The sequence below is a fragment of the Hypanus sabinus genome, chromosome 4 (assembly GCF_030144855.1).
Source record: "Hypanus sabinus isolate sHypSab1 chromosome 4, sHypSab1.hap1, whole genome shotgun sequence".
Taxonomy (NCBI): domain Eukaryota; kingdom Metazoa; phylum Chordata; class Chondrichthyes; order Myliobatiformes; family Dasyatidae; genus Hypanus; species Hypanus sabinus.
Genome location: NC_082709.1, coordinates 161,163,207 through 161,224,154, shown reverse-complemented (window position 1 = coordinate 161,224,154; position 60,948 = coordinate 161,163,207). Strand labels below are relative to the sequence as shown.

Below are 60,948 nucleotides of genomic sequence, written 5' to 3'. Positions count from 1 at the left end.
AACAGGGTGGTTTGAGAATCTCATACACTGTTGACCTGGGATTTTCAGGCAGAACAGTCCGTAGAGTTTACAGAGGATGTAGTGCAAAACACAAATAAAAAATTCCAGGAGCAGCAGCTATGTGGGTGAAAACACCTTGGTAATGGTAGGTAAGTTACTGGAGAGGAATCTTAGGGATAGGTTTTATGAGCAGTTTGAAAGCCATGGCTTAATTGGGGACAGTCAGCATGGCTTTGTTCAGGCCAAATTGTGAGTTACTAACTTGATCTGAATTTTTCAAAGAGCTGACAAAGGTGATTAAGAAAGGTAGAGTTCTGGATGTTATTTAAATGGATTTTAGCGAGGTGTTTGAGAGGTCCCTCATGGGAGGCTCATTCAGAAGATCCACAGTGAATTAGCAATTTCGATTCAAAATTGACTTGCTGATAGAAAGCAGCGGGTAGTGGTTGATGGGACTTATTCTGGCTGGAAGTCTGTGTGTAGAAATGTTCCACAGATACCTGTACTGTGATCTCTACTGTTTATGAAATATATATATATATATAAATAAAAAATATATATACACACACACACACACACAGTGAAAACATAGATGGGTGAGTTATTAAGTTTGCTGATTATTACATTGAAAGTTTGGTGGTATTGTTAACAGAGAATACTGGGATATAGATCAGGTACAGATGAGTGAAGGAAAGAGCCAAATGTGAAGTGCTGCACTTTGAAAGATCAAATGTAAAGAGGAAGTACACTGATGGTGTAAGTAATCTTAACAGTGTTGATGTGCAGAGGGATTGTGTGGTCCAAGTCCATAGCTCCCTCAAAGTAGCTTCAGAGATTGATAGGATGGTAAAGAGGCATATGGCATACTTGACTTTGTTAGTTGAGGAACTGGATTCAAGAGTTAGGAAGTAATGGTGCAGCTTTATAATGAACTCTAGTCAGGCCGCATCTGGAGTATTGCATTCCCTAATGGGAAGTTTGCGAAGGCTTTGGAGAGGGTGCAGAAGAGGTTTACAGGGCACATGCTACAAGGAGAAGTTGGTCAAATTTGAGCTGTTTTCTCTGGGGCACTGAAAGCTGAGTGAAGATATGATAGAGGTTCATAAAATCATGGGAGTAGGGAGCCAGTATTTATTTCCCGATGTTGAAAACTCTGGTAACAGAGGGCATGGACTTAACGCGAGTTCAGAAAAGATGTGCAAGGCAATTATTTTTTATACAGAGGATGCACTGCCTAGGGTGATGGTAGAGACAAACAGTAAGTACACGAATAAACTAAAAAATGTATTCCCCCCCCCCCCGAAGGTTTTCATGTTTTAGTGTTTTACAACATTGAATCACAGTGGATTTAGGGATTTAGTTTGGCTTTTCTGACACTGATCAACAGCAAAAGACTCTTGTGGTAAAGTGAAAACAGATCTCGTCAAAGTGATTTAAATTAATTACAAATATAAAACACCAAATAATTGATTGCACAAGTTTTCACCCCCTTTAATATAACACACTAAATCATCACTGGTGCAGCCAATTGGTTTTTGAAGTCACATAGTTAGTTAAATGGAGATCTGTTTTTGGAGACCTGTGTGCAGTCAGTGTTTCAATTGACTGTAGTAAAAGTACACTTATATCTGGAAGGTCCATCTGTTGGTGAGTCAGTATCCTGGCAAAACTATACCATGAGGACAAAAAACACTCCAAGCAACTGAGAAAAGGTTATTGAAAAGCACAAGTCAGGAGATGGATACAAGAAAATTTACAAGTCACTGAATATCCCTTGAAGTTACAGTTAAGTCACTCATCAAGAAGTGGAATATGGCACAGCTGTAAATCTGCCTAGAGCAGGTAGTCCTCAAAAGCTGAATAATCATACAAGAAGGGGACTAGTGAGGGAGGCCAACAAGGGACCTATGACAACCCTAGAGGAGTTACAAGCTTCAGTGGCTGAGGAGAGAGAGAATGGGTGCTTCAACAGTCACAGCTTTATGGAAGAGTGGCAAAGAGAAAGCCACTGTTGGGAAAAACTCACATGAAATCTTGGCTAGAGTTTGCCAGAACGCATGTGGTGACTCTGAAGTCAGCTGGAAGGAAGTTCTATGGTCTGATGACACAAAAATTGAGCTTTTTGGCAATCCAAACACTGCACATTATCAAAAACACACAATCCCTACCATGAAGCATGGTGGTGACTGCATCATGCTGTGGGGATCCTGGAAGGCTGATGAAGGTAGAGGGTAAAATGAATGCAGCAAAATACTGGGAAATCTTGGAGGAACACTTGATGCGGTTTGCAAGAGAACTGTGACTTGTGAGAATATTTGTTTTCCAGCAAGACAAGGACCCCAAGCATAAAGCCAAAGCTACACAAGAATGGTTAAAAACAACAAAGTTAATATCCTGGAGTACCCATGTCAGAGTCCAGACCTCAAACCAATTGAGAATTTGTGGCAGGAACTTGAAAATGGCTGTTCACTCACAATTCTCATGCAATCTGACAGAGCTTGAGCAGTTTTGTAAAGAAGAATGGGGGGGGGGGGGGGGGAAATTACAGTTTCCAGATGTGCAAAGCTGGTAGAGACCAATCCACATAGATTCAAGGCTGTAATTGCTGTCAAAGGTGCATCTACTAAATACTGATTTAGGCAATCAATTATTTTGTGTTTAGTAATTGTAATAAATTTAGACCAGTTTGCAGAAATTTGTTTTCACTTTGACATGAGTCTTTTCTGTTCAGCCTCAAAAAATCCAATTAAATCCACTGTGATTCAATGCAGTAAAACAATAAAACATGAAAACTTCAAAGAAGGTGAATACTTTTTATAGACACTGTATGTATCTATCTACTGTTCACAGTTCTATTAATGCAAAATGACAGTATCTAATTATAAAATCCTTTGCTATCTTGAAGATAAAAATATAATAGCTCTTTTTAATGATATTAATTTTCAGTGCTAAAAGTAAACCAGCCTTCCAGGATTAATAATTAATGTAATATCAACAATCTATCCCCATTGGCATAATTTTAATTGTATACAAAGCATCCTTATTAAAAGATAACAACACAAAGCTTGTGATTCATACACAATCATCTTAAATCATGGGATTTATTTCAATTAAAACTGGTAACAATATTACAATTCAGTCATTATCCAAAATTCCGTACATAAAAAAGCTGTGAAAAGTGCAGTGCATATACTCTTAAATCCAGGTGAGTTTAAGATCCATTCACAAATTTTTGAAATAATTGGAAAATCTGTATTGTCTCGATCCTAATTCTGACAAAGACCTGATCCATATGTGCAATCCTCAGTCTTTCATTTCCTGCACACTGTACAGGTCATGCCGTTTCTGCATGAGAATTGGTATCTGCTGTCGAATGTCCGAAAGGTATTTCAGATCTGTTCCATGGAAAATAAAGAAGCTGAATGTAGTAACTTCATTTTATAATACATTATCTTCCAAAATAGAAAACTTACTAAAAAATAGTTTGCTTAAGTGTACAAGATAAATCATATGACCGTAAAACCATAAAACAGATGAGATTAGGCCATTCAGCCCATTGAGTCTGTTCCGCCATTTCATCATGGATGATCCTTTTCCCACTCAACCCCATTAACATAAAAAATAGAAACATAGAAAATCTACAGCACAATACAGGCCCTTCGGCCCACAATGCTGTGCCAAACATGTACTTACTTTAGAAATTACCTAGGGTTACCCACAGCCCTCTATTTTTCTAAGCTCCAGAAGTCTCTTAAAAGACCCTATTGTACCCTCCTCCACCACCATCACCGGCAGCCCATTCCATGCATTCAACTCTATCTACACAAAAAATTTATCCCTGATATCGCCTCTGTACCTACTTCCAAGTACCTTAAAACCGTGCCCTCTCATGAGCCATTTCAGCCCTGGGGATAAAGCCTCTGACTATCCACACGATCAATGCCCCTCATCATCTTATACACCTCTCCCATCTCCCCTTAACCTTTCACACCTTAAATGCACCGAGTGCTCTGGCCTCCATAGGCAATGAATTCCAGAGTCACCACCCTCTGGCAAAGAAATTTCATCTTCATCTCTGTTCTAAATGGACTTCCCTCTCTTTTGAGGCTATGCCCTCTGGTCTTAGACTCCACCATCAAAGGAAACATCCTCCACATATGCTCTATCTAGGCCTTTCGACATTCAATGACTTTCAATGAGATACGCCTTCATTCTTCTGAACTCCAGTGAGTACAGGCCCAGAGCCATCAATCGCTGCTTATTCCCGGAATCATTCTTGTGAACCTCTTCTGAACCCTCTCCAATGTCAACACATCCTTTCTTAAATAAGGGGCCGAAACTGCTCACAGTACTCCAACTGAAGCCTCACCAGTGCTTTAATAAAGCCTCAACATTACATCCTTCCTTTTATATTCTAGTCCTCTGGAAATGAATGCCAACATTGGTTTCACTCTCTTTACTATCGAATCAACCTGCAAATTGATCTTTCAATAGACTGTGCATCCTTGGATATAAAACTCCCAACTACAATCATCTTTCAGCCATGACTCTGTGATACCCACAGCTTCATACCTGCCAATCTTTAACTAAGGATCATCTACCTTATTCCATATTCCGTATGCATTCAAATATATATAGTCTTGTATTTTCAATTTTGTTTCCCCTTTACACTGCAATCCATCCCACTGACTGTACTTTTGCCTGATCATCTGCCTGTCATTCCTGACAGCCTCACTCTGTACTACCTCTGCTTGTAAACCAACATCCCTATCCTCGGCCCTGTCACTTCAGTTCCCTTCCCCCTTCCAAATTAGTTTAAACCCTCCTCAACAGCTCCAGCAACCCTGCATGCAAGGATATTGGTTCCCCTCAGGTTCAGGTGAGGCTTGTCCCTTTTGCACATAGGTGTTACAGTGTTCTACAAACCAGCAGCAGAAAATAATTAATCCAGATTATTGATATGAAAATATTTTAAATGATTGAATTCCATTCAGGTTCCCAAGGAAATGATATGTTTATCCTTGCAAGTCCTGGGATTTCTTTGGAAATTAGTGTTTTAGACTTTTTTGAAATGCATTTCTAATTAACCCTTTGAGTTTAAAACTTCCAAAATATATATACTTTTTGAGAAATGTGGATCCAAAAAGTTAAGTCTGTCTTGTGCATGAATTTCTAATACCATCACATGAAGAAGACATTAAGACAATTTACATGACAGTAAAATCCAGTTAAACACAAAAATTACTTCCCACAGGGACAATACAGAGTGAACAGGGATTATTCAATTCGGGCTGTTCATTTTTTTTCTAGAAAAGTTCTGGCACTAATCTGAACCTATTAGCAACTGTGCAAGTAAAGAAAGCAACAGAGGAGGAGGTTAACAATTCTGCACACTGAACTATTAATCCGATACGATGTTAACTTCTCGGTAGTAGCACTTTTACTTATGAATCTCACCTATATCTGCATATACGATAGTTTCTTCAGAACCAGCCTTGGCTATAACTTCACCCCTGTAAATGAATAAAGCAGACATTCAGAGACAGTATTTGACCGTATCTTTGTTTGGTAAGCAAAGAGCTTTTTTTACTATTGTACTTTTCAAAAGGAAACCATTTTAAAATCCCATGAACCTCCAGAAGGACTTTTGATAAATTTGTACAAGTACTCATTGTACTTCTGTTCTTCATTCTATATTAGTCAGTTTTGTTCGACAGGAAAATTCAGTTGACCATTTTACTTTCTGAGCCACGATTGTCCAATGTTTAACAATTAATTTTTTTTTAATTGGATTTTCAGATGGGTTACAAAATAGAAGGAAAAAAAATATATATCAACCCTCTCCCCTCCCCCTAACATATCCCTATATAAAAGAAAAAGAGAAAAAAAAAGAAAAAAAAAAGAAAGGAGGAGTGCCTGGATATTGGAAGATCTCCACATGCTCCATGGAGTTCAAATTAGCTTTAATGTATACATATGTTTCTTTCCCCAGATGACCAATAATTTTATCTTCGGAGCACCTATATATTTAATTCTATCTTTTGTAAATAATAAGGGAACCAAATTTTCAGAAATATATCATATTTATTTCTTAAATTATAAGTAGTTTTTTCAAGTGGAATGCAGCTGAAAATTTCGTTCTTCCGATGATCTATACTTAAATAAATTTTAAAAATTATTTCTGGTATGTATAATTTGATTCAAAAACAGGCAATTAAACAAGGAATTCATATGTCAAGACAAAAATGGGAAACTGATTTGAATATTAAAATTGAAACAAGTTGGTCAAGATTATGTCTTGACAGTATGACAAATAGAATAAATGTTTGACTAAGATTAGTACAATATAACTTTTTACATCAATTATATATTACACCACAAAAAATAAACAGATTATATTCAAATTTATCTGATCAATGTTTTCGATGTAATCAAGAAATTGGTACTTTTTTTATACTCTACTTGGTCTTGTTTTAAAATTCAACCTTTTTGGACAAATATAAGAGTTTTACTGGAACAAATTATTGGAACACAGCTTTCACACAATCCAATATTATTCTTACCAGGTGATATTGAAGGGATAAAACCGAAACCCAAATTGAACAAATATCAGAAAGAGTTCATAAAAATTGCATTGGCAGTAGCCAAAAAGGCTATTGCAGTTACTTGGAAATCGGATTTATACTTAAGTATAATGTTTAACAATTGAGGAGGAAATCACGACTAGGTGCTCCTTTTCATCTCTAGACTGAATTGAAGGGTACAGTCAATTAAAAAGTCAAAGTCTAGAAATTCAGAATGAATCTTGTGAATCTAAATGATAAATACACTGGAAATAATATATTCTATGAATGCACTGACATAGTTAAGAATAAAACAGTAACAGACTTCAGTCTCATTACAATGCTTGGGGTTGGAAGTCTTTTGGATTTCGGATTTTTTTGAATTTTGATATATATATATATATATATCTATATATATAAAAATAAAATGAAATTGCTTGGAACCACTATCATTTCTGACTGAATTTATGTGCTATTGGTAAGCAGTCCTGTTCATCACACACCTGCTGATACAGTCATTCAGCATGTTTGATTCTTATCAGTGACGAGCTTGATAAACTCAGCAATGAATTTCTCTGCTGCTTTTCGTGATCAGATGCCTTAGCAGCATAAATCCTTTAGAAGTTTAATGTCGTGCCTTTTCTTGAATGTCTGCAATCAGCCTGCTGAATATTCACAATTACCTTCAATTTTCAGTTCATCATGATAGATCTTTGCTTGGTTTATGATCAGCATACTGTTAAGCTGCATATGCTCACTCCGACACTGATGAATCCACTCTTTCAATACACAATTGAGATGTTCATTTTTCACTTTATACAATGTTTTCTATTTTTCATTAACTTATGTTCATTACACATGTAAGGTCACTTCACAGAAATGTCTGTGCAGAGATCTGTATACTCCCTGGGTACCTTCCCAGTGCCGTGTGAAATTTTCTGTTTGTGATGTCATGTGAGCAGTCAAAAGAAGTTTCAGATTTTGGAGGTTTTCGGAGTTTGGAATTTCAGATGAGGTATTCTCAACTGTACTATATGTATACAAATCTATTGTTGACTAAAATACATTTCACCCTAAGGACCTAATGATCTATGTCCAGAGATCCAAAAGAGTTGAAATAGAGTCATTGGTTATCCACTTGCAGAATGATATAGATTCTGGAATGGTTCAAGTAGATCCGAGGATTTAAAGGGACAGTGGGGTTGTGGGAGTTATAAAAACATGCAAATGGAAGCTCAAGATGAGAATGGAATGCAGACACTTTGCAAATTAGATGCCTAGTCTATGTTAGGTTTCACTATTGGAGAGGAGGCCCAGTCACAAGAACAGAATGAAACTGACAAGGTTGCAAGTTCTCTGAAAGGTGGTGAGGGAGGAAGTATAAAGTCCTGCTACTTCAACACCTAGCATTAAAGGCAAAAGTGCCAAGGGACAGGGCAAGGTGTGTGAGGAGGACTGAGCTGGCCATGGAATCATGAAGAGAATGGCCCTTGTGTAAAGGGGAAAGGGAACTTATGATGAAGAACACATCAGAATCAGAGTCAGTTTTAATATCACTGGCATATGTGGTGAAATTTGTTATTATGCAGCAGCAGTGCATTATAATACATAATAATAAAAACTAAATTAAAAAAGACAGTGAAACAGCTGAGTAACTATTTGGAAATATGGATGTGGCTCACGGAATACTTACTTCTCTGCTCCCTTTAACATACTGGGACTTCTATCCCTTGTCAACTTCCTCTGCCATTTAAATTTAACTTGATTTCTCAATCTTTTCCAGTTCTGACAAAGCATCTTCAACCTGAAGCACTGACTCTTGTTTCCCTTCTCACAAGTGCTACCCAATCTGCTGAGTGTTTCGTTTTATTTTAGAAGTTACGACAGATTACGAATGTTGATATTCGGGGGAATCTGGGTACACAGGTCACTAATCTAACATGCAGGTGGAGCAACCTGTTCGGAGGGTAAATGGTAGGTTAACTATTTCTGTGGGAAGATTTAAGTCCAAAGATAAAGAGATTTCTGTCCAGGGCCCTGATGAGAACGTACCAAGTGTATTGTGTACAGTCTTAATCTTTTTAAAGAGGAAACACTTGCCATACAAGGAAGGCATCAAAGGTTCATCATTCTGATTACAAGATGGCAAGCATGCTTTTTAACGAGAGATTGTGTTGTTTAGAAGAATGGGAAATAAGCTTCTAGAAGCTAACTAAGTTGTTACAGAGCTCAACAGAGTGGATGCAGGGAGGACACTTCTCCTCACCACGGAGTCTCAAATCCAATGTCGAAATAAAGATTATTTAGACCTGGGATGAGGAAACTTTTTTCTAGAGGGTAGCAAATCTTTGGAGTTCTCTATCCTACAGCCCAGCCACTGAATTTGGAGAGTGATGTGCAAGTAATTCACTGGAATAATGCAGGTTCTTGGATATTTAGGGAACCAAGGAGCATAGGGATCATGCAGTAAAAAGGTATCGAGGTTGATCATCCATGATCTTGGTGAATGGCAGAACAGGACTGAAGTGCCGTTGGCTGCCCCCAATTATTATGTCCAGTAAGTTAAATGCTGAAACAAATACCAATTAGCAATCTAAAAACTATATACCCAAAATGACAGAATACATGAGTAAAAGAATTCTGTTCATATATAAACAGAGACTCTCAACAGCTGGAGTTCTCTAGTGTTTGAAATCTGTGGTGCAACTAAAGGCTTCTCACTATCAGAACACTTATTTAAAAAGTAATTTGAAAGATAAACATGCTAAACTGTACATTAAAAAGTTCTGAACATTACTTTAAATCTCAACAACAGAAGAAAAGTTTTGGTTCCCACTTTATAGGACCGATGTGGAAGCTTTAAAGAAGATGCACAGGACGCTGCCCTGATTAGAGAATGTATCTTTTGAGGAAAGGCTGAGTGAGCTAGGGCTTTTCACTTCGAGTGAAGGAAGATGACAGGTGACTTGATTGAGGTGTATAAGATGTTAAAAAGGCACGAAAAGAGTAGACAGCCAGCATCTTTTCCCTAGGGCAGAAATAGGTAATATGAAAGGGTGTCATTTTAAGGTGACTGGAGGAAAGTATAGGGCAAACGTCAGAGGTAGGCATCCCTTTTTCTTTTACACAGAGTGGTGGGTGGGCAGCACGCATTGTCAGCAATGTTCCCTCTAAGGTGTATGTGTGCACACACCTTTTGCCACTAGTGAACAAAGGAATTTAAACTGCGCACAAAAGGTTGTCACACTCAACCTCATTAGCACGTTAAATATATTTCACTATCGTACACAATCACATTTCCTTTTCTGATGTAAACAACGTGGAGTTTGCAATGATTTGTCTGCAGATTTCAGAACTGGCATTTTTTTTAATACTGTTTTTATTGCAGAAATTATTCAGTGTGCTCATGTTGTCACTGGGCAAAAAATTGCACAGTACGTGATTTTCGCACACAGTGGTCATTACAAATTAGAGGGAAAATTGGCTGCCAGGGGTAGTGTTAGAGGCAAATACATTAGGGACATTTAAGAGACTCTTAGACAGGCACATGGATGATAAAATCGGAGGGCTCTGCAGGACGGAAGCTTTAAATTGATCTTGGAGTAGGTTAAAAGGCTGGCACAACATTATGGGCCAAAGTGATTACGTAACTGGAGAAAGCAAGTGGGTAAAAAAAGATAGAACAGAACAGAATACTACAAGACAAACGACTTTGTGGGTGGATGACTAGTTGATGTTCCAAATGGGTTTCTTCATGACAATTACCCTGTTAAGTACGTACCATGGGTTAACTACAGTGCTGTGACCCCAGGCCACATAAGAACTTTTCTCACTTCGGGCAGGTGATACTGATGCTACGTACACCTGGTTGTCAACAGCCCTGCAAACAGAAGAAAGAGAAATTTTACTTTGTAGGCTTTGCTTATATTCTGTATTTCAATGTTTTTATTGCCATGATATATCCATTAGTTCAGTCATGAGGCTACCTGTATTTTTAAACTAAGCATCATGTAATTCCTGCTGGTGGAGGAAGCAGGCCCAAATTCATCTAATGGAATAGGTGCCTGGCCTGCTTAAAACGACCGTGCTTACGTGAGGGAGCACACACAAAATACTGGAGGAATTCGTCAGGTCAGACAGCATCAGGTCTCAGTTCTGATGAAGGGCCTTGGCCTGAAATGTCATCTTTTAATTCCTTTCCGTCCATGCTGTCTGACCCGCTGAGTCACTTCAGTATTTTGTGTGTGTTACTCTAGATTTCCAGCATCTGCAGAATATCATTTTTTTTTTTAAAAAAGTATGTGTGAGGTAGCATTTTGCACAAGCAAGGTTTTAAGTACATCATAGTGATGGAAGTTAGAAAACAGGAGGAAGGTACAACTGCCATGTTGCTGTGGTGAGAACAGACAGGGGTTCACCCATTCTCAAACATTCCAGTGTTAAGGCAGGATGATGTATTCCAACAGAAAGCATTAAAGAGTTGAAAGATGACTTTCCCAAACACACATATTTGATGTATAGAGGGAGAAATTAAAATGCCTTGCTGGAAAATAATCGAGGATTTGAGTGAGCAAGGCACTGAATCTCCCCCATTCCTCCACTAGTGACCCACTCCAGCTGTGGTGAGCTCCAGAGTGGAATTTCATGCCCAACACAAACTGAAGGTGAAGAGATAGAAGATTATCACCATGTCCATCTCCTGTAAGGGGCAACAAAGGCGTCGAGGTAATTTTGATGCCTACAAATCTCACATTTGAATGCTGGGTAATACAGATGGTCAGATAAATATTTGGGTACTAACAAATCAGAGGAAAAGGGTTAGCACAGGAAAATGGTCTGAGATAAAAATTCAACCACGATTTTATTGAATCACACAGCAAACACGGAAGGCCCAAATGGCCTGCTCCCAAATCCATTTCTTTGGACTTATGCCAATATCTAAAATAATATTCCACTTGTCACATTTTGTAAGAGCAAGTAAATGATCTAAAGAAAGCTGTTCAAGAAATCAAAGACCAAGGTCATGGGGCAATGGGATGGAGAAGAAATACTGGCCTGCCTCAGCCTCCCAAATCCCAAGGTCAATTCTTTAAAGTGCTTCTTTCTTACATTTCAGAGAGATGTAGAATCATACAGCATAAATACAGGCCATTTGATGAAGCATAACCATGGCACATTTATCCACATTTGGTCCATATCTTCCTAGGCCTTGCCTTTTCAACTGTCAGGCAAAATACCTCAAACACAGCAACAGTATGTGATTCCACCACATTCTCTGGCAGTTTGTTTTAGATATAAATCACTATACACAAAAAAATAAACTCAGATCCTTTTTAAAATTCCTCCCTCTCACCTTAAACCTATGTCCTTTTATTATTAATATCCCAACCTTGGGAAAACTCTCCCAATGTCAAAAGCATAATTTTTCTGTTACTGGACTGTAAATGCAATTAACAAAACAAGTTTAACAGTGTTAGGAAGGAAGTGGATGTGGGCAGGTTCAATTGTTTTGTTGATTATTAACTTTTTTTTTTGGTTGCTCTTCCTGATCTTGTTTATCTCACTCCACTCCTTTCTTGACTTCAGTTCTTGGAAGTTGTTCTCGGATTTCCAGTTCTGACAAAGTCTATGTCTAAAGAATAAACTGCTCTTTCTCTTTACAAATACAGACAGTTCCTGGATTATGAAAGGGTTTTGTTCCTGAGAACTGTTTGTAACTGCTGAAAATAAACCACTACAGTGAGTGGAAGTCGAAACGGCTGTGACGGGAGAGACAGCTGGCCTCACTAATTCAGGTGAGCCTGCTCAGCTCGGCCCTGTCCTGACTACTGCAGTATGAGGGTGGGCTGGGGACAGAAATCACCTGGAAATATGCCCATTCCCACCCAGCAGAAGATGCCAGCAACCCTGATGGTAAATCTATCCAAACACCCGGCGAAATACCTCACTCAAACCCGAGCAACCCTGCAGGAGCAGGCAAATCCATTTCCTGCAGACGTCCAAAGCATTAGCATTGCAGCCTCACCGACTAATTCCAGCCCAAAATATCACCGCTGCCTTGCAGAATACTTCAATTCAAAAGTAAACCGTACTCATATTAAAAGGTATAAACAGAAGAATAAACAGAGCAAAATAATGGTCAATAAATTCAGTAGTGTTAGCTTTTTATCGAAAATGGTAACCAGAGCACCTCGGTCACCCTCTCAGTGCCTGAGGGGCTTCCGCACCCGGCTCAGCCTCTCCATGTACCGAAGCAGAAGTAGCCCTTGGCATGGGCCACACCAGACTTCAGTGCATCCCTCACCGTGTACTCGTGCAGCCTACTCTTCACCAGTCCGCAGCCCTCTTTCACAGACAGCTTGTTGATCTTCCAGCAAAACAAGTCTCAGGGATACCGCAGACTTGATGCTCTTCCAGCAGCACTTGATGTCTGTTTCTGTGCATGCCCACAGATCACAGAGTACTGTGTTACAGAACCGTTTGGGATGAACTGAGTCCCTGCGTCCTTCTCCATACCCACACTGCAAATCCGCAGTTCCACTTCTTCCACACCCCGCCCCTCCCCTCCACAAGCGTCCCAAAGGCAGCGTGTCCGTAAAGGAAGATCTGACCAGGTGAAGTCTTGATGCGTAGTGGTGAGCTCTAGCAAACAGGTATTCTGCCAGCAGGTGACTGGACAGTTGCTCTGGAAATGGTTGTGTTCATTATTGAGGGAGAGTGCAGAGCACACCAGGATGCCAACATGCAGGATATTCAATTGAACTTTGTTGACAACCCTGCTCGTACAGTATGTGAATTCCCCCCATGTGGGAGTGGCTAACTGAGTGGGCTACGACTAACACTATTAACTACCACTACAGAAACCATCTCAATGGAGTCCCTGTCTTGTGGTGTCTGCAGGACATTTCATGCTAGCAACTGCCTGATGGACTTGTAGCCAAAGATATTTGATTGGAAGAGCTCCTCCACAAAGGGGAGGAGGTGTAGCGACATCCAGAAGGATGGGACTGTGCGGTGATGGGGCCAGGTCTCTCTCCACAAACCGCAGCATATAATGGTACCCGTTCACACAGAGCCAGACGCAGCCACACATGAAGGTGGTCAACAGGATGAAGGCATCGCTGGGTATGTGGCTTTGAGTGCATACAGCTGTACAGTCAGGCGCCAAATACACTGGCTAGCTACAAAACACTGGATTTGCCTCACACTTAACCCTGAACTTCTGTCAAAGGGAATCTTAACTTGCTTTAAAATTTGTTTACAAATTCACTGAGATTTTTTGTGAAGTTGCAAAACTCGTATGTCAAAGCTTTCATTAGCCAGAACTGTGTGTATTTGACTTTTCTGTTTCAGTTTCAATTTCCCAGTGTTCGCAGTTGTTTAAAATGATCTCCACTGAAGGTAATCAAGCTGCATTGTGACAAGAGAAGATTAAGTAAATCTGCCTTGCTCGATTAAGAAAAATATCTCTAGAGTTTGTGGGAATGACTGCTATTAGTATCACATTAGTGTGGAAGTAGCAGATAGTAAGATTAATGTTGAATATTTGCATAATTATATCTATCAACTATCTATATTGTCTCAAGCAAAACAATGCAGAAAATCTGGAAAAAAAAACAATAATGCTGAAGGTAATCAGCAGGTCAGGCACCATCAGTGGAGAGAAAAACAGTTAATATTTTAGATAGGCGATCTTAAATTTCATTTACCTAAACACTATTTCTCACTCCCTAGATGCAGGTTAACCTGCTGAGTATGCCAGCATTTTCTGCATTGTTTTAAATCGGCAGTCCACACACAATTTCACATTGCTAACCTTGCCCTTTGTAGGAGCTCCCAATGTGCTGGGCCTGTTGTCATGTTGAATGCCCCTGGATAGACTAGAAGCTGGCAGCCTGCAGAGCACAAACAAAACAAAAATATTCTCCAATTTACTGTTAAAACACATCCAAACATTATTAGCAAACAATTTGCAGGAAGGAAATGTCAGTGTTTTAGTCTGAGGCCCTGCAACAGGGTCAGGATGTTGTACCTGCTCTGCCTTAGTATCTGGCTGCAGGAGGTGGAAAGATGACCAGAGCATAACCAGGAGTTGGGGCAGGTGCGAGGGGCAGAGATCTGCATCACAAGCTCAGTTTACAGGACCATGGTTTCGTTTTCAAAAAGATTAATGTCAAGTATGAACCTCAAGCCTGTGACTAGTAATGTAACCAAACTGCATTTATGCTGTCAATTTGCATCTTTAGGTGTTCCCAAAGAACTGCAGGGCCAAACATACCTCTCAAGTGTAGTCACTGGTGTAAATTAAAAAAACATATCTCTAGTTAGGCTCCACTCCGAACGAAAAGAACAGAAAAGACTAGATAATCTGTTTTGAGTTGAGATTAAATCTTGATCAACAAATCAGGAAAATTCCAACTTCCCAAGAGCAGAAGGACCTTCCATTTAAAACCTGTAGCACCAGCACTCCCCTGATAATAATATCAGAACAGAAAATAATTCTGTTTGTCACAATATCAGTATTTACTTACCTTTTTTGGTGTAAAGCTGAGCCAGTTCTGCAAACCTCATGTCATAGCAGATCCCAATCCCCATTTTGCAGTAAGCTGTACAGAAAAGAGATTATAATGCACAAGGCATGTCAAGTTTATTGTAATTTAACAATAAACTCCAGACCAGGGTCTAAAGTACAGTAATACACATAACATACAATAACTTAGGAAAGCAAGAATAAAATCTACAAATGAATTATGCATAAATAAAAGTACAGGTATGTATAGAGAGGTCCACATCTGTACTCGATGTGTATGAAAATACATATCATGGTCAGCATGAATGTAAGTTCTTTGATACACTGTCCTTGAACCAGGCTTCTGCACTGTAACTTCCTGAACTCCCATGGCAAATATGCAATGCAGCCAGCCTGCTTCACCCAAAGTAAAAGCGTGGAAGGAGGCATAAAGCGACTGTGGAGAAGTAACGTGAGACTATTGTTGCAGAAAAATGGAACATGATACAGGAGCATTAAATGCTCATTTTACCTGAGCCACGATTTTTTTTTCTTGTGATACTTGAGTGGCCATGGAAACCCGTTCTAGGGAGTGTGGTGGAGGGAACATACAGTAAAAAATATCTCCATGGGATATATTTTAAATTATGGAAAATACGAACAAGAATTTAAGTTTTACGCTGAAAATTGGAGAGTTTAAAGAAACCACAAAACATTCCATCGTAATGCTTGGAAATAGCTAGTAATACACGTGTAAGTAAATATGTACCTACGTTTGTTTTTAAAACAATTACTTAAATCCCTTAGTTTGAATGCTTGACTGTCAGGATGTAGTAGTAGTGAGCCCTTGAGAGGTACATTCAATCTGATTGCATTCCCTCTACTGCACATCCATTCAAGCCCAGGAATCTGCCACCCACCTTTGAGGTCTTGTGTGTTGGTGACTTGGAACACATTGATCTAACTTGATATTTTATTCAAAACGTTATCTTTTAAATATTCACAGTGGATTAATGCTTGACATCTGCCATCGTCATCTACAACAGTGACTTTTTTGTCTATCCAACAATCCTACTCAAAATCCAATGTAAAAACAATTGATATTAACCTGCATCATATGTTAATTGAAGACAACATTTCTATTTTAAATACAGAATAAACATATAATAATGTTCAGTAAATGGATTGCAGATCAAAACTTGTTTCTTTTTACTTACGTGTATCAAAAGTGCATAACGAGTCACCGGGGGAAAGCGTCTCGGATTCTTGGAAATGGATTTTTCCAGGAACGTGAATATCAAACAAGTGAATCTAGTTCAAATAAACAGCACAGACAGTCAGTGATCTTTAACATGACTGTTGAACTTAGTTAACTTTTTGAATGGTTAATGACTTTTTTATGTTACTGTGATTGCTTGCTTAAGCTCATGAACACTGACACTGCCGTGATTCAACTTGTAGAAACAACATCTACTACGGGTGTAGTACTCTATCTGTTCAAACCATTGCTGACCATTGCAAATTACTTATCTTCCCAACTTCTCCCCTCATCTTGATTCCCGATTGGTCAGGGCATGAAGTGATAAGGGGAAAAGGTGGGAGATTGAGGCTGAGAGGGAAATTGGATGAAATGGCAGAGCGGACACAATGGGCCAAATGGCCTAATTCTGCTCCTATATTTTATAGCCTTACCCTCTTCTGCCGAGGAACAACTAACTTAGTCTTTGCCATTGCAGCTGCCAACTGTTTTAGTCCTTGACAATGCCACATTACAAACTTTCCATTACACTGTCTCTCCCCCAATGATACATTGAAAATCCCCTGAGGTAGATACATGTACTTCAGGAGCCTTTGATCTAAACCACCCTGAAACAAGGTAAAAGTCTCTTTTATTTTGAAGAATATATATCGCACTAGGACCGGCACCATCAAAATATTCTAAACGATTATAATGTTTCTGGAGAAATAATCAAACAATTTAAAATGAAAATCAAGCACACTCAACAAAACCTAAACTTGATATACTATTTTTGACTGCTGGAAGTCACTTACTGCTAAAAACATATTTTTAAAATCAATGTCATAAAATATAGTTTCAATGAAAATAGATACCAAATAGGTTTGACACTTCAGATACATTTCCAAAATAGTGTCTGACAGTGCATGACAAAACACAGGGGGTGGAGTTTCAAGATGGCGACGTAAGCATCTGCCTTTTAGGCGCTCTTTATTTTTTTAACTATAATCACCCTTTAATTAGATCTTTTCGAACTTAATCATATGAGTTGCTACCTTTGATTGACCCTTTTTTCCTAAAATAATAGTTGATCTAATCTTGTCAAACCTAAAATGGCTACAAGTAAGAAATCGGCTAAGGATCCTGTATCCATCGACGCAATTTCTGGTCTTTTGGACATTAAACTGGATGTTAAATTTGCGGGTATGGAAAGTAAATTGGACAATAAACTGGATGCTAAATTTGCGGCTCTGGAAGGCAGACTAGAAGGTAAATTGGACAGTAAACTGTTAAGTTTGGAAAGGAGGATTACTTCGAAAATATCCGATCTTGAAGGAGTTGTTAAATCGCTTGAAACTAAGTTTCAGTCGCAGGCGTTAGAGGTTCAACAGCATGGAAATAAGATCACGACTCTTGAACAATCAATTTGTGAAAAAGCACGTACAATTGAAGTGTTAGAGAAGAAGATAGAGTCGACTGCTAAAACTTTAGATCAGTACAAGTTTAAAATTACTGATCTTGAAAATCGTTCTCGCAGACAGAATTTGCGCATCATCGGAATTCCCGAAAAAGTTGAGTCCGGTGATTTAACTGAATTTTTCTCTAAATTACTGTGGGAAATTTTCGGTGGTGAAGGTTTGAAAAATGAACCTGTTATTGACCGCGCTCATAGAGTTGCGAGGTTTTCGTCTGTGTCTGATAAACCACGAGCGGTGATTGTTCGCCTTCATTATCCTCGTGAGAAAGAGCTTCTAATTCGATTAGCTCGTAAAAAAGGTATGATCTCCTACAGAAATTATTCATTTCGAATAGTTGAAGACTACTCGTATGAAGTAATGAAAGCCAGGATCGCTTTTAAACCAGTGATGGCAGAGATTCATTCGATTGGATTTAAACAAGCTTTAATGTATCCAGCGAAGCTTAGAATGGTGCTGCCCGACAACAGTCTACACTTTTTTAACACTCCTGAAGAAGCGAAGAAATTTGTTGAAGAATATCGATCCTCTAGTGCAACTTGAACTATGAGTTACATTGAAGATTTTTTTTTGGAGAGAGGATGTCATTTCATTTTAAGTTTTAACCCTGGAAGTTGGGTTATAACTTTTTATTTTGAACTATGGGTCTGGGTCTTTTTTTTTACTACTATTATTATTGCTTATAGATGCTGTTTTAATTTTTATAATATCCTTTTTTTATACACGTTTGTATTTTGTAACAATGAATTATTTTTTCAAAATGTCGTTTCTTCTTCCCATAAGTCTTTACTTTTTATAAGCGTTTATTTGCTTGCCTGTATTTAGAAATGGAACAAAGGTTTTGAATTCTTTTTCTTTAGTTTTTTTTTATATATGTTGTAGTGTCTATTAAATCTTTTTTTTTTTTTAAAAATTCTATTTTGATAACTTTTTTACTATATTTTCTTATTAGATTGCTGAATTTATATTCACATTTTGTAATATGGCTTTCTCAAAATGTCGTTTCTTCTTCCCATAAGTCTTGGCTTGTGAAACGTCATCTTTGTATCTGAATATGGAATTTCTTTTTTAAAGGTGTATCACATTTTTAAACTTTAATGTGCATTTTTTTTTATTAATGATTTTTCTGGTTTTACTATTTTAGTTTTTTTTTGATTTGTCTGATATGGGTGTGTATGTGTATGTGTATATATATATATGTAGGTATATATATATATATATTTTTTTTTTTGCAACTCTATATTTTAATTGGGGTGTTATATAGTTTTTTCTTAAAAAATTTTCTTATGGAGCTGCCATCTTGAAATGGGGGTAATATTAGTATTAGTTTATGCGCCTGCCGCTTGGCTTTCTTTCAAAGGGTGGGGGGAGGGGGGAGGGATCTTTTTTCATGCTTTTGCTTTTTATTTTTTTGCTTTTAGTTTATGGGCTGACTTTAAATTGTTAATATTGTTGAGGTGTCAGGATCTCCGGTTGCTCCTGAATCAATTTTCCTTCTTCCTAAATTGTGGGTTATGTGTCTTTTTAACCTTTTATGATACACACAATTAATATTGGTATGATGGATAAATCTATTAACTTTATCTCGTGGAATACTAATGGTTTAAATCATCCGATTAAACGTAAAAAAATATTTAAAGTATTCCATAGATTGAACGCTAATATTATTTTTGCACAGGAGACCCACATTAGGAGGGAGGATAATCAACGTTTTTTTAGGTTCTGGAAAGGACAACAATTTCACTCAAATTGTACCGCTAAAATTAGGGGTGTGTCTATTTTTATAGACGCCTCAATTTCGTTTACACATTATGAAATTATTTCTGATCCACAGGGTAGATTTTTGTTGATAACTGGTTCACTTTTTAATCGGAAAGTTGTTTTAGTTAATATTTATGCTCCAAACTTTGATTGTCCTGAATTTTTTAAATGTTTATTTACTTCTCTTCCTAATTTGAATGAATATATGTTGATTATGGGTGGAGACTTTAATTGTTGTTTGAATCCTTCGATGGATAGATCTAAACCTATTCGAACTCTTCCGAATAGATCAGCTTTACTTATTAATTCTTTTATGGTTGATTCTGGAATTACTGAAATATGGCGGTTTTTGAACTCTAAAGATAAAGAATTTTCATTTTTTTCACATGTATATCATAGTTATTCTAGAATTGATTACTTTCTTATTGATCATCGTTTATTAACAGATGTTATTGATTGTAAATACGATTCTATTGCTATTTCGGATCATGCGCCTTTGAAGTTATCTATCAAGATTTCGGATTCTTCTATCAATACTAGATCTTGGAGACTTAATGCTACTTTACTTCAAGATCCAGAATTTATTACCTTCATAAAACAACAAATTGACTTATTTTTTTCAACAAACTATAATGAAGAGATTGATAAAGGAATACTTTGGGACTCTTTCAAGGCTTTTATTCGTGGACAAATTATTTCATATTCCGCTGGTAAAAGAAAACAAAGATATTCAGATATAGCTTTATTGGTGGATAAAATTAAAGAAATTGATAAGATTTATTCCGTTACTCCTACCAAAGAACTTTATAAGAAGAGAGTTGAGCTTCAAATGGAACATAGTTTATTATTATCTTCTTCAATTGAGAATCAATTAATTAAGACTAGGGCTCAATTTTATATTCATAGTGATCGAACTGGTAAATTGTTAGCTAATCAATTAAAAGCTATTTCGACTAAGCGACAAATTATTAAAATTCGTAAACAAGACGGTAATTTAACTACTGATTATAAAGAAATCAATAACACTTTTCAAGATTTTTATAAATCTTTATATCAATCAGAATTTGACGGTGACCGGTTTACGATGGATAATTTTTTTAATAATTTGAATATTCCTAAACTGATAGATGAAGATTGTAGCTTGCTTGATGCTCCTATTTCTATGGATGAAATAAGAGAGGCTATCTCATCAATGAATTCAGGGAAAGCTCCTGGTCCTGATGGTTTTATTGTAGAATTTTTTAAAACTTTTTCTTTATTGCTTTCTCCTTGGCTATGTGAAATCTTTAATGATGCGTTTGTTAAGAAGAGACTACCTCAATCGTTTTATGAAGCTACTATCTCTTTAATTCTTAAAAAAGATAAAGATCCTACTTTATGTGCATCTTATCGCCCTATATCATTATTAAATGTAGACTCTAAGATTCTTACAAAAATTTTAGCCATTAGATTAGAAAAGGTATTACCACAGATTATTTCAGAAGATCAAACTGGTTTTATTAGGAATCGATATTCCTTTTTTAATATTAGAAAATTGATTAACATAATTTATACTTCATCACCTACAACCCCAGAATGTGTTATCTCATTAGATGCTGAAAAAGCCTTTGATAGAGTTGAATGGACATATTTATTTAATGCATTGAGAAACTTTAATTTTAGTCCTAATTTTATATCATGGATTAAATTAATATATTATAAACCTGTTGCTTCTGTTCTTACAAATAATTATAGATCCTCTTTTTTTCAATTATCTCGTGGTACGAGACAAGGTTGTCCTTTAAGTCCTTTATTATTTAATATTGCATTAGAACCTTTAGCTATTGCTATTCGTGAGTCTCCTAATATTTTTGGTATTACCCGTAATGAGAAGTTATACAAATTATCGCTTTATGCTGATGATTTGTTGTTATATATTTCTAATCCTAGTAGGTCTATTCCTGCTATTTTATCCTTGTTGGCTCAATTTGGTAGCTTTTCTGGTTATAAGTTAAACTTAGATAAGAGTGAGTTATTCCCTTTAAACGCGCAAACTTTATTGAGTGATAGGATGCCATTTAAAGTTGTTACTGATAACTTTATCTATTTAGGTATAAAAATCACCAAGAAATATAAAGATTTATTTGGACTGAATTTTTTACCTATGCTTCATCAAATTCAGCAACTTACTACTAGATGGTCTCCCTTATTTTTATCATTAGTTGGTCGGATTAATGCTATTAAAATGATGATTTTACCGAAATTTTTATATTTATTCCAAGCTTTACCAATTTTTATTCCTAAATCTTTTTTTGATAATATTGATTTAAAAATTTCCTCATTTGTGTGGCAAAATAAAAATCCTAGGTTAAGCAAAAGGCAATTACAAAAGTCTAAAAAAGATGGTGGTCTAGCTTTACCTAACTTTAGATTTTATTATTGGGCGAATAATATTCGTAACCTAATGTACTGGAAACTAGATTTGGATTCACCTGTGTGCCCACAGTGGGTAAATTTGGAATGTAGTGAGGTTAAGGGATATTCTATATTTTCCGTTCTTGGTTCTTTTCTTCCTATTGATTTAGCCAAATTCAATAAACAGATATCTAACCCTGTTGTTAAACATACACTACGAATTTGGTTTCAATTTCGCAAATTCTTTAATCTGAAAAACTTTGCTCTGGACAGCCCTATTTTATGTAATTTTTTTTTTAAACCTTCATTGACAGATCAAGCTTTTAGTATATGGAAAAGGAAAGGTATAAAATGTTTTCGTGATCTTTTTTTTGAAGGTACTTTGATGTCTTTTGATCAACTATCCAACAAATTTGAATTACCTAAATCTAATTTTTTTAGATACTTACAAATTAGAAATTTCTTACATAAAATTCTTCCATCTTTTCCTAACTCAACTCCATCGGATTTTTCAGATTTGATTTTTACTTTTAATCCTTGTCAGAAGGGATTAGTAGCTTTTATTTATAACATGATTATGAAGATACAGCCAGAAATATCGGATAGAATTAGACAAGAATGGGAAAAAGAACTTCGATGTAATATATCAACAGATAAATGGGAAAAAATTTTACAAATGGTTAATTCCTCCTCTATTTGTGCTAAACATGCTTTAATACAATTTAAAATTGTACATAGAGCTTATATGTCTAAAGATAAACTTGCCCGATTTTATTCGCATATTAATCCTCAATGTGACAGATGTCACTTAGAAGTGGCTTCATTGACTCACATGTTTTGGACATGTCCCACTTTACATAACTATTGGAAGGACATTTTTGATGTCATTTCCTCAGTATGGAATATCGATTTACAACCCCATTTTATTACTGCAATTTTCGGTATACCAAATGAAGATGGCAATCAGCTTTCCCCTTCAATCAGACGAATGATTGCCTTTGTAACATTAATTGCCAGAAGGTCTATATTACAAAATTGGAAAGAAGTAAATCCTCCTACTACATTTCAGTGGTTCTCCCAAACTATTTCTTATCTGAGTTTGGAAAAAATCAGAAGCACTATCTTTGATTCTTCAATTAAATTTGAAGAAACCTGGGGACCATTTATTCGACACTTTCATATGAATTAATTTGGCTTATTTCAGATCCTTTTCTCTACTTATACTTGTTCAGGTATGGAGTTCTGGAGTTCTTTTCTTGACACCTTTATATATTTATAAAGTGCTATTATTGCCCATGTTAGCTTTAGTTTAGTATTTTTTTTTCAATATATATTTTTTCTCATATATAATTTCAATTTTTTTTTCTTCTTTTTTCGACGATTATTTTTGTTTTTCATATATATTTATATAGACTTGATTGATTTATGTACCTTTTGTTGATGGATGTTTTAATAGGATATTATTATCCTATTACTAATGTAATCTCAAGTTTATTGAATCTGTAATCTATTCATTATTTTGTGTTGTTTTTTTTTATATATGAAATTTAATAAAAAGATTGAAAAAGAAAGAAAGAAAGACAAAACACAGGAGATTTTTTTTTTCCGCTTCTGGAGTTCAAATACTCAAAATCTCTATCAATAAGTGACAATCACTGATCTCAAGATTTTGTTGCTGATTTACAAATTAAAGTTCAAAAGAAAACATGATATGAGTAGGATGAAGCTTCAGATAAATTCTGAAAAAAGTTATCAAGTATTTTCTGGAAAAATGCTAAATCTTGACAAAACCAAACCCAAAGGAATTTAAATTCCTTTGTCAACAGTTTTAGGGCTCATATCTCAGAAAGGATGTATTGTCATTGGAGAGAGTCCAGAGGAGGTTCACGAGGATAATTCCAGGAATGAAGGAGTTAACATATGAGGAGCATTTGGCAGGTTTGGGCCTGTACTCACTGGAATACGTGAGGATCTCATTGAAACCAATCAGATGTTGAAAGGACTAGATAAGGTGGATGTGGAGAGGATGTTTCCTCTGGTGGGGGTATTCAGAACTAGAGGGCACAGGCTCAACATTGAACGGCGACCTTTTAGAACAGAAGTAAAGAGGAATTTTTGTTATCCAGAGTGGTAAATCTGTGGAATGTTCTGCCACAAACTGTGGTGGAAGCCAAATCCGTGAGTACATTCAGAGTGGAAGTTGAGATTCCTGATTGGTTGGGCATCAAAGGAAATGGGTGAGGCAGGTGAACGGACTGAATGGGATCTGGGATCAGCCATGATGAAATGACAGAGCAGACTCGATGGGCTGAATGGTCTAATTCTGCTCCTATGTCTCATGGTCATAGTTAAGTTTAATAATAAGCCAGAATTATTTACACAGCTCGTGGCCACAACTTTGCAGCAATTGTATTAAACTGTGAATTGAAGAGGGAGTTGAGAAGACATTTCTTTATGCAGTGATTGCTGACAACTTGCCTCCACAGGAAGTGAATAGTATCGATGGATTTATGGGGCAATGGGGGAGGCGATTCACGTAGTATATGGGAGAGGGAAATAGAGGATAACACATGAAGTTATCGTCAGCATGGTCTAGTTTAGCCAAACAGTTTGTTCTGCTGCTAAATATCCAAAAATGTATGGTTATTGAGGTTCAAATACTTAGATACAGTATTGCTGCATCACAGATCCCAGTAACTCCAGGTGTGGCACATATCAGAGAGAGCACTACACACATTGCAGTCACAAGCACCACACTAAAGGGAGAAATTATAACAGTTGCTGTACCATTCTTCCGCTTTATCATTGCAAAACCAGTATCACTGACACATGAACAAATATTTACACCTTGACCCCATGAACTCTATCTGGGTACTACACTGAAAAAGAAAACTTTGGCACCCAGATGAATGAACTTTAAAGATAACAAATGCATAACCACCTTGGACTGGTTTTGGGTTTGAACAGATAATTATGTCTGCTGAAACTCTCTTCCTAATTGACATGGTAAATTACTACATAGTCTTGCCACTGCTTTGATCGGTAGGGACATTTTCAACAAAAACAGAACGCATTCTGTCCAGATTCAAGAGACAAGACAAACAAAACACATGGAATTATAGCAGGCTGTTCATGGGTGAAGTACAGTACTCCCAACTTATGGACATCCCTATGTATGAACTTGTTTCCAGACAAGTCTGACAAACATACATTAGTTTGACCCTACAAGCAGCAGAACTAGTCCCTCTAATCCCATGTTACTAGGGGATGTGAGAAGAGATTGCTGGAGTGTTGACGCCTTCTCTGCTGCACGAGTTGCACCAGAGGGTTGGACAGCAAACCTTGCTCCTTCATTTAACAAGGGTAATAAGGATAGTCCTGGGATTTATAGACCAGTCAGTGATACATTTGTATCACTTACCAGTTGTGGGCAAACCAGTGGCGAGGATTCTTAGGAACAGGATTTACAAACATTTGGAAAGGCATAGTCTTAATAGCAATAGTCAGCACAGCTTTGAAGAGCGGGTCGCGCCTCATAACCCTGACTGAGATTTCAAACTTGTGACAAAACAAGTTAATGATGTACACATAATCCATTCACGTCACAGATGACCACACCTGGTCCCTTAATATCACCTCCCTGAACAAAAAGGCACAGCAGTGCTTCCACTTTCCAAGAAGACTGAGGCAAGCAAAGCTCTTCCACGTCCCCCCTACCCTCCATCATAACTGCATTTTACAGGAGCACCACTGAGAGTGTCCTGACAAGCTGCATCTCCACCTGGTATGGGAGCAGTCAAGCATCGAACCAGAAGTCCCTACAAAGGACTGTAAGAACAGCTGAAAGGGTCACAGGGGTCTCCCTACCATCCATCGGGGACATTTATGACACCCACATGCAAACACAGACAGTGGTGGCATTGAACACGGGTCCCTAGCATTGTAAAGCATTACGCACCCACACTGTGCTGCCCAGAAAAGAGGCATATTCTGCATTGAAATTGCTGACTAGTGGTGTTCCACTGTGCTCTGTTTATTAAGGACCCCATCACCCAGGTCATGCCCGGTTCTCATTGCTGCCGTCAGGAAGGAGGTACAGAAGCCTGAAGGCACACACTCAGTGATTCAGGAACAGCTTCTTCCCCTCTGCATTCCAATTTTTGAATGGACATTGAACTCATGAACACTACCTCACTACATTTTTATTTCTAATTTTGCACTAATTATTTAACAAGTTATGTATACTTACTGTCATTGTTTTTTTCTTTTATTATGTATTACATTGTACTGCCGCTGCAAAGACAACAGATTTCACAACATGTGCCAGTGAGATTAAATCTGAATCTGGAACATCTACCTTTACAATGATTTCAGAAAAATCTCCTTAGGGCATAAAGAAAATCTACCAGAGACACGTAATTGACACCGATAATAGAGCATCAAGCCAAGTTACTAACATGAAACTGAATGAGGCCCTCCACTCACAATTTTTGCTTTGGTGGGTGAAGGAGCAAAATTAAGGCCATGACATGGGGTGAAAGATGGGTGAAGACCATTTGACATCACTTGAATTTAGAATTTTGTGTAGAGAAGGCTGTGAGTCGATGTCTGATTCCATTTTGCTGATTAAAGCTTCCATGATTTACTGATTAGAGCAATGAGGGAGATTAAAACATCAAGGCAAATGTGAATGAAACATCAAGGTGAGCGCCGGCTGCCTGCCTTTTGATCACTGGTGGTAGGATCGCTCTGCTACAGAGAGGAGAGACTGCCTTTTGATCGCTGGTGGGATCGCTCTGCTACAGAGAGGAGAGACTGCCTTTTGATTGTTGGGGGATCGCTCTCCTATTGGAGAGGGGAGACTGCCCTTTGCTCACTGGTGTGATCGCTCTGCTACGGAGAGGGGAGACTGCATTTTGATTGTTGGGGGATCACTCTGCTGTTGGAGAGGGGAGACTGCTTTTTGATCACTGGTGGGATCTCTCAGTGCCAGAGAGGGAAAGGCCTTCTGTGGAGCCCAGAGAATATTACCCAGGTTTTCTGTGTTTTGAATATGGAGTTCTTTTTTCAGACTTACTGTTTTTTGCATTCTGTGTTTTTTTGTGTGTGTGAGGGAAGGAGATTTTGCGGGGGTTCCCTTTTTGTTTGTTTATTGTGTGGGGAGGAGGGGTTTGGTGGTTGATGATTGTGCCACCGTTCTTTCTTGGTTTTGTGGCTGTCTGGAGAAGAAGAATTTTAGAGTTGTATACTATGATAATACATGAACCTTTGGAAAGAAAAGTTCTCATCAGCTTAAAAGGAAAATCAGTCAAAAGGAAAATCTTCTGATCTAATGCGTTACACATTCATTGTAAACTACTTTAAAAATTAGACCTTGCGGTATTTCATCAGCATGGATCCATTGGGTGCAAACACAGTGCTGGTGTTGTACAGTTTGCCATTCTCTTCCTCTGGGATAGACCCTGCAGGAACAACAAAAGGAATTAGTTCCGTGGTGCCAATCTAAACACAATGCATTGATTCACTTCTAGACAATTCTACAAATCTAAGTTAAAACTGAAACTGAACTGAAAAGAACAAACTGTCCTATGTTTTCCTCCAATACTGAATAACAATCATTTTGTCCAGTTAAAAATATGAATATGAATGCACCAGTTTTTAAGAAGTCATTTACAGGACAGCCCAAAGCCCACAACATCAAATGAAAAAAGTGAAGATGTGTTCTGTAAATATTTTCTGGTGCTAACTAGCAGAGAAACTCCCTGATCTCTTTCAGATGAGGCATTTTATGTTTTCATCTTAAGCCATCAGACTTGAATTATCTTCTCACATTTAGTTGGAGCTTCAACAACGAGAAAGGTCAAATGCATTATCTCCTCAAATCCTCTCATGAGCCTTGCACTCAGTTGCAAATTGAACATCTTGGCAAATTGTGATACAGATGAAAACCTTATATGTGACAATATTTTTAATAATACATGATACTGTTAGGCATGTATCTCATGCACATGTAGAGCAAGATCAGTTATATAATTCATGCAATCACTTGTCGTCTAAGTATCGTGGGAATGTGACATCTTATTATAAACATCAGAAATTAAGCTTCAGGCTCTTGAACACTCGTTCTATTTCTGGTGTTCCCACAACCAATGTTCTCTCTTTAAGAACTCTTACATCTTGTCATTTTATGCTCTTGTTATTTATTGTTGTTTATTCATTATCTGCTTTTGTAACAGTTTGTTGTCCATTGATCCCGTTTACAGTTCCAGTTCCACAGATTTGCTGGGTATGCTTGCAGTAAAAAAAAATCTCAGGGTTGTATGTGTTCTGATAATAAATTTTGCTTTGAACTTTGAAAAAATACCTGTAATAAAGAAATATGAGATAACTTCTGCCTCGCTTTGTGCCATTCTCATCCCCCAAGACACACCCGCCTCCTTCATCAATCCCTCAAAGGGACACAGAAAGTGCCTTACACCAAGTAAGGCATGAAGCATTAAGGTTATCTTCAGTGCTTTATCATGCAAAAGGCATCGTGCTTCACATCTCTATTAGTCCGAGTTTGAAGCTGTTTCACAAGATGGAATAAAGCAATTATAGCAGTTTGGTTCTTTGTCAGTTTGAAATAAACTTTCAGGCAGAGATCCCATACGTACCACCAATAAGATAGACATTACACTCCTTTGCTACATCAGATAATATTTGGGTCGACTCTCCAGGTATCCTTTCTGCATTCTCAGGGAAATTTTTTGTTCCGTAGGGAGAATTGAAACATTCCTGTAATTTAAGAGACAAAGCATCTCTAAGCTCAGGGGTTCAGAATAAAAATCTAAGACAAGCAACCATTATCTGAATTTTGTTCAAAGCCATTGCAATGTACTTGTGGAAGAGGATGATATAACAAGGGTGAATCTGAGGATGCCATTATGCTCAAAAGAAAACCTCAGTCTATGAACAGTTTCAGCTCATGGATTGAATTATTTTCAGTGGCATTTCCATAACATGAAACATTAGCCCTCATTTTATTAAACTTTCCATTCGTATACAAGATGAAGCGGGGAAAACAGCATCTGGCCCACTAAAGGCTTACAAGAGCCAGGACCTTAACTCATCAATGTAGCTATAATCCCTACCTGTTGTGTAGGTTAGTGAAAACATTCTCTACAATAAGCAAATATTCTCATTTCAGACCAATGCAAGTTATGATGTCACTGATGGTAAGGATTAAATTATGCAATGGTGTGTGGCACTCTGTACTGCACTTTTCTATGACCCGACTCTCTAATGGGTGGAATGGGAACAGTTATTTTACTTCCATTACTTACAGGGAGTGCAACAACCTTTGCTCCCTTCACGGCTGCTTCTTTCACAAACTGCCCAACTCTACTGAGGTTATTGGCTTTCAGGGGTGACACCATGAGCTGGACCAGGGCCAGTCGGAATTCTAGGAACAAAAAACCAGACAACAAACATCTGTTAATAAATGATGTGGCCATAATGAATCTGTGCCACTAGAATTGCCAACTTTCTCTGGATCGTTGCCACACGAGAATGTTAGGAAAGAGGGCAGGAATGGGCCACCCGCGCTTTGGGCATCTTCCACTATTCACGGGTTATCATCTTCATCCGCCATCTTCCAGTTTTATCCCCATCTCCCTTCATTTCCTTTCTGTGGAGAAATCTAGCAAACCTCATTTTTGAGCCTCCGTAGTCCTCTGGAATACAGAATGAGTGATTGTGGAAATTTCTCCTCATCTCAATTCTCCATGTGTACTGCTTTCTCTGTGAGGTTCATGTAAATGAGGAATGTTGCTACACCCTGGCGTATAGGAGAATAAACTAATCCAATCTAAACAAATTATCCTTTATTCTGAAACCGTGTCTTCTTGCCTAGAACTTGCTCACAAAGGCCCTATGCGATTGCAATACAACTTCCTTACCCCAGTATTCAAATCCTGTCATTGTAAGGTTGACTTCTTGTCTGCCCTCCTACTTGCTTGCTACCCCTGTGACTTCGTACAAACAGACCTGGCTTTCTTTGAAGATCAATGCTGCCCAATCTCTTACCAGTTAACAACATCCTGCTTTTCTGCTGCATGTATCGAACTGGATTATCTCACATCCTTTCCCACATGATATTCCACCTGCACTTTCTGACCTATTCACTCAGCCTATCCATATGTTTTTGTACACGTTCTCTATGCTCAAAAGTTTTGATGAGCAAAACTGAAAATATGACATTTGGTCCCCTCAGCCAAATAGTTGATGAAGACTGAGCATGGGGAGGGGGCACGGTAGTGTGGCAATTAGTTACAGAATCAGTTTTAATATCATCGGCATATGTCATCAAAATTTGTTAACTTTACAGCAGCGGTACAATGAAATACTAAATAGTATAGAGAAAAAACTGAGTTACATTAAATATGTACATGTCTATTAAATAAAAGTAGTGCAAAATAACGTAAATAAAAAAGTAGTGAGGTAGTGTTCATGGGTTCAATGTCCATTTAGAAATTAGATGGCAGAAGGGCAGACGCTGTTCCTGAATAGCTACAGCACCAGTAACCTGGGTTCAGTTCCACCGTGTTCTCCTTGTGAGTAAGCTGGGTTCCACCATGCGCTCCGATCCCACAATCCACAGGCGCACGGGGTAGTAGGTCGATTTTGTCACATCGGTGTGATCTGGCAGCACGGGCTCACTGCGTAACGAGTGCTGTATCTCTCAATAAAAAATGTAGTTGGGACCAAGCACTTCACTCCGCCAGTTACATCATGCCCATCTGACAACTAACTGCTTGTTCCCACTCTTTCTGTCCAACAACTTATTCCCAATCCGTGTCAGTAATTCCCCTGATTTTAATGTGCTCTAATCTTGTGGACCAACCAAATTCCTTTTGTCAGATCTTAAAAAAAACCTTCCAAAAATTCAAATTAATTACATCCACCTACTGTTTCACCAATGAAAGCTGCACTTTTTCTATTAGAGAAATTACCCTCGATTTTGATAGTGTTTCATAAAGATATCAATGTTATATTGTGCATAATATCCAGCTAAGGTTGGTTTGCTCAACCCCAGGCTAGGAACTGAAATAAACAAAGGCTTACTACGATTGGAGCTTGGTTGTTGCTGGTCAGGGAACTGGGGAGATTAGGCTGTGATTTTCAGTTACAGCACTAATTCAGAAAAGACAAACTTTTAACAACTTGTGGCATCGCATCACTGCATATCAGAGGCATTTCTTTTTGTACAATTACCAGCAAATGTATCATGATGTTGTTCACACTGTGAATGGATAAACTGCAATGTTAAATCATATCAGCAACAAGCTCTTAACTCAGCTGTTAAAGGCTGGGTTTGTAATTATTTAAACCCATAAAATTTAATAAGGTCATTCAAAGATTAATCGTCATTCAGACTGATGTCATAACATCCAACAAATCCCACTTGCCTATCAGTCACTAATATCAATCATTGCAGTGGCTCATACAAATATTTAGGTGCTGCCCCAAAATAATAGCTGGAGCAAAAAAACCCTGAAAGAATGCTGTTCCAGTGCTGATCAGCGATCAGGGTTCAATTCCCACCACTGCCTGTAAGGAGTTTGTAAGTTCTCCCTGCGATTGTGTGGGTTTCTGCTGCTCTACCCTCTGGCTTCACATCTATTATATTTTGCTTGATTATGGTTCTGTGAAATGTCTAGAAACGATTGAATATTGCAACCCGAACCAAGCACAAAGCAATGAGGAGACTCCCCCAATACAGGAAACATCATTTCCGCTCTATTTAGGCCTTCCAAAATTCGATAGGTTTCAATGAGAAATCCCCTCATTCTGCTCAACACCATTGACTGCAGACTCAGAGCCATCAAACGGTCCTTGTACATTAACCCTTTCATTCCCAGAATCATTTACATGAACCTTCTCTGCTACCTCTCCAATGCCATCACATATTTTCTTAGATACAGTATCTTACACAAGTCTTATGCACTCTAGTGACATATGAGACTTTTGCACCGTGTTGTATTTGTCAACGTGGAGAGGAGAGCAAATCTGGCGGGAGCGAAGGATGTTGGGAATGTCGAGGGTGGGACAGGTGGCAGAGAAAGGGGGGGGGGGGTAGTGAGGTGAAGAAACACCCCAGCCCCGAGACATTTTATTCCAAACAATTGGTTTATTGATTATTACAGAACATCTCTCTGGTGCTTCCCAGTCCCTCCCCTCTCCCGTCCCCTTCTCCCAATCATGATTCCCCTCTCCATACCCCCTTCCCACTCTCAGTCCACAAAACAGAATATCGGAATCAGGTTTATCATCACTCACGTCTTGAAATGTGTTTTTTTTCTCGCGGCAATACATAAAATGACTACAGTACTGTATAAAAATCTTAGGCTCCCAAGCTATATACAGTATATAGAACTAGAGAAGGGGCAGTGTTTGATCTTCTGTTAGAGAATGAAATAGGTTAGGTGACAGAGGTATGTGTTGGGGAGCACTTCGGGTCCAGTGATCACAATGGCGTTAGTTTCAATATAATTATGGAGAAGGATAGGACTGGACCCAGGGTTGAGATTTTTGATCGGAGAAAGGCTAACTTTGAGGCGATGCGAAAGGATTTAGAAGGAGTGTATTGTGACAATTTGTTTTATGGGAAGGATGTAATAGAGAAATGGTGGTCATTTAAAGGTGAAATTTTGAGAGTACAAAATCTTTATGTTCCTGTTAGGTTGAAAGGAAAGGTTAAAAGTTTGAGGGAGACATGGTTTTCAAGGGATATTGGAAACTTGGTTAGGAAAAAGAGAGATATCTACAATAAATATAGGCAGCATGGAGTAAATGAGGTGCTCAAGGAATATAAAGTATGTAAGAAGAATCTTAAGAAAGAAATTAAAAAAGCTAAAAGATACAAGGTTGCTTTGGCAAGTAAGGTGAAAATAAATCCGAAGGGTTTCTACAGTTATATTAATAGCAAAAGGATAGTGAGGGATAAAATTGGTCCCTTAGAGAATCAGAGTGGACAGCTATGTGTGGAGCCGAAAGAGATGGGGGAGATTTTGAACAATTTCTTTTCTTCAGTGGTCACTAAGGAGAAGGATATTGAATTGTGTAAGGTAAGGGAAACAAATAGGGAAGTTATGGAAACTATGATGATTAAAGAGGAGGAAGTACTAGTGCTTTTAAGGAACATAAAAGTGGATAAATCTCTGGATCCTGACAGGATATTCCCTAGGACCTTGAGGGAGGCTAGTGTAGAAATAGCAGGGGCTCTGACAGAAATATTTCAAATGTCATTAGAAACGGGGATGTTGCTGGAGGATTGGCGTATTGCTCATGTAGTTCCATTGTTTAAAAAGGGTTCTAAGAGTAAACCTAACAATTATAGGCCTGTCAGTTTGACGTCAGTAGTGGGTAGCTTAATTGAAAGTATTCTTAGACATGGTATGTATAATTAACTGGATAGACAGGGTCTGATTAGGAACAGTCAACATGGATTTGTGCATGGGAGGACATGTTTGACAAATCTTATTGAATTTTTTGAAGAGGTTACAAGGAAAGTTGATGAGGGTAAAGCAGTGGATGTTGTCTGTATGGACTTCAGTAAGGCCTTTGACAAGATGCCACACGGAAGGTTAGTTAGGAAGGTTCGTTAGGTATTAATATTGAAGTAGTAAAATGGATTCAACAGTGGCTGGATGGGAGATGCCAGAGAGGACTAGTGGTGTGTCTCAGGGATCTGTACTGGGTCCAGTGTTGTTTGTCATATACATTAATGATCTGGATGATGGGGTGGTAAATTGGATTAGTAAGTATGCAGATGATACTAAGGTAGGTGGTGTTGTGGATAATGAAGTAGGTTTTCAAAGCTTGCAGAGAGTTTTAGGCCAGTTAGAAGAGTGGGCTGAACGATGGCAGATGGAGTTTAATGCTGATAAGCATGAGGTGCTACATTTTGGTAGGAATAGTCCAAATAGGACATACATGGTAAATGTTAGGGCATTGAAGAATGCGGTAGAACAGAGTGATCTAGGAATAATGGTGCATAGTTCCCTGAAGGTGGAATCTCATGTGGATAGGGTGGTGAAGAAAGCTTTTGGTATGCTGGCCTTTATAAATCAGAGCATTGAGTATAGGAGTTGGGATGTAATGTTAAAATTGTACAAGGCATTGGTAAGGCCGAATTTGGAGTATTGTGTACAGTTCTGGTCACCGAATTATAGGAAAGATGTCAACAAAATAGAGAGAGTACAGAGAAGATTTACTAGAATGTTACCTGAGTTTCAGCAACTAAGTTACAGGGAAAGATTGAACAAGTTAGGTCTTTATTCTTTGGAGCGTAGGAGGTTGAGGGGGGACTTGATAGAGGTATTTACAATTATGAGGGAGATAGAGAGAGTTGACTTTTCAATAGATAGGCTTTTTCCATTGAGAGTAGGGGAGATTCAAACAAGAGACATGAGTTGAGACTTAGGGGGCAAAAGTTTAAGGATAACATGAGGGGGAATTTCTTTACTCAGAGAGTGGTAGATGTGTGGAATGAGCTTCCAGTAGAAGTGGTAGAGGCAGGTTCAGTATTGTCATTTAAAGCAAAATTGGATAGGTATATGGACAGGAAAGGAATGGAGGGTTATGGGCTGAGTGCGGGTCAGTGGGACTAAGTGAGAGTAAGCGTTGGGCATGGACTAGAAGGGCCGAGATGATCTGTTTCCATGCTGTAATTGTTATATGGTTATATGCTTAAGACTTTTGCACAGTCCTGCATTAACAAAAAATTACACTGATAAAGCCTGCCTAACACAGAGAGCAATCTCCCAAGGTATTTCATAGAGATAATTAATTCTCGGTGAAAGAACAGACAGTAAAAGCTTGATTAAAGGGAAAACTTGAAGGAAGTTCTAAGAGGGGGAGAAAGAAATAGAAGGATTCAAGGAAGGCAGCAAGGAAAAGCCTGGTATCTATAGGCCCATTGGCCTAGCAGCAGAGTAAGGAAAATATTGGAAAAAGTTTTGAGGGTGAGGATTAACGATCACTTGAAAAGACAAGGGGTTAATCAGAAACAGCCAAGGGCAAGGGCTTTGTCAAGGGCACATCCTGCATGACAAATTTGACTGGATTCTTTGAAGAGGTAACAAAGCATATTGAGGAGAACAGGGCAGTAGGTGTTATTTACATGAACTACAGTACAGCCTTTGACAAGTAGCACATGGAAGCCTGGTTCAAAAAGGTTAGGGCCCAAGGAATCCAGGGCAAGTTGGCAAACTGGATCCAAAACTGCCTCGGTAGAATGAGACACAGGTTGACAGTGGAGAATTGTTTCTTGCGTTTAGATTCCAGAGGCTAGTAGTCTCCCACAAGGATGGGTGCTGGGACCTTCCTATTTGCAACATATGTTACAAATAGCACACAGGGCTAATCAATTCAATATACATATACTGTAATTGATTTATTATTTTTTTTCTTCTTCTCTTTATTATGTATTGCTTTGAACTGCTGCTGCTAAGTTAACAAATTTCATGGCACATGCCGGTGATAATAAACCTGATTTTGATGTGAATGACTTGGATGAAGATATGAACATGGAATACAGAAATCTGCAGCATCTCACAGGCCCTTCGGCCCACAACGTTATGCTGACCATGTAGCCTACTCTAGAGACTGCTTAGAATTTCCCTACCGCATAGCCCTCTAGTTTTCCAAGCTCCATGTCCCTAAGAGTCTCTTAAAAGACCCTATCTTATCTGCCTCCACCACCTTCACCGGCAGTGCATTTCGTGCACCCACCACTCTGTGTAAAACACTTAATCTTTGCTCTGTGCCTACTTCCAAACACCATAAAACTATGCCCCCTCGTGTTTGCCATTTCAGCCCTGGGAAAGAGCCTCTGACTATCCACATGATCAAAGCCTCCCATCATCTTGTACACCTCTATCAGGTCATCTCTCATCCTCCATCGCTCCAAAGTGAAAAGGCAATATGGAAGGATTTTTTTTTTTTAATTGATTTATTTCCTGAGATACAGTGCAGAATAGGCCTTTGCTGCCTTTTCAGCTCAGCAATTTAATCCAGACTCTGTGACCGTCTCACCCCCATGACAACTTACAATGCCTCATTCATCAATCATTCGGCACCCTTTTGGACTGGGAGGAAACCAGAGCACCCGGAGGAAACCCACACGGTCACGGGGAGAACGTACAAACTCCTTACAGACAGTAGCGAGAATTGAACCTGGGTCACTGGTACTGTGAAGTGTTGGGCTGAGGTTAGGAAGGCATATTGACCTTCATTAGATGGGGCACGGAATACAGGGTTAGGGTTAGGGTTATTATGCTCTAACCGTATAAAACGTTACTTGAACCTCAGCTGGAGTAATGCATACAGTTCTGGTCACCAAGCTCCAGGAAGGATGTGACGGCACTGGAGAGGGTCCACTGGAGATTTACCAGTACATTGCCTGGGATTCTTCTGAGGAGATTGAGGAAACTAGATCTGCTCTTGCTGGAACAGGGGAGGTTAACAGGAGAAAAGACTGGAGTATATTCAAAAATACCAGAGATATAAATAGGGTGGACTGTGCCCATTTCATTAATAAATAAAACTAGTGGACATAGGTTTAGGGTGAAGGGGAGGAAAATCAGAGGGGATATTAGGGAGATCTTCTTCACCCCAAGAGTAGTGTGTACCTGAACACTTCGGCTGAGAGAGCGGCTGAAGATGGGTTGTCCTGATGAACACTGAAATCCTCAGCCATCGAGGGCTATAGACCAAGTGCTAGGCAATGGGGTGAATACAGAAGCGTGCCCGGTGGTCAGTATGAATGAGTTGGGCTGAATGGCCCGTTTCCATGCTGTTTGATGAGATTGAAACTCCGGAAGGAACGCCAGAATTAGGGAGTGTATGTGTGCAGACATAATGGGTGTAAGAGAGTTGGTGTTCACTGAAGGGCGGTAATACAAGGCCATACAGCGATGAAGGTTCTAATGGCAAGTTTCAGATAACTGGTATCACAACTGCCGCCGCACCCATGTGTTATAGAGAATGGGACAGGTGTATGTGGAGAAAAGAAAAGATTAGCTTCATTTATCACATCTGCATTGAAATGTTGAACCATACAGTGAATACGTTGTTTGCGTCAAATCAAATCTGCGAGGATTGTGCTGGGGCAGTGAGTGCTGCCACACTTTTGATGCCAACGTAGCATGCCCATGACTTACTAACCCTGACCACACAGTCCATCTCCAGAATGTGGGAGGAAACTGGAGCACTCAGAGAAAACCCACACGGTCATGGGGAGAACATACAAGCTCTTTCAAACTTGTTTGAACCCTGACCTGTGATAGCTGGTGCTGTAAAGCAATTGCTAAACACTATGCTATTATCTATTCTGGAGGTACTGTAAAAGTTTTTGAATTGCAAGGCCTTCAGCTTTGGGGAGCTTTGCTTAGATCAAATAAGCTTTGGCTTGGTTGCTAACTCAGAATCATAAGATCGCACAGAACCAAGATATCTCTAAGGCCCACCTCGCCCATGCCAACTATAATGGCTTTTCATGTTGATCCCGTTTGACTGAATTAGGCTCATGTTCTTCTTCATCTTTCCTATTCTAGTAGCAGTTCAAATGCCTCTACCGCCTCCACTGGTGGCTCACTCTAGATGAACAACCACCATCCGTGTGAAGAGCTTTCCCCTCGAACCTTTGTTAATTTCACCCTGCTCACATTATATCTGTGACCTCTTGTTCTAGTCTACTCTGTTCAGTCCCATTGATGCCCCTCATAACTTTTCACCTCAGCCCCCTACGTTCCAATGAGAATAATAAAATCTGTCCAACTCCTTTTAGCTAGAACTTCAATTCCAGGTAACATGCTGGTGAAATCTCTTCTGCACTCTCCCTATTACTTCCACACCCTTCCTGTTGTGTAGCAGGAATATATACAATACTCCAAGTGTGATCTCACTCATATCCCTTGGCTCCCCACATAGATTACCCCTCTGACCTCTACAAACCTCTTGCTCCTAATGTACTTAGAATAGGTCATTATTCATAGTCACCTTCAACACATAATGGTGTAGAATGAGAGGGGAGGGCCTGGTGCTTGGGGTGAAGACAATGGCTCAATCTCCCCATGACCATGAACTAGGAGCGAGTTTAAATGCTGATGTCACGGCGCTACAGAAACAGCAAAAAGTCATTGAAGGGTACGCAGTGCCACCTGGCCCCACGCCACAGCAACACACACACACACACAGTAACTCAGCAGGTCAGGCAGAAACTATGGAAGGAAATAGCCCGTTGGTGTTTTGAGCTGAGGCCCTTCACCAGGACCGGAAAGGAACGGTGAAGAAGCCAGAATAGGAACGTGGAAGGGAGGGGAAGGAGTACAAGCTGGCAGGCAATAGGTGAGGGGGATGAAGTAAGAAGATGAGAGATGATAGGTTGGGGGGGGGGGAGGGCTGAAGAAGAAGCAATCTGATTGGAAAGGAGTGCAGACCATGGGAGAACAAGCACCAGAGAGAGGAGTTGGGCAGGTGGGAGGGGAGACAGAATGGGGAATGGAAAAAGAGAGAAGGGGGAGAGGGGGCCAAGTAGCTTTGAAAAGTTAGCCCAAAATAGATTCTGGAAGTAGATGTGACTCAAATAGTGTATGGAGAGACCTTGGCAGCTATCAAGCATATTGCACTTGATATTGCATAAGATGTCATTGCACTTCTGCAATTTTTATCTGGTACTCTTGGACAGAAGAGGAGGGGGTGGCTTCATGGATTGCAAGCCCAGCGAAAATCGCAGTTCCGTTTAAGCAAGGACACACAAAAGACATTACTTTATTTCGCAACTTCTCCTCCCTACCGTTATTTCACCCATTTTCTATAATCCATGGGTACCCCAGAACCACTTTATTTCTCCTCTCCAACCCTATTTCATTCATTTTCTAATACTACGCCAGTAATAATTTATCTTCCTTCTCTACCCGTCTCATTCATTCTCTATAATCCATGGGTACCCCAGTAATATTTCTCCTCTCCACCCCTTACCTCACTCATTCTCTAAAAACGATAGGGTGCACCAGCAACTGTGATACCAGCCACCTAAAATCTCCCTGTAACTATCACCAGAACGACGTAAAAGACGGATTGACACCACCATGACAAACTCAACAAGCCGAAGTACAGCAAGAATGTGCACTCGAATTACGACTAATTCCGCCCATAAAAAAACTTTAAACTATAATTAACCAATTTAAGGTACTGTTCGAAATCAGATCGGTTTGTATTTGCATAGTTTAACCCAAATGATTGCAAGGTTACCCTTATTTAAAAATTAACGAATCTGATTGACGTGAAAGTGCGCAGCGCCTAAAAACGCCATTCTGTGCAGAATAACTTCCAATTTATGGGCAGAACAAAATAAAAGCAATGGTCAGCGTCAAGAGTTAAAGTTTCCGAATAACTTACTTGTCATCGCTCCTGGCATGTTGTCAGACATGAAGTAAGTTCTGTAAATGCACAAAAGAGAGAACCCCTATCTTCCCTCCTTCTGCCCCCAGCGTCTGTCACGCCCCGGAAGAGGGCGACGCGCTGCGGCCGCTCGGGATTTGTAGTCGCTCCGCCAGAAGGACTACAAGTACCGCCAGCCACTGCGAGTAGATCTGCAGCTAATTGGACCACGTGAACCGCTATGTATTTAAAATCCAATAGATGTGATTCGTTGCCGTTTAGAACAGAGCTTACTTCCAGCAACACTAACAACTTACTCTTAGTAACTATGGTAGAATGAGCCGAAGGACCCTGTAGGTGGTTTCTCAGTGAAACCTTTGGGGATGCGGGGAGGGAGGATACCCCTGTAAACCCTTTGGAGGGTGTGGGGGTCCCACTGAACTTATTGTAGTTCGTTGTGTCCCTGTGAACTATCTGGATGTGTAGGGGTTCCGGTGTGAACCCGCTGGCGAGCGTGAACATGGTTACTGAAGGAAATACTCTAGATTCAAATTGTGAAATAAAGTGGATTAGTATTCACGTTAAAGGCCTAAAACCGGTGTATGTCAGAGCATTCTATCGCCCTCCATCATCTAATGTTGATTATTTAAAGGAACTGGATTTGTCTCTTTCAAAAATCCCTCAATCAGCATCTATTTGGCTTTTTGGAGATTTTAATCTGCCTAATGTGGATTGGAACAGCAGTATTGTCCGCCAAGGGAGCAGTCATGTAGCAGTCAGTAAACTAATGCTTGATATTGTAGCTGATTTTAATTTGACACAGATTGTTAGACATCCTACTAGATGTTTACAAGGGAAAACTTGAATGAAGTCCCCACTTTAGACCAAAGCAATATCCCAGACTTGCCAGATCTCATTATAACTGTAACAGGGGTTAAGAAGCTTCTTGAGGAAATACAGACTAAGTACACACCAGGACCTGATCAAACACCAGCCATGATTCTGAAGAATTGTGCTTCTAGTCTAGCTCCCATTTTGCAAAAGATATTCCAGAAGTCTGTTGATACTGGGACATTACCAGACGATTGGTTGAAAGTGAATGTTGTTCAAATTTATAAGAAGGGTGAACGCACAATATCCGGGAAATTACAGACCAGTTTCACTCACTTCCATCCATATAACAATTACAGCATGGAAACAGGCCATCTTGGCCCTTCTAGTCCATGCCGAACGCTTACTCTCACCTAGTCTCACTGACCCGCACTCAGCCCATATCCCTCCATTCCTTTCCCGTCCATATACCTATCCAATTTTACTTTAAATGACAATACCGAACCTGCCTCTACCACTTCTGTTGGAAGCTCATTCCACACAGCTACCACTCTCTGAGTAAAGAAATTCCCCCTCGTGTTACCCTTAAACTTTTGCCCCCTAACTCTCAACTCATGTCCTCTTGTTTGAATCTCCTCTTCTCTCAATGGAAAAAGCCTATCCATGTCAACTCGATCTATCCCCCTCATAATCTTAAATACCTCTATCAAGTCCCCCCTCAACCTTCTATGCTCCAAAGAATAAAGAACTAACTTGTTCAACCTTTCCCTGTAACTTAGGTGCTGAAACCCAGGTAACATTCTAGTAAATCTTCTCTGTACTCTCTCTATTTTGTTGACATCTTTCCTATAATTCGGTGACCAGAACTGTACACAATACTCCAAATTCGGCCTTACCAATGCCTTATACAATTTTAACATTACATCCCAACTATACTCAATGCTCTGATTTATAAAGTTCAGGATACCAAAAGCTTTCTTCACCACCCTATCCACATGAGATTCCACCTTCAGGGAACTATGCACCATTATTCCAAGATCACTCTGTTCTACCGCATTCTTCAATGCCCTACCATTTACCATGTATGTATGTCCTATTTTGATTAGTCCTACCAAAATGTAGCACCTCACACTTATCAACATTAAACTCCATCTGCCATCGTTCATCCCACTCTTCTAACCGGCCTAAATCTCTCTGCAAGCTTTGAAAACCTACTTCATTATCCACAACACCACCTACCTTAGTATCATTTGCATACTTACTAATCCAATTTACCACCCCATCATCCAGATCATTAATGTATATGACAAACAACATTGGACCCAGTACAGATCCCTGAGGCACACCGCTAGTCACCGGCCTCCAACCTGACAAACAGTTATCCACCACTACTCTCTAGCATCTCCCATCTAGCCACTGTTGAATCCATTTTACTATTTCGATATTAATACCTAACGATTGAACCTTCCTAACTAACTTTCCATGTGGAACCTTGTCAAAAGCCTTACTGAAGTCCATTGTAAAATTCTTGAGCATATTATTCACCATCACATTATGGACCATCCAGATAGACACTATGAGACACAATGTGGGGGAATGTGGTTAAACATGTTCCTTACCAAAAGGCAGCAACGTGTGCTTCTCAAGGGGGCAGAATCCCCTGAATCTCCAGCAACATCCAGAGTGCCCCAGGGGACCGTGTTGGGACCCTTACTTTTTCTCATATACATCAATGACTTGCCAAATATAGTCAAATCCAAGGTCAGACTCTTTGCAGATGACTTTATATTCTACCGTGAGATAAAAAATGACCAAGATACTCAGCTGCTGCAAAACGATGTTGATCCATTATGTCAATGGGAGTCTCAATGGCAAATGTCCTTCAACTCATCTAAATGTTATGCTATGCACGACAGTCACAAAGTTAAACCAATCAACACGACGTATAACATGAAAGGAAAGATTCTTGAACCAGTCACCCACCACCCATATCTTGGTGTTGAAATTAGCAAGGATCTTAATTGGGCATGCCACATCAATCAGCTTACAGCCAAAGCAAACAAAATGCTGGGTATACCCCCTGCGAAGAAACCTTCATTCATGTAGTAAATCTGTCAAGGTCACGGCATACAATACACTCGTCCATCCAAAGCTTGAGTATTGCGCGGTCAAATTGGATCCCCATCAAGCTAACAATAAGAAGTTCATCAAAAAATCCAACGCCATGCTGCTGGCTTTGTGTTAAATGATTACAGCAGGAAATCCAGTGTCACCAACGTGCTCTCTAACCTTCAATGGGAACCACCTGAAAACCGACGTACTAAACTACGGTTAATCTCCATTTTCAAAGAAGTTCACAATATCACTCCATCAAACATCCAAATTCATCACAGGATCAGTTCAACTCAACAGCAAACTGGACCTCACATACTGGAAACCCCTTCATTCAACAAGATTTGCTACCAGTACTCCCTCTACCCAAGATCAACAAGAGAGTGGAATCTTCTTCCGCCAGACCTGGGCAGTGTTTCTGACATTAATATTTTTAAAGATAGACTCAATCAAATCAATTTAGGGGATCTAGTCAAAAAAGCTCACTTTACAATCTAACTCTCATGCCATTCACACCGACTGTGCGTTATACCAGCGGTCCGGCAGTGCTTGTGCTGTACCAAGCAGAAGCAGAAGAAAGAGTCCGGTGAACTGTTTGGAAGGTCTGGAAATCCCTGTGAACCCTATATAAGAGGTCCTTGTGGATCTTCTGGACGATGTGAAGGACCTAGTAAATCTTCTGTAGTATGAGTGTGGGAGAGGGCTTGTGAAATATTTGGACCTTCGGACGGTGTGAGGGTCCCTGTGAACTCTTCTCAGTGTGTGGGTGTGGTTCCTTGGCGGACTCACATGAAAATGCAAATTGACTGGAAGGTGAAAACCATGCACAATCAGAACTCCTATGAAGAAGGAAGAGGACAGAAGAAGTAAACATGGTGAGAAGAAATAGGAATGGACATATGAGCTCAGGATGTGGGAATGAAAACAGATGATCTCTGAACTGAAGGATTGCCCAATCCCAGCGATGGAGAGAATTGGTGGAGTGCTAATGTGGGCAGTGGGTTGGGTTGCTTTGTGAAAGAAGAAATAAAAGCAGAATTTAGGGAAGTACAAATCTTTGTGGTTCGTTGAACAGGAATACACCAAAGTATCTAATTGTTGATTAAGGTTTGGTTTTAAATGACTCAGCATAAAATACTTTAAGCAAAATCTCCGAAGTATAAGGGCTGATGACTGCACCGTAAAGAAATCTACATTTGATGCATGAGCTTGCTATTATGTGATAGTTTTTAAACAATTCAATCTAATTTTCCATCACAGAAAGAAAATCAAAGGATTGCCTGAGGCACATCTTCAAAAAATGCAGGATTAGTGGGGATTAGAAAAATAGAAATGAAAATGCTCTAACAATTTTTTATTCATTATTTTGCCAAAAAAGACCCTAAGACATAGGAGCAAATTAGGCCATTCAGCCCATCAAGTCTGCTCTGCCATTGTTATGGCTGACCCCAGCTCCCACTCAATCCCATAAACCTGCCTTCTTACCACATCCTTTGATGCCCTGACTGATTAGGAAACTATCAACTTCTGCAGTCTGTGGCAGAGCATTCCACAGATTCACTGCTCTCTGACTAAAAACATTCCTTCTGCCTTTTTCTAAAAGGTCATCCCTGTTTTGAGGCTGTGCCCTCTAGTTCTGGATACCTCCACCAGAGGAAACATCCTCTCCACATCCACCCTATCTGGTCTTTTCAACATTCGGTAGGTTTCAATCAGATCTCCCTACATTCTTCTAAATTCCAGTAAGTACAGGCCCAAAGCTGCCAAACACTTCTCACATGTTAACCCCTTCAGCCCCAGAATCATCCTCATGAACCTCCTTTGGACTCTCACCAATGACAGCACATCTTCTCTGAGATATGGTGTCCAATACTGTTGACAATACACCAACTGTGGCCTCAGCTTTATATCCTTGTTTTTATATTCTATTCCCCTTGAAATAAGTGCCAACATTGCATTTGCCTTCTTTACCTCATACGAGGGGTGATTGATAAGTTTGTGGTCTAAGGTCGAAGGAGATTAGTTACACAGCTCTCGTTACATGCACATGCAGTTCAACTCTTTGAGTGAAAATGCAGAAAGTTTGAAGTTAATAACTCATCTCCTTCTACCTTAGGCCACGAACATATCAATCACCCCAAGCTGTGGACCACTTCTGAAGGTCCCAGGTGCCGACTTCTACAAAGAAGGGATCCGTATGCTCCACGACCGCTGGACTAAGTGTGTACATGTAGGAAAAATAAATGTGTTAGATTTTCTAAAATTGACTCCTTCTACCTTAAGGCCACGAGCTTAACAATCACCACTCATACTCAACCTATAAATTAACCTTCTGGGAGTCTTCCACGACGACTCCTAAGTCCCTGTGCAACTCTGATATTTGAACCTTCTCCACATTTAGATAACAGACCACACTATTGTTCCTTTTACCAAAATGCATTATCATACATTTCCCAACACTGTATTCCATCTGCCACTTTTTTGCCCATTCTTCCAACTTGTCTCTGTCTGCTGTAATTGCATTGCTTCCTCAGCACTACCTACCCCTCCACCCTTCTTTGTATCATCCATAAACTTTGCCACAAAGCCATCAATTCCATTATCCAAATCACTGACAAACAATGTGGAGTAGTGGTCCCAATGCTGACCCCCAAGGAACACCACTGGTCACTGGCAGTCAACCAGAAAAAGCCCCTTTTATTCCCACTCGCTGCCTCCTGCCTATCAGCTATTCCTCTAACCATGCCAGGATCTTTCCTGTAATGCCACAGGATTTTATCTTGTTAAGCAGCCTCATGTGAGGCACCTTATCAAATGCCTCTGGAAATCCAAGTAACTGACAGCCACTGCCTCTCCCTTGTCCATCCTATTTGCTACTTCCTCTAGGACCTGTAACAGAGCTTCTGACTGGTGAAGAACAGCATACTGTTTTAAAGCATCTGATTTATCTGTTCGGCAACGTATATTGAAATAGATGAATTAAAGCAATGGCTCTATCTGCCCTTTTCTTTAAACATGACTGTCCTGTTTACATGGCTTCCACTCTTTGGCTGCTGCACATACTCCTGTTTTCTCACTGTCTTCACTCTCTTGAGTCCCAGCCCCTGCCATTCCAAGTTAAGCTCTCCTTGGTGGCAAACCAAAATCTCCCCATGAGTATATTGGACCTTCTCTGGTTCAAGTTCAACCCGCCCCTCTTTTACAGGTTTTCACTACCTCAGAAGAGAGCCCAATAATTCAAGAACTTGAATCCATGCCCCCTGCACCAGCTCTTCAACTACACATTCATCTGGCCTACCTTTCTGCCCCTGGGCTTAGTAGCACCTGGCATTGGGAGTAATCAGAAGATCACTACCCTGGAGCTCCTGCATTTTAATTTCTTACCTAATTCTGCAGGAATTTATCCTTTGTTCTGCTTCTCTTGTTTGTACCAACGATGACCTCTAGCTGTCCACACTCTCCTTCTAGAATTTTCTGCAGTTGCTCAGGGACATCCTTGATCCAAGCACCAAGAGGCAAAATGCCGTCTTGTCATGTCGTCTGTGGACACAGAATCTTCTGTCTGTCCCCCTCACTGTCCAGTCTCCTATCACTGTCACCCTGTCTTTCGCTCTGAGCCCCAGGGTCAGTCACAGTGCCAGAGGCCTGACTACTGCTGCCATCCCCTCCCCCAGCAATATCCAAAGAAGTGTTGAGTTTTGCCTATGAGTGAGTTTCCACCTATAGAAGTTTATAGATGCAGTGGAAAAGTTGCAGAGAAAGTGATACTATAAAACCAAGAGAATACATTTCTCAGAAATAGACAACCATTGTTGTGTTTACAATTGATTTCAATGTTCAGAAAAATAGAAAATGAAGTAGGAGATTTCACTTCCAGGTCAATGGAATTTAAAAGCTGTGATGGGACTGCAGACCAGTACTCTGAATCGCCTTGATATGTAAAATGTGTAGGTATAGTTGGTTATAAGGTGCTGCTCACAAGAAGTTGGATAGAGGGATTTTAGAGGAAATTAGAAAAGCAGCAGAAGTTCAATTGCAATATTTAAGAGAGGTTTCAATTGGTATATAGATGGGAGAGGCATGGAGGGCTATAGATCAGGTGCGGATTGACTAGGCATCATTGATTAGATGGGCTGAAGGGCCTGTTTCTGTGCTCCATGACTCTAGGTCCTGCTGAATTCCTCCGGCAGATTGTTGTTTTTCGAGATTCCGGTATCTGCAGCCTCTTGCGTAGCATTTTCTCCCTGTCAGATTTTTAGCAAATTCTTTTTAAAGTTACAGTTACTTGCAGCTCTATCTCGGACCAGCACATTTTCATCCAGAAATCTTTCCCTCGTAAATTAAAAAAGATGCGTCACAGGCTATTCCGCCAATAATCTTTTTGTAATCAGTCTGTCATCTCACTCCTAGTCTGACCTTATTTATGATTAAGGGCTCTGGTCCTTTAATCAGCGGCAAGGAATGCAATGAGAATCAAATCACACGTCAATCAGTTGAAACCCCACCCTCCACCGGAGCACGTCACCAGAAAGGAAGCTGACGTAATGGGTGGTTACACTCAGGTCCGCTTAAATTTGCGACCTGCAGCGCACAAAAGGTTCAGTTCACACAGTCGGTGTTGGCGAGAGAGTGGGAGGTTGTTCTCAGCTCGTTGTGCACCGCAAAAAGCAATTCTGACGAGATGTCTGGACGTGGAAAAGGAGGCAAAGGCCTAGGAAAAGGAGGAGCAAAGCGCCACCGTAAAGTCTTGCGGGATAATATCCAGGGAATTACCAAGCCAGCTATTCGCCGACTGGCTCGCCGTGGAGGAGTAAAGAGAATCTCCGGTCTGATCTACGAGGAGACCCGAGGCGTCCTCAAAGTGTTCCTGGAGAACGTGATCCGCGACGCCGTCACCTACACCGAGCATGCCAAGCGGAAAACAGTCACTGCCATGGATGTGGTGTACGCGCTGAAGAGGCAGGGCCGTACTCTCTACGGCTTCGGCGGTTAGAGGGCACTCCCAATCGAGGCGGACTTTGCTATTTTATTTTCATTTATCCAAGTAGAGTTCGGCTTCCTTTGCGCTGCGAGTCCGTCTTCGAGTGTTCCTGTCTTTGTCTGGTGCAGCGGGCCAATAGGATTCAGTCGCTCAGCCACCCCTCATTTGCATACCGGCTTCCATAAAACCTCCTGCGTCGCGGTCGCCTCTTTGTGTCTGCGCTCGGCGGAGCCGCCGTGCCGCCGGAAACACCCCGCAAGGGGCCGAAGCTATCCGCCGCCTCCTGGCACTGCTGGGTGAGCTCGGCGGGCCAGGCATCGCTTCACACACAGTTTCGGGACTTGACTGGCTGAGATCTCGCCGCGGTTTGGACTTTCCATCATGGAGCGTGGTTATCTTGCTTTCATCGAAACATGTTTCCGGAGAGGCGGCAGGACCTTTCCTGGCTCGGTCTGGGTTCCTGCATCACCCACCGCAGACTGGTCTGAAGTGACTGCCTTCGCTATCATTTATGTTGAATTCATGCTGCTTCGTTTCCTGAGAGAGGGAAAGCATTTTTGTTTGTGTGATGGTCGCGGGTATTTTCTGATATGTAGCTTATGAAAGTAAACTAGGGCTAGCTTTTAACGATCATTTATCTTGTCTGGGTTTTGGGGGCTTTATTTTTTTATTGTTGCATTAAAGCTTGTGTTTTCGTGTTTCTTGGTCTTGAAGTGTGTTGCTTTCATAGTTATTACCAGGCTATATCACATAATTTCTTCGGGGAGACCGCCATTGATGGAATGTAATTGAAACCGAAACTAAATGTCTTTAATTTTATCAATGTTGAAAGCACTCAACTGACTATCTGAGGATTTCTACAGGTGGATCAGTTGAGTTTTTCCAAATTTGCTAATTATTGAGGGGAAGGTGATGATTGAGATTGGCTCATAAACGCTTTTCTAATGGGTGATGGGTTTTCACTAAAACCTCAGTGACACTTGCCTACTGAAGTTTCCAGGGTTAATATCTCAACCTCTGAAGGTATTATCAATGGTGTTAAGGAATCTTTTGTTTGTGGAAATCCATGCTTAAAGTTAATTCGAAGGATTAGTGCAGGGATATTAAGAATGGTTTTAGTGATACCTACTTTCTCCTGTCAGTTATGGGCTGAGGCACTTGATGTACAATTAATGAAACAGTTTGGTGCAGTACAGTCCAACGGTGTGCTGACCTTTAATCTACTTAAGATCAATTTAACCCTTGTTCTTCCCCCCACATAGTTTTCAGTTTTCCCTGTGCCTAACTGTCCCTCCCACTGTCAAGAGTGTTATGGAATATTCTGCACTTGGATGAGTGCAGTTCCAACAATTCTCAATCCCAGTCACACCAACAGCTATCCAAACTTCCTTTTCACCTCCACTAGTGTTTACCATCTACAAAATGCACCACAGTTACTCACTTCAGATACACTGGCAGTGTTCCATAAACTCATGAACCTACTCATGCAAAGTGCTGGTGTATTATAAATTCTAGTCGTGCACTATCTGCAAAATGTATTACTCATTCTTGCATCATTACGGGGATGAAATCCTACTCCTCCCTGTGAAAACAGCTGGCCACCGCCTTCTCAAGGGCACTCCTAGAGAAGCCCAAATGTTGACATGCGACATTCTCACTTGGCTTGGGTGTTCTTTAATCTTGCTCTGCTCAGCTGCTTAAGTGTCCATCTCATTGTGGCAAGGGTTTGTTGTGTTTGTAATGGGGTCAAAAATCAGGGAGTATAGATTAAAGTAATGGTAGGAGAGATGAGGGAACAAAAATCACCTGGAAAAAGTTGAGCCATTACCTTGAACCTTTGAAACACAAAATGCTGGAGGAACTTGGGGCAGGCAGCTTCTATGGGAGGACAGTTGACATTTTGCCCTGATTTCCAGTATCTACAGATTTTCTCTTGTGATTTGAACCTTTGCACTTTGCTGAGGGCACACTTGCATAGTGCTGTTGGGTGGGGAATTCCTGGATTTGGCCCCAACAGTGAAAGATTACCAATCTATTCCTGGTTGCAATGGTATGCAACTTGGAGAACCTGTATGTTGTATTCCAGTGGAAGTGAGGGTTTGTGTGTGGGTAAGTAACCAGAGCAATTTTCAGATGGGATATACACTGCAGCCAGTAGGTACTGGTAGAAATTAATGATAGGCTGAGTCATGAACTAGCTCTGACTTTTGGGGACTATACAGTTCATTTTCTGTGCATTATGTCTACCATTTTTTATTTGTATTTTCTTGCACACTAGATGTATCATTGTGATGTGGGTTTGTTCATGCATTCTATTTTTTGTGGCTGCCTGCAAGATGAATCTCATGGTTGTATATGGTGTAGTACTTCGATAATGTACTTTAACTTTGCTCCTGGTGTCCAATGAGCTGTTCAGAAATGCAGGACAGAAACCAGCTCCTCAGCCCAACTGGTCCTAGTTGCCAGCATTTGGACCACAACCTTCTAAACCTGTCCAACTGGCTTTTAAAAGTCCGTGGTATTTTATTGGTACATGGTTTGTCACATTTACAGTGGAGTATATCTTGCATCCTGTTCATGCAGGTAAAATCATTACACAGTGCATTGAGCTAGAATAAAGGAAAACAATAAGTTGTTATTGAACCTGCCTTAACCACTTCCTGTGGCTGCTGATCCTACATGGATATCACCTGTGTAAAGTTGTCCCTCAAGGTCCTTTTTAAGGGTCCTTTCTTACCTCAAACCTATGTGTAAAATCGATTGTGTATTATCGATGTCACATGTTTTTTTATACACCTCTATAAGATCACCTCTCAATCTTGGTTCAATGGAATAAAGCACTAGCTTGACCAACCTCTCCCTATAACTTAACCCTTCCAGCCCTGGCAACATCCTTGCAAATCTTTGCACTCTTCCCAATTTAATAAAATCTTGCTTTTATTAGAGTGACCGTCATTGAACACATTACTCCAAATGTGGCCTCATTAGCAGCCAGTGCCAAAAGCCATTTTCCCCAACATGACTACCTAGACTTCATTGTTTTTAGTGAACCATGCACTCGTATCTCCTCTGTTCTACAATGTTGCCCAGGGCCCTTTGTTCACTATGAAAGCCCTACTTAAATTTGACTTTCAACATGCACTTGTACATGCAAAAATCTGTGCCATTCTTCAGCCCACTTACTCAGCTGATCAAATCCTCCTAAAATCTTTTGATAACCTTCATTGTCTACTAAATATCTGCAAATTTGCTAACAATGCCTTGTAAAATCTTGTCCAAATTGTTGATATTGAAGATAAACAACACTGATCACAGGCCACCATCAAGCCAATTGTGGATCTATTCAGCCAGTTCTTTCCTGGATTCCCTGAAGCTTCCGGAGCAGTGTTCTGCTGGTGAAGTAATGCAAGCACAAAGAGTAATTTATTACACTTCTCGTTTGTCTTGAGAGAAAGGCCTTGGGTTGCAAGTTCACCAAATAATACTGGCGTCCTTTATCTTTTCCCATAGCGATGGTATTTGTGACTCATTTGGTGGGGTTTCTTATCAATGGTGAACTCCCAGAGTGGATTATGTTTAGGCTTGAGCTAATAGGCATTAATTACTATTTATGCAACAGAGACAATTTCTGATCAAGTAGAAATGCCACACTCTTTATGGTAAAACTTAGTTGATTAGTATTGTAGCTTAAATGTTCACCTTAAATGTTCACCTCATCAATCAACAGGAGAAAGTGATTACAGTTAGTTATCAATTACAATGCACCACAATATCAGACACATCTTGTACTGCCTGTTTTGCCGTGTTGAGGCTGCTCTTGGTGGAGGAGCAACACTGGATTCTGTCAAGGTAGCCTTCACTTTGTGGTATGAATATCAATTTCTCCTTCCATTTTCCCTCCCCTCTTCTCTTCTATTCCCCAGTCTGAATAGTCTGAACAGCACCAGAATCTCTAATTCAACCCTGATCACAGGTGCTCTCTGTATGGAATTTGCACATTCATCCTGTGATCACATGAGTTTCCTCTGTTATGTACCCTGTACCTGGGTGTCTTACCAGCAAAGATAGAAGTGCCTGTTGGAGTCTGGTGGTACTATTTTCAACAGTGTTTATTAGTAAAAATATACAAATCAATATCAATGCAAATATACAGATAATACACGTTAGCAATACTAAGCCTAAAAGTGTGGGTATAATAATAAACAAGCTCTATCGTTGTCTAGGGGATAATGAATTATTATGGGAATATAAAGTTCAGTTCAGTTCATACAGGATGAGGTAGTTGTTGGTCGATGTGTTGTAACTGTTGGAGAGAGAGAGGGTGATCAAACAGTGACAGCTATTGTCTTGCAAACCTTCCTTTACGATCTTGATCTGTCGATGTGTTGTGGCCATTCGAGTATGACCCCTTTGTCCTTGAGCTAGACCGTTCTTCTATGGTGGACTCGTCAACCAGGCAAGGGTGGACACACACACAAAACCCCCGGTTACCGGCCTTGCTATAACCTCTGTGAGTGAAATTGACCGATCCTTCGTTCGGTCTCCGATGCCCCACACTTTCTCGTGGGTTTCTGATGCTCACTAGTGTGTCTCCTGGTGTGTCTGAGGGGTGTCACTCCAGACCTCACTCTTATCCCCACTCACGGGGTCTCAGGTGTCAATCAGGTTTGAATGACTTAACCCATCAAACCAGCCCACTCTGGCTGTCCCCTGAGGAATTTTAATGAGCAGGATGGTACCACGTAAACAGCCCTCTCTGCAGCCATAAGTCTTTTGGGAGTCATAACATGGTGGAAAAACATAACTCTCTCCCAGGCTGTTATCTCGCCCTCATCTGAAGCAAATGTTCCAGTCCCAATATGTTTTTGTTCCATCTCTTTCTCTCTCATTAACAGCCTGGCAACAGTAACAGTTTGTGATTCTCCCGGGGAGGGGGACATGGGCAACTCTGCACCCTTGTTCATCCTTCATAACACCCCCATCCTAGGAATATTCACCAAAGGGGAAAATTAACTAATATAGTCTTACAGAATTACAGAATCTAACAAAATACAGAAGGGTTTTTAACTACAGAGCAATACAGATATACATTCAACTTAGCATCTAGATAAGCAGTCAGTGATTACATTGTCACTTCCTTTAATATGTTGTATCTTAATATCAAATTCTTGCAGCTTCAGACTCCAACTTAACAACCTCCTGTTTTTATTCCTTTTCGTCAGCAAAAAAAACTAAAGGGTTTAATATACACTTAGCTTAAGTGTATATTAAAAATGTGAACTAATACATGTGTGATTATACTATAGCACATTACAAAAGTTTGTGCAAATACTAATCTCTATTTTACTTTTAAACTTAACATTCAATCTTCCATGGTGTTTTCTTTATTATTTACATACTTTGTCAAATCCCTCCAAACCAGATCCTGTGGCATTTGTCAACCTTTGCCCCTTTTCAATTTAACTCTCACGTGGTTAGCTTGCTCACCAGTGTGGAATAGGCCTTTGCATACTCCTTTCACAGGAGTTATCTTATCACCAATGTTTTCCAAACTTAGCCCATTCTCTGAACTTCCACACAATTCTTTATTTTTGAGCAAGTCATTAATTTTATCTTCAGGACCCTTCATTCTATTAGTTTTCAGTTTAACATCTGCAAGTGATCCCTCTTTGCCAAAACAACACTTTTGATTCTGTCCCTCCAAATCACATCCTTGAATAACATCAGCGAGTTGTTTACCTTTACATTCCAGAACAAACTGTAATTGATTCACAGGCACCTTCAACCTGGTTACTGCTTCTAAAACCAATTCAGACTTTAAATTTTCTTTATTCAATTTAGGAACAACACCTTTCCCTGCTCCTTCAATAATATTCACATCACCAGCTTTCATCTCCTCACTAACTTTTAACACACCTTCTAACACAAACACCTGAGAATTCTCACTTTCCACTGGTACCAAGGTTAACCCTTTCTTCACTGAACCAAGTTCATCTGACCCAAAAGGACTACATTCCTTTTCAACTAAATCAGATACCTCAGACTTTTCCTGAGTTTCAATACTAGGTTCAGTACCATGTGCATCCACATCTTGAACACACTCAAAAGGGACATCTACCTCTTCCAGGCTTTCCATACCAGTCCCCTTTTCAAATTCTAAGTTCCCCTCATCCTCCCAGTTACTCTCTGGGAACTCCCATCCGGAGTAAACTCAACCCTGCAGGTTAAAACAACTTCATCTGCTAACCCAGCAGACTCCTTCAAGGTAATGGCATCCTTTTCATCTAGGACTGCCCTTATATCATTATCGGGAACACATTTAAATTCTTCAACTTCTTCAAGCAGTTCTGTCAAGCCAGACAGATCATCCGTGTCCAACCCTGGACCTTCTAATTGCCTCATCTGTTTCTCATCTTTACTCCGTGCCTCTATACATTCCCTCTTGGCTAAGGGTAGGTCTACCTCCTCTCCTTTACCCTCTTTCACCTCCCTATTCTCCACTTTACCATCCCCTAGCCCCTCTTGGTACAGGGTCGGTAAATATGTCTCAGCCAAATCAACACTGGACTCATTTACACTGTCTCCTTTCTCAGCCGCCTTCCTAGACATGCTGCGAGTGATCGCGCATGCGGGATAAATCCTAGAATCTATGGGCGGGTCCTCAGCACTCACAGGCTTGCTTGTTAATTTCACTGCTGTACACAGGTCACCACCCGCTAAATCGTTACCAAGCGGGACGTCCACGCCGTCTCTCGGTAATTCTGACCGCACCCCTATTTCAACTGGTCCAGATACCAGGTCACATTTTAAAATGATCCTGTGCAAAGGTACAGCTTCTGTCCCTTTTCCTATGCCTCTTAATACCACCTCTCCAGTTTCAGGACCAAAATCTAGCACCTCACCTAGAATCAATGACTGATCAGCTCCAGTATCTCTCCAGATCCTCACTGGAACTGGGGTCTCTCCCTCTTTCACAGACATCTGTCCCTTCTGAAATAAATTTCTCACGCCCCTCTCGTATTTTATCTACCTTAGCCTTTCTGGTCGATTTGCTGATCGACTCAATACACCTGTAGGGACTGCTGCTTTCCCTTTACCTGTCTCCTTCTTTGGAGCAAAGCACTTAGATGTAATATAACCAACCTTTCCACAATTAAGACAGGTCAAGCCAGGAACTTTCCTGCCAGCCTGCTTTTCCTCCTCCTTACCCTTACCACTAGCTTCCGGCTTATTCTCTACCTTAGCCGGTGGACTTTCTTTACCGTCCCTACTACCTTTCTGGTAACTCTTATTTGAGGAAAACTTTGTCCTGTGGGTTAGGGCATATTCATCTGCGAACCTGGCAAATTCCGATATAGACATATTCGGCTTCTCGTTCAGATACATCCGGATATTATCCGAAACACAACCTTTAAATTCCTCAATCAGAATTAACTCTCTGAAATGATGGAAATCCTACTCCACCTTTTCTACAGCACACCAACAATCCAAGTGCACACCCTTCTCATAGGCAAACTCTGCATACGTCTGATTCCACACTTTCTTTAAATCTCTGAACTTCTGTCTATATGCCTCAGGTATCAACTCATAGGCCCGAAGGATAGCCTCTTTTACTTCCTCATAATCCGCAGACTCCCCCTCAGACAATGTCGCATATGCCCGTTGAGCCTTCCCTTTTAATACGCTTTGTAACAACGCCACCCACTGATCTCTGGGCCACTTCTGATTTACTGCCACCATTTCAAAATGCAAGAAGTAACTGTCAACATCTGTCTCCTCAAACGGAGGTACTAACCTAAACTCTCTACTAACATTAAACTTCTCTTCTCGGTCTGCCCCTTGGACTCTTCCCTGTTGCTTTAACTTCTCCATGTCCAGCTCATGCTGCCTCTGTTTCTCCTTTTCAACCAACTCAGCTCCCTCTTTCTCCCTTTTTGCCTCTAACTCCCTCAGCTGGAGCTCATACTCCCTTTTCTTCTGTTCCACGTCCAACCTTAACCTTTCTAACTCTAACTGAACCATCGCAACAACTGCTTTCTTTTCCGGGAACAGATCCAATACCCCAGCTGAAAACACATCCCTGTCCATATAATACTGAGCTATGGCCCTCTGGACCTCCCACTTTTTCATTGACGACTTCACCTCTGTGATATTTAAACCTTTCACAATATTCACTAAGTCCGTCTTTTTGGCATCCGATAGCGCCTTCAAAGTCGGATTTTCTAAAAATTTGTCTATATCCATCTTTGCTGGTTTCCCGTCTGGCTACCCAAGCAACCAGAACAAATAATGGACTTATAGCCCGATTCACTGGCCCCCCAATTTGTTATCAAATCTCGAGACGAAGCCCCAATTTGTTACGTACTCTGTAACTGGGTGTCTTACCATCAAAAATAGAAGTATCCATTGGAGTCTGGTGGTACTATTTTCAACAGTGTTTATTAGTAAAATATACAAATCAATATCAATGCAAATATACAGATAATACACGTTAGCAATACTAAGCCTAAAAGTGTTGGTATAATAATAAACAAGCTCTATCGTCTAGGGGATAATGAATTATTATGGGAATATAAAGTTCAGTTCAGTTCATACAGGATGAGGTAGTTGTTGGTCAATGTGTTGTAACTGTTGGAGAGAGAGAGGGTGATCAAACAGTGACAGCTATTGTCTTGCAAACCTTCTTTTACGATCTTGATCCATCGATGTGTTGTTGTGGCCATTCCAGTATGAACCCTCTGTCCTTGAGCTAGACCGTTCTTCCGTGGTGGACTTGTCACCCAGGCAAGGGTGGACACATACACAAGCCCCCCGGTTACCGGCCTTGCTATAACCACTGTAAGTGAAATTGACCGATCCTTCGTTTGGTCTCTGATGCCCCACACTTTCCGTGGGTTTCTGATGCTCACTAGTGTGACTCCTGGTGCGTCTGAGGGGTGTCACTCCATACCTCACTTTTATCCCCACTCACGGGGTCTCAGGTGTCAATCAGGTTTGAATGACTTAACCCATCAAACCAGCCCACTCTGGCTGTCCCCTGAGGAATTTTAATGAGCAGGATGGTACCACGTAAACAGCCCTCTCCGCAGCCATAAGTCTTTCGGGAGTCATAACATGGGGGCTAAACATAACTCTCTCCCAGGCTGTTATCTCGCCCTTGTCTGAAGCAAATGTTCCAGACCCAATATGTTTTCGTTCCATCTCTTTCTCTCTCATTAACAGCCTGGCAACAGTAACAGTTTGTGATTCTCCCAGGGGAGAGGACATGGGCAACTCTGCACCCTTGTTCATCCTTCATAACACCTCCCACATCCAAGGATGTGTTGATTGGTAGTTCAATTGCCATTACAAATTGTCCCTAGTGTGCAAGTGAGAGATTGCAAAGATGGGATTTGTGTAGGATCAGTAGAGAATTCTGAATATGCACATTGTCTGCAATCTCAGAACCACACTAGTATTCTGATCAATGTAAACAGGATGCTTTCACTGCTCACAACAAACATCTCAACAACCCTGCAACAGTCTATCAGATGCCATACTAAGATGAGGCTGTATTATGACCATATAACAATCACAGCACGGAAACAGGCCATCTCGGCCCTCCTAGTCTGTGCCGAACTCTTAATCTCACCTAGTCCCACCTACCCGCACTCAGCCCATAACCCTCCACTCCTTTCCTGTCCATATACCTATCCAATTTTACCTTAAATGACACAACTGAACTGGCCTCTACTACTTCTACAGGAAGCTCATTCCACACAGCTATCACTCTCTGAGTAAAGAAATACCCCCTCGTGTTTCCCTTAAACTTTTGCCCCCTAACTCTCAAATCATATCCTCTCATTTGAATCTCCCCTACTCTCAATGGAAACAGCCTATTACACGTCAACTCTATCTAACCCTCTCAAAATTTTAAATACCGTGATCAAATCCCCCCTCAACTTTCTACGCTCTAATGACAAAATGGATTTCTCTGAATAACGTGCTGTGGGAGTTAACTTTCACAAACTTTCAATGATCAGGGAAAGTCATCACTGAAGGCTGAAGTTTCATGGCTTTCGACATAAAAACATTTAGTGTGGACATTTACAACTTTTGTCCTTGATTTATTTTTTTTAAAAAAAGGATTTCTCCTAAACATCAATACCTTGCTGTGGTATAGCTTCTGTCAAACACACCTTGATGTTTTTCCCCAAAGTGTCAGACGTGAGAGAATTAGTATCTGCAAAATATTAAGTGGTAAGCATAGCTGAATATAATCACAACTTTCCTAATTTTTTACAAATGATTTGGAGTAGGAATGCTGGATAGAACTCTTTAGCTGGTCCAATGAGGCAGCTATCATAGAGCATAATTCACTTTGGGTTCTGCATTAGATTTTTTTATATTAATGACTTGGAAAACTCTTAATTACCAAGTTTCCATGGGGTAAAATATTTAAGTGGAAGTACCAATTCTTGATCAACTTCTCTATTACTTCCTTTAGAAACCTTTGATTCAATTTTTGGGATCTACAGGGTTGTGATTATAATTTCTTTGTGGAAGTATTAGAATGAGAAGATGGAAGGTCATAAACACGAGATTGGGCAGATGCTGGAAATGCAGAGCAATATCCAAGATACTGGAGGAACTCAGCATGTCAGGCAGTATCTATTGTGATATCATGTGTAAGAATGTGAGTGGACAGAGTTCTGAGCATGCACAGAAATTATAGAAAGATCTGGAAGCATGGCTATGTAAGATGTGTGGCGGTTGCTGTTAAATAAAAGTTCTTCCAGAATATGGTTCTTTATTAGAAACCCATGGTAGGTATTAATATAAAGAACACATCTATGGAAATGAATGGATAGTTGTTGCAGGCCAACATCCTCCTTCGGGACTGGAAAAGGGAAAGATGCCAAAATAAAAAGCTAGGGGAAGGAGAACTAGATGAATGGGTGAAGCCAAGTAGGTGGAAAATGCAAAGGGCTGGAGAAAAAAGGAATCTTAAAGAGGAGAGTGGACCATAGGAAGAAGGAGGGACACCAGGAGGTGGTGATGGGCAGGTGAGAAGAGTTAATAGATCAGACTGGGGAATAGAAGAGGGGAGGGAAAATAAAAGGAGAAATTGATATTCATACCACAAAGTGAAGGCTACCTTGACAGAATCCAGTGTTGCTCCTCCACTAAGAGCAGCCTCAACACGGCAAAACAGGCAGCCATGGACCAACATACCAAAATGGAATTTTTTTTTTGAGGAACTAAAACGGTTGGCCTCCGAGAAATTCCACTTTTAGTGGATGGGGCAGAGGTGCTTAATAAAGCAGTTTACATTTACACTGGGCCTCACCAATGTAGAGGAGTTCATAATGGGAGCACTAGATACAATAGATGACCTCAAGAGAGATTCAGGTGAAGTGTTGCCTCACCTGGAAGGACTATGGAGGTAAGGGAGGAAGTGAAAGGAATCATGGAGGGAATGATCCCTGGGGAAAGCAGTGATGGTAGGATCCACTGAAGATGGCAGAAATTGTGGAGAATGATGTGCTGGATGTGGAAGCTCATGGAGTGGTAGGAGAGGACAAGATGAACTCTATCCCTGTTCAGGCGGCAGGAAGATGGTTGGAGTGTGGATGGCACCTGCATCTCCTCCAGGAAATGGAGGAGATGCAGCTGGGAGCTGCATCAATGCTGGAGGAACAGAAGTTCCGTTCTTTGAAGAAGGAGGACAGCAATTGGAAGAAGATAAAGTTGCTTTTATTAAAAATACAGACTCTGGATAATAAAAGGATTTTTATAATGGTGGCATGCAAAAAGGCTGGAACATGTGCTTTTAATGCTAAACAAGTTAAAGTGGAATATAGCCATATTATTCAATTCGGAAAGATTAATGTCACAAACCTAAAAAAAAACTATAGATCTCCTGTTTAACTTATCCAAAACACATTTATTGTAAATACTGCAGTAAGTCAGTGTTTAACACTCTGAATGGCAATTCTTTGTAAACAAGAAATTCCTGACATTAGCCTTTTTTTACATGTACAGTAAATGCCAAGTTATATTACACTAAATAGTTTTGAGTGACAAAGACAAACATATGCTAAAATTACAATTTTTTCCCCAGCTTATTTACAGCTCTTTATAAACAGAGGTGGCATCCAGTATCAGTTTTTCACATCAGTTTAACTGAAAATTACACTACTGAAGTAGGCACATGGTAGAGGATGCATCAAGAATTTCAGAAACAGAACTTATGAAAGCATGAAATGGAGTATGGCTGGTAGGAGCATATTCATGCTGAAAGCCTAGTGGAAATAATTGTAATCCCTTTGCACTGTATTAAAAGATCCTTTACAACTTAAGGTGCATAAACAAAGACATCCAAGGAAAAATCTGTTATCTTTATACAGTGATTATTAAATTGCAGGGACAACATTAAGTATTAAGGACATTTCAAAATCAAATAGTTTGGAAAAACACCAACAATTATAAGTTAAGAATTCAAACAATCTGAACACTTTGCCTTCAATTAAAGTCTAGATTTTAGGAGCTTAGTTCTCAAAACCATTCACATCGTCGTGTGTGGGCTGCATAAAAGTTCAAATGAACACCCATATATCTGGATCAATATTATGATGTTCCACGCCAGAAAGGGGATTACCATTAAGTTAATCAGCCGAAAGAAAATGTTAAACTCATTTTGTTTCAGTCTCCAACTTTGGAAGGCAGCATCTTGTCTCGTTAATCAGCTTTCGAGTGCATCGAGGACTTTCATGATCTGCTGTTTGATGGCTTTGGTGGCGTCTCCTGCATTTGGTATTAAATACCTGTGGGGAACAAAAGTGAAATATTTTTGCATTTGACAAACAACTTGTCTATCACAATTTGTTGACAGCGTCATCAGTGGTAGCTTGAAAGTCTGGTTAATGACCAAATTTGTTTTTCTACTACCTACATTAAATGCTGATGCATACGTATTAAAACCAGCACACAATCTTTCACTACATTTGGCATAATGAGATGACACACCCAAAAAGGTGTAATATGGCCATTTTTAACAGATATTCGTCCATAAAACATTTACAATACTTGTATACCAAATTATATATTACCCAAGCTCAAAGATGTTATTGTTTAAACCATGCTCACAGAGGGGTAGAACTTGGGTGCTTGTAAGTGTTCAGTAGCTCAAGACTATAAAGGTTTTGAAGAAGTTACTTTCCACCACATTAAAGTTGCGGAGGGATAGGAGAGTAAGAGTAAGAACCTCTTACTAATTTTATTGAAAAAAATAGCACAATATTTCTATTTATTGTAATCTGAGAGAACTTGAAAGATGAGCGGAAAGTCACATTCACTTCTGGAAGCCAATTATGAAACAATTCAATATTTGCAGATATATCTTAAAAATCCATATACAAAGTATCAGTTACAAGCTCATAGGTAACTCGATATCCAGATGGGGTTGGCTGCAATACTGACTATAATGAATACAATCATGAAGCAAGTGTTATAAATGCTCGAGGTTTATCCTGCATATTTTAATAATATAGATGAAATTGAGACAAAGCAGAGTGTGCACGGGCTTTTTAAAAAATGTTACATGGACAGCAGGAGAATATCTACATTTATAACAAGTTTGATATGTTTTCTAAAACAAATCCACAAGTCTAAATTAT

General features: G+C 40.0%; 3 protein-coding genes across 5 annotated transcripts in view; 1 reads left to right on the top strand and 2 right to left on the bottom strand.

Moving 5' to 3' along the window:
* Window positions 1-3,082: 3,082 nt before the first annotated feature.
* nit2 (nitrilase family, member 2) lies at window positions 3,083-39,543 on the bottom strand. The gene is made up of 10 exons (XM_059968635.1): window positions 39,385-39,543; window positions 29,265-29,383; window positions 28,596-28,716; window positions 27,313-27,401; window positions 16,290-16,383; window positions 15,095-15,169; window positions 14,380-14,458; window positions 10,345-10,443; window positions 5,458-5,513; window positions 3,083-3,395 (listed from the first exon to the last, which is right to left on the bottom strand). Exons 1-10 carry the CDS (start codon window positions 39,413-39,415, stop codon window positions 3,304-3,306), a joined length of 855 nt encoding a protein of 284 aa, XP_059824618.1. The 5' UTR covers window positions 39,416-39,543; the 3' UTR covers window positions 3,083-3,303.
* Window positions 39,544-46,885: 7,342 nt separating this feature from the next.
* LOC132393420 (histone H4) lies at window positions 46,886-47,990 on the top strand. Its single transcript, XM_059968634.1, has one exon. It carries the CDS (start codon window positions 46,991-46,993, stop codon window positions 47,300-47,302), a length of 312 nt encoding a protein of 103 aa, XP_059824617.1. The 5' UTR covers window positions 46,886-46,990; the 3' UTR covers window positions 47,303-47,990.
* Window positions 47,991-59,195: 11,205 nt separating this feature from the next.
* Window positions 59,196-60,948, bottom strand: part of tbc1d23 (TBC1 domain family, member 23) — an 89,377-nt gene continuing 87,624 nt past the window's right edge. For all 3 annotated transcript variants that reach the window (XM_059968630.1, XM_059968632.1, XM_059968633.1), the window contains one exon: window positions 59,196-60,096. In XM_059968630.1, the coding sequence (XP_059824613.1) occupies window positions 60,015-60,096 (82 nt within the window). In that variant the 3' untranslated portion in view covers window positions 59,196-60,014. The remainder of the gene's footprint in view (window positions 60,097-60,948) is intronic.

Coding starts and splice junctions, on each gene's coding strand:
- nit2 (XM_059968635.1), bottom strand. CDS start 39,415: ATGTCTGACAACATGCCAGGAGCGATGACAA. Junction 27,402..28,595: donor TAATGTCTATCTTATTGGTG/GTACGTATGGGA, acceptor TTGTTCCTGCAG/GGTCTATCCCAGAGGAAGAG. Junction 5,514..10,344: donor AGCACTGTAGTTAACCCATG/GTACGTACTTAA, acceptor ATTCATTTACAG/GGGTGAAGTTATAGCCAAGG.
- LOC132393420 (XM_059968634.1), top strand. CDS start 46,991: ATGTCTGGACGTGGAAAAGGAGGCAAAGGCCTAGGAAAAGGAGGAGCA.